The sequence below is a fragment of the Molossus molossus genome, unplaced genomic scaffold, assembly GCF_014108415.1.
Source record: "Molossus molossus isolate mMolMol1 unplaced genomic scaffold, mMolMol1.p scaffold_m16_p_19, whole genome shotgun sequence".
In the NCBI taxonomy this organism is placed as follows: Eukaryota; Metazoa; Chordata; class Mammalia; order Chiroptera; family Molossidae; genus Molossus; species Molossus molossus.
The window spans coordinates 5,793,023-5,857,547 of NW_023425354.1; the positions used below are offsets into that span (position 1 = coordinate 5,793,023).

Below are 64,525 nucleotides of genomic sequence, written 5' to 3' on the forward strand. Positions count from 1 at the left end.
ACACATGCGCGCGCACATGCACATGCTCCAGCAACCCTCAGACTATGACGATGAGAACAGAGAATATCTATTCCTAGAAAGCCAGTTTCTAAACCCTTAGAGGAGATTCAGGGATAACGGCAGTTAGAAGTAGGAGGTGGGGCCTCTCAGGAATGGGAGCCACAGGGGACCCTCCTGGCTTGGTAACCTGGGGCCTCTCCAATCCTTGCACACTGGAAATGCCATCCAACTCTAGATGTACCTGGGGTGTACCTGACAACCATCCAGGGTGCTTCACAAATACCAGGGCAGGGGGGCTACACTTCTAGAAAGAATTCACTTCTAGAAAGAGAGCTGGAATTAACAAGCATGTTTACCAAAATACCATTTTCTAAGTAGTGGGTTCTCTTTCTGAAAAATAACATTCCCACTGAAAATACTACACGTGGAAGTCGGATGCCCTCAGAGGTGTGGGCCCCGTTCCACTGACGCCCTGTCTTGTTGGGCTGGGCTGAGGGGCGAGGTGCAGCCCGTGGGGAGGGCAGGCGGCAGCCAGTGGACAAGAGATGGTGGATCTGGACAAGGGGAGTCAGGCATGAAGGTCAGGGCAGCTAAAAGAGGTTTCCACTGGGCTGGACAGCTCCATCTCTGCCAACCCAATGAGGCAGGTGCCAGACCTAATTTCTGCTCTGTCTGTGGCACCAGAGACGGGGTGGAGCTGTTGGGTCTCTCTGCCAGCCGGGGGCAGAAATCAATGCATCGAACCAGTCCCTGGGATCCAGAGAGCAAAGGAGGGTGGGCTTCAACCCATCTCCAGACAAGAACCTGGCCTCGGGAGAAACTGCGCTGGATTTCTGGGGAGCCCCCCCACTTCAGTCCATCAACCTCGAAGAAGTCCCTCTAATCAAGACTGAGCCAAGCCCAGCTCACTCCCTAAAAAGGTGAGGTCTCAACAACACCCCTCCCCCACCCAGCCGCTCCCCCAGGCTCCAGACCCCGCCCTCCTCTCTGTTTTCACAAGAGCTGTCCTTCTGCACTAACCCACCGGACGGACGCGGCGTCCTCGCTTTCTGCCTCAGTTTCTCCTAGGGTCGGTGGGCTGCAGGGCTGCTGGGTGTCTCCCTGGGACTCTGGGAAGGGAAATATTATAGTTGGACAGAGCTTGCAAGAGAAGCTGTGCAAGGAGGTGGACCCAGAGACCTGAGGCCACCAGGGAAGTGCGTCAAAGGAAGAGGTGACAGGAAGACAGGTTCCTACCTCAGCACCCCCAGTCCCCGTTCCAGGCTCGGGCTGGCTGCACAGGGGCTGGGTGGCCGCCAAGGTGGCCAGCCTTGCTCTGGGCAGGGGTGTTCCATGCAGTGGCACCTGGGGTAGGGTACATCTGCCCTATGCCCAGCCTTGCCATCTTGGCTCATCTTGACCTTGGGGTGGGGGGCCCAACAGTTAAAACCCATCACCTTCCCCAAAGTGTGCCACAGGAAACATGAAAGTGACCCGTTACCCTCGGGCCCCTATTCAACACCCTTGCCCTCCTCGCTGGAGAGCTGACCCACCAAATGGAGGGGTGGGAGCCTGAGCCGCCCCTCTCTCCTCCAGGCCCTTCCTCTGCAGCCTGCTCACCACAGGCCGCCAAGGGTGGTCCGTGCCAGAGCAGAGGCTGCCCAGGAGCTTGGGGGGGCTGGGGACCCCTGGGCCGGTGCTGTCGGTCCGCCTGGAGCCCCTCGCCTGCCCTTTGGAGAGCCTCCGACTCCCCAGGACAGGAAAGCCTGGCTCTGCTGGGTGGTAGGAGATGTGGGGGAGGGGCCGGATCTGTCCGCTCAGGGGCCCGGAGCAGCACAATAGCCCCTGGGGCTGCCACTCTCGGGCTTAAGAGGTTGCCTGGGCAACAGCTGGGGCCAGTTTCCACCAATCCAAGGCAGAGGCTGGTGGGGGGAGGGAAGCCGCCGGGAAGGGGGTGCCATCCCCTTGTACTCCGTCCTATATAAGGGGGAGCGATGTGAGAGGAGTGGTCTGGGCTTCACTGTCCCTCCTGTGGACTGGATGAGGGGCACGAAGATGCTTAGGCGAGGGTGCACCAAGCCGGGGTCCTGGGGCAGCTTCTGGGCCGTCCTGACCTTGGTGGGCCTGGCCACTCGTGCAGGTGAGTGGGCAGTGGGTGGGGTGGGAGGGCGGGACAGGGAGAAGGGCAGGACTTTCCTGCCCTAGCTGCCCAGTGGCAGGAGGGGGCGGTGTCCAGCCAGCCAGGAGGAGCATAATTCTGCTCAGTTTGGGAGGAGGGCAGCCTGCCCCAGAGGGGAGGAGGGGCAGGCTGATGGGCCGGGTCCTAATGACAAGAAGACCCTTCCACCGTCCATTGTCCCAGGCAGCTGGCCCCAGTCAGAGGCTGATGGGATACCATCAGCATTCAGGTCTTCCAAAGTGACAGCCTGGGGAGGCGGGGCTGGGAAATTAACCAGGCTCCTTCTTTCTGACACACAGATGCTCTGCTCTTGTGTGAGCCCACCTGGGCTGCAGCCTTCTGTGTGTGGGTGTGTGGGGGGTGCCCATGCACTGCAGTCAGACGCCCTCCTTGCCTCCCTGTGAGGCTCCTCACGCCCCTGGGCTTGGGGGAGCTGCTGGCAGCATTTTCTGTTACTGAGTTTTCTGTAACCGAGTGAGTGTCCCCATCTGACCCTCGTGGCATCCATGGAAACACAGCAGAAGGGCCCAGCCTGGAAGGGGGATGCCAGCCCCCACACGCAGGTACCTCGAGAGTCCCCTGCCAGACCAGTTCAGTCTCTGTACTGTCTGGTTCCCGACAGGCCAGCCACTGAGAGTGCACTGTGTGTCACAGAGGGGGATCCAGGAGGACAGCAGGGCTCCCTCCATGCCTGCAGCCTTGGCTCCGGCTCGGCCCCTCCCTCCCAGACAGCCTCCGGCCCTAACCCTCTGGCTCCCAGCACTGCAAGCCCATCCTATTCAGCAGGGCTGGCTCTCAGCCTGGATGCTCGTCCTCCAGTTGGCTCCTCTCTCTTCCTCAGCAAGCCCACCCCTGCTTCCTGGATCTAAAGCGTCCCCACCCCCACTACTATCACCTCCCTTGTTTATTACACTGTAAAACTAGAGTGCTTGTCTGTATCTTAATGTGAACCTTTCTGAGCATAAGGACCCAGCTTGTTCTGATCACTGCCATATTCTAAGCTCCTAGAAGAGTGGCCGGCACCTAGTAGGTGCTCAATAAGTATCTGTTAGTGAATGCATCACTTCTGATGACTCCTCTGAGGGGTTAGGTGGACGATTCTTCAGGAAGTCAGGAGTTCCTTACCCCTCTCCTAGGGGTCTGGCACCATGGAGCCCAGTCCTGGACATTGTGTCCCACACTGGTTCATGACCTCTTTCTTCCTCTGCCAGGATCCATCTTCCTTCCAAGAGCATCCTCTCAGGGTCTGCTCAGGGTCAGGTTCAAGACTTTCCCCACCAGGATGTGCCATGTGCATGCACAGGAATCCAAGCACGTCATGGGCACACGCAGGTGTGAACAGAGCCTCCCCAGGCCCACCTGTCCTCTGCCTGTATCCAGGCACATGCATCTCCAGGTGGTCCCTGTGCATCCCTAGATCATGGCCCTGGGCCCAGGTGCCTTTCAGACGGTGCTGTCTTCCTTTCTGCTGCAGCCCAGAGAGCCGATGTCGGTGGCGAGGCAGCAGGCCCCTCCATCAACCACTCCCAGATGCTGCTCCAGCGCCTGCAGGAGCTCCTGCGGCAGGGCAATGCCAGCGACGTGGTGCTGCGGGTGCAGGCTGCGGGCACCGATGAGGTCCGAGTCTTCCACGCCCACCGCCTGCTGCTGGGACTGCACAGTGAGCTGTTCCGGGAGCTGCTGAGTAACCAGAGTGAGGTGGTGCTGCAGGAGCCCAGGGACTGTGCCGCTGTCTTTGACAAGTTCATCAGGTGGGGAGGGGAAGGGTTGGGAGAACTTCACCCATTCCCAAGCTTCAGGCTTCTCCACTCAGTCACAGAAGCCCTGGCCCTCTTAGAGGTCACTGTGTCCATCTCCCAGATGTCTTAGGGTGAAGATGCCACTACCTCCTCCACCTCTTCTCCTTCTGCCCTTTCTTGCAAACAACCAGTGACTCCCTGCTCCTGCCTGTAAGCTCAGTGGTTTGATATCAGTTACCCAATGCCCTCAGAGGTATTTCCAAACCTGGCCAGAACAGCGCTTTATTTTTTATTTTATTTTATTTATTTATTTTTATCCTCGCCGGAGGACATTTTTCCATTTTTTTGTTCAGATAGAGTGGGAGGGAGGGAAGAAGGGAGGGAGGGTGAGAGAGAGAGAGAGAAAGAGAGAGAGAGAGACATCAACGTGAAAGGAACACATCGAGTGGCTGCCACCCACACAACCCATCCAGGGCCGGGGACAAACTGCAACCAAGATACGTGCCCTTAGCGGGAACCGAACCCGGGTCTCTCTGGGCCACAGGCTGATGCTCTAACCACTGAGCCAAACCAGCCAGGGCTATTTTATTTTTTAAGATATTTTTTCTTTATTGAATTTAGAGAGAGAGAGGAAGGGAGAGGGAGAGAGATAGAAACATTGATGAAAGATAACATCGATTGGCTGCCTGCTGCATGTCCCCCACTGGGAATTGGGCCCACAACCTGGGCATGTGCCCTGACCAGGAATTGAACCTGCGATCTCCATGGGTCAATGCTCAACCACTGAGCCACACAGGCTGGGCCAGGACAGCTTTTTAAAACTACAGATTCCTGGGCTTCACCCTGGATCATTGGCTTCAGGCCTGGGGTTCAGCAGTCATTAAAAAAAAATGTAAAGCCTCCATATTGGTTGGTGTCTAGCCAGGTTTAAAACCACAGAGCAAGGGAGCTGAAAAAGTTAGCCAGCTCTCTCTACCTCCTGTCTCTTGCCAGTGCACGGCACAAGAGATGCCATTCACACTATAGTCTGAGAAAGTAACCCTGTTTTAATAGCTCAGACAAGATTGTTGCCAGGATTCCAGCCATCACAACCAAGTTCTAGGCAACTGGAAGAAGGATAACGGAAGGGCAGAGAGGGTCTTCCCCTCACCCCAGGTGGTTCTACTTAACCAGCCTTCCCCTCAATCCCATATTGCACCTCCGCTGACAAGCTCCCTGGCTGGAATTTAGCCACATGGCCACACTCGCTATGGAGAAGCCTGGGAAACATCCTTTATTCCCAGAGGCAAACATGTGGAGCTGAAATGTGGGGAGAGGGGCGACATGGGTGTTGGGGCAGGTATCTGGCAGTTGCTGCCACACCCCCATTGAGCGTGTGCCAGTGGGGATGGCAGGAAGGGCAAGCAGAGGGACGCCAGCCGGTGCAGACAGAGAATGAGTGAGCAAGAGCGGTAACAATGAGAGGCGAAAGACACAGTGAGAAAAACAAGACACAGGAATGGGAAGGAACCCGTGTGACCACCTGCTTTGTAGCAAGTAGCACTCACTCTCCCACTGTCACCATAACCCTGAGGGGTGGATGTCATTCTCCCTTTCCTAGGAGTTTAACAGAAAGTTGAGTGGTGAGTGAAGTTAAGTGACTTGTCTACTCATAGCAAGCAGGCGATAGGGCTTCCATCTGAACCCACGGTGGTATGACCCGCGAGGGTCTTGTTCCAGCATAGAGCTCAGCATCTAGTAGATGCTCAATAAATACCTGCTGTTTATATGTCCCCACGAGAAATGGGAAAGGGAGGCTGGGAAGTGGAATGGGCGTGAGAGGAAAAGACAGGACGCCTCAGGACCCACTGCTCTGTGCCCTGGATCACGAAGCTCTCTACCTAAGGCCAGTCCCCTCTGGACTCAGGATGCACAGTAGGCTGGGGGCGGAGGTGGCCCGCTCCCACCCCGCCCATATCTGCATCTCTTCCGCAGGTACCTCTACTGCGGCGAACTGATGGTGCTGCTGGCCCAGGCCATCCCCCTGCATAGGCTGGCCACCAAGTACCGGGTGGCCTCCCTGCAGCGGGGCGTGGCCGACTATATGCGCGCGCACCTGGCGGGAGGCGCGGGCCCGGCGGTGGGCTGGTACCAGTACGCGGTGAGCACCGGGGACGAGGCCCTGCGCCAGAGCTGCCTGCAGTTCCTGGCCTGGAACCTGTCGGCGGTGGCGGGCAGCGCCGAGTGGGGCGCCGTGAGCCCCGAGCTACTGGCACAGCTCCTGCCGCGCTCGGACCTGGTGCTGCAGGACGAGCTGGAGCTGTTCCACGCGCTGGAGGCGTGGCTGGGTCGCGCGCGGCCGCCCCCCGAGGTGGCCGAGCGGGCGCTGCGCGCTATCCGCTACCCCATGATCCCGCCGGCGCAGCTGTTCCAGCTGCAGGCGCGCTCGGCCGCCCTGGCGCGCCACGGCCAGGCGGTGGCCGACCTGCTCCTGCAGGCCTACCAGTTCCACGCCGCCTCGCCCCTCCACTACGCCAAATTCTTCGACGTCAACGGCAGCGCCTTCCTGCCCCGGAACTACCTCGCGTCCGCCTGGGGCGCCCCGTGGGTCATCAACAACCCAGCCCGCGACGACCGCAGCACCAGCTTCCAGACGCAGCTGGGCCCCAGCGGGCACGACGCAGGCCGCCGCGTCACGTGGAACGTGCTCTTCTCGCCGCGCTGGCTGCCGGTCAGCCTGCGGCCCGTCTACGCCGACGCCCCGGGCACCGCGTTGCCCGCCGCGCGCCCCGAGGACGGCCGGCCGCGCCTGGTGGTCACGCCGGCCAGCAGCGGCGGCGACGCGGCGGGCGTGAGCTTCCAGAAGACGGTGCTGGTGGGGACGCGCCAGCACGGCCGCCTGCTGGTCCGCCACGCCTACAGCTTCCACCAGAGCAGCGAGGAGGCGGGCGACTTCCTGGCGCACGCCGACCTCCAGCGGCGCAACTCCGAATACCTGGTGGAGAACGCCCTGCACCTCCACCTCATCGTCAAACCTGTCTACCACACCCTCATCCGGACCCCCAAGTAGCCGAGCGGGGCCCACCCGGAGCCCGGCGTCCCAGACGCGTGGGAGTGGGAAATAAGGCCTGGCACAGATGGCCGGTAGGGACTGGGAGGGGCCCTGCAGGTGGTGGGCGGTGCCTACACGGCCCCTCTGAGTAACCAGGTCTTGGTGACGTCGGATGGAGGCCAAGTGAGGAGTGGCCGACCACATTCCTGGTTTCAGAAGCTGATTTCACACCTGACTTGAAGATAATGATTTTGGCTGAATAAACCGATGCTCAGAGAAGAGAGGATGATTGAACCACCGAGGCCCCCAGGAAAAATCGGCCCAAGGAGGGGGTCCCACAGATCTAGGGTTCCCAGTGTTTTATTAGCTTTTCCCCAGGCTCCCCCCCCCCCCCATGGAACAGGACAGATAAGAGCATCTGAATAGTCAGGGCCATGGGCAGCCTGGGCAGCTCCTGGCCCAGTTTTCTCAGCTTGAAGCTGAGGGGCTTGGCTGGGCAATTTCTGATCCCGGACTTCCTGGGGTAACTCTTTCATTTAGGGCTCAGGCCACCCCAAACCTCTGATGGGGCATGAATGGGTCTTGCTAGCCCCACGCTTCCTGGGGAGGGGCCTCAGGGTCTCCAGAAACACCCCTTTCCCCCAGGTGTTTGTAGGTTCGTGCTATGCTACTAGCCAGAGTGAGTTGGGCATTGGGGGAGAGGGGGGCAAGGCAGTTCAGTCATGGCCACCCCGTTCCAGACAAGGTCTAGTTTCCAACACAACTGTAAAGACCCAAATGGGATTTTACTGTTAAAAAGTCAGCCACTGCCAAGTAAGGAAACCAGATTCCTCCCTCCCCCATCGCACCCATAGTACGAGAAATATCTGCTGGCCCCTTCCCACCTTCCAGGATGCCCTCGCCCCAGGTGTGGGCTCAGAGCCCTCTCCCACTCCCAACCGCCTCCCCCCATTTCCAAGGCCAAGTCTGGCCACAGGTCTGTGCAGACTTTTGGCAACAGGGTTCGGTCCAGGGCTGGGAGGCCAAGGAGCCCCGTCATCCCGGCGGTGCCTCCTGGGCTCACCTCCCTTCCCCAGTGGCACTGCACACATGGAAGGGTTGGGCAGGCACCCTCGTAATTCCTGAGTCTCGGAGCCCTGGCCTTCTGAGCTCCTGCTTCCAGGTCACCCCTATCTGCCCAGCCTCCACCTCCCATTTTCCACTACACCCCATTCAGTCTTGGGGCAGGAAGGCAGTGCCCCTCAGTTATGCCGGAAGCGTCCGTCTTTGCCATGGGTGCTTGAGCCGTGGGGCAGGCGGGGCCCACGTGTAGCCCGTCGGGAAACACCAGCTGGATTGGAGGGAACAGTGATGGGGGAGGAAACCCCAGGGCCTGAAACAGGTGGAAACAGGGGAGGGGCCAGGAGCAGGGATTAGGAATGCCTCCCTCTCCCCTATAAGAATCCTGTTTCCAGCCAGGGGCAGCCACAGAGGCAGATAGCTCAGCATACCTCCTCCCTGGGCAGGCCAGGGGCTCCCCCTCCCCATCCCTTCTTGCAGGTACTGACCTGTGTTCTGGCTTGGAGGGAGTTTGACCTTGGCCAAAGGCAGCATGACCTTTCCCAGACGCCGAATACCAGGGGCTGGATGCCCACACACTGGCATCCTGTGGTCCGAGATGCTCTCCAGGGGACAGGGCCCCAGGAGATGTGTCTTGGGGCGGGCAAGCTGTGTTGGTTGGAGAACAGTGAAGTGAGGCATGACCTGCACAAGGATGTGCTAGCAGGGGTGGGGAACCTTTTCCTGCCAAGGGGCTTTTGGCTATTTGTAACATTTCACAGTTCTTACAAACTTATCAACTTAAAAATCAGCCTGCTATTTGGTCAGGCTGATTTGATGAGGCGTGTGATGTTAGCTGGTATTGATTCCACGGGCCTTATAAGGCCCACAGGCCAGACATTCCTCACCCCTGTTACAGGGATCCGCCCCCAGCTGGTGTGCCAGCAGGGGAACAGAGGCACGGAGGCTGGTGCAGGGCTGGTGCAGATGCCTTGGAGCCTCTGGAGGAACCCAGCCCGCAGGCCTCCACCCTCAAGGAAGCGGCCCAGACACTCCGCTCCTGGCCTCACCCTTTGCCCTGTGACCTCGAAAGATCGGGACCTCCGCTTTCTCCTCTTTGCCTCCAGCGACTCCTCCCGTTTCTTGCCCAGGCTTTTCTTCTGGCCGCGTAGCCAGGGCCCAGGGCCATCTCCACGATGCCCGACCACCTGGGATGAGGCCTCGCCTGTGCTGCTGGACAGGTTGTCCTCGCTGGCAGCATGCTGCAGTGTGGGACTTGGTGGCCGCTTGCAGGCCAGTTGGCCTGGTGGCCGGGAATCTTCAGCTTCGCTCAGCGAGTGCAGGGACAAGCTGCTGCGCTCCATCGCAGGCGCCAGCAGGTGGCGCCCCTCGGTTCCCAGGGCCCTCACGCGCCTACCGGCAGCCTTCACCGAGATGCACTTGGTGCCCGTCCGGACCTCCTTCCTCTCTGCAGCGGGACAGAGGGAGCGCCCAACCCGGGGTCAAGGCCTCATGTTCCTCCCCTCCTGCACCTCTCCTTTGCCAAGGCAGAAATGGATGGGTGTGGATCCCAACACCCCAACTTGTTTGCCATTTAAGAAACCTGAGGCTAACTTCTGAGCCTCACTTTCATCTGTAAACTGGAGGCGGTAGAACTAACCCCGCAGGGTTATTGTGAGCAGTAACAGGTAATGGGCTTAGCCTATGGCAAGGGGTGTGGATTCGACCTATACTTGCCATTGTGATTATCACTGAGTGGGAAGGGGACCATGATCCTAAATGGTAGATGTTCCCCATTCTGATCTCTGTGCCCCAGCTCTGTGTGTCCTTGATGGTTAACCCTCTCTGGGCATTGGTGCCTCCTTCACAGAATGGGCAGACCTGATGCCTGGATGCGTTCAGCAGCGCAGCGGACAGGAAAGGGCTTTAAGCTGTGTGATCTGAGCAGTTTAGATGATGCCCAGCTCGGGCTGGGGGCACACCTTTGTGGGACAGGGGGATCTCCAACAGATTCTCGCTGCTGTCAGGGGAAGAGTTGATTCGGCTGCTCAGGCTGACCAGGCTGTCCTGAGTGGCGGCCTGTGGGGCAAAGTGCTTGGGAACAGAAAGGTATTGGACACAGTAGAGACCTCATGCCCCACTCAGCAGAGACAGTGGTGGCCTCAAGTGGGGGCCGTTTGGAAAGGCTCCATCCCAACAGCTGGGTGCCCACCCTTGTACCCCCACCCTTGGCAGAGGAGCCGTGGGGCCGGGGTGCTCAGTGCTCACCTCTTGGGTCACTAGACTGCTGATCTGGATGGGGGGCGGGGTGGGCACAGAAGAGCTTTTCACCTGCCATGCCCGGGGACTGGCCTTGAACACGTGGTTGGCTTCACTGAGGTTGGCAGAAGATGGGTATCTGATGACCAATCTGGTCCCACCGAGGTCCCACCCCCACACCAGGGGAGAGCTACTTGCATGAAGGGAGAGAACACCCAGGAATCCTGCCTCCAGACCTGTGCACCTCCTCCCTGCTGCTCCTGTCCCATGTTCCCCAGGAAGCCCTAGTCTGGGTTGGCATCCTGTGGTGGCGCGGGCAGGCGGGACTGGTGGGGAGTGGTCCCTGGTCTCACCTGTCTGCGCTGAGGGGAGGGAGGGTGGTGTTCTGCGGACACTGGGCTTCAGAGCTCAGCGTCTTCACACTCTCCAGGTCAGACTCTGGGGTCAGCATGGCGCCTGCCGGAGTGATTTTGGGCAAGGAGCTGTCCTGGGAAGGGGGGCAAGGATGGACAGTCAGAAGACTTGGTCCTGGACCAGATAACAGTACAGGGTGAAAGGCACACAGGAAAACCCCAGCTGCAATATGGGCAGGGAGCCCCAGAGGGCAGTGATCTGGGTCCCAAGGGGTCAGCTGTGGCTGTTAGGCATCCCCCGTGGCACTGACTGCCTGATGCCTGGTCTCCCGGAAGGGCACTTGGGGCCATTCGGAATATTTCAGATACCAGCCCTGACCTCTGACCCGAGGTGAAGACAAGCACCAGAGAAGACTGCTCTGGGACAGTGAATTTACTCAGGCTTGGCGAGGCTTTGGATGGGATATGAAGGAAAGGAACTCAGCTTCCTGGGGTGTCAGCCAGCCTGGTCCCACGGCCATCCCAGCTCCCTGCAGGCATTTCTTGGGCATCAGCTCCCCCTCAGAACATGCCCAGGCACCCACCTGCAGGGCTCTGGAGGCCACCCGGTCCATGATGGTGGCCCGCTCCAGGCTACCCTCCTCCAGCTCCCGCAGGTACACTTCATAGAGCTCCTCCAGGTGTTGGGGCACAGACAGGTTGTAGTCTGCTGGAGGAGGGGCAGGGCTCAAGCGCGCCTTCTTCCGACCCTTTGCCCGGCGATGGGGCCCTGGCCCGGCTCAGAGGCGCGGGACCTACCGTCGATGATCTGCCGCTGGCCCTGGATGATCTCATCGCAGAGGATGCGGTGCTGCTCCAGGCGGCGCACGGCCTCGCGACGGTGGCGGAGCGCGCCGTCCCGGAGCAGCGCGTGCGACTGCATCTCGGTGTTCTCCACCTCGAGCTCGTGCACGCGGCACAGCAGGCTGAGCACCTCGCGCTGCTGCTCGGAGCCAATGAGCCCGGGCAGCGTTTCCTCCAGACGGCGGCCCCGCGCGCTGAGCTCGCGGCAGCGCTGCTCCAGCGCCAGCTGGGGGCGGGGCGGGGTCAGCGCCGGGCAGCAGGCACCGGCCGCTCCCTCTCCCCAGCGTGTCCTCGCCCTCCTGTCCCGGACTCCCGGACTCCCGGACTCCCGGACTCCCGGACTCCGGGGCTCCCGCATGAAGCTCCACCCCGAGGCCCCGCCCTCAAAGCTGTATCTTGGGTGGGCCTTGCATCCAGGGGCTGCTCCCGCATGGCCCCTCTGTGCCCCCCTTCTGGTTGCTCTGACCACAAACTACCACCCCTCAGCCCCAACCCATCTGATGCCCTCAGGGCTCATGGTGCCCGGGGACCCCTGGTTTGGGTATGCAGAAGGCAAAGATCTGCTATCCGGACAACCCTCATTATAACATCGGCTACCATTTTTTGAATCCTTGGTACGGGAAAGGCATTTATTTAATCTTCTCAACAACCCCACTAGGGCCGCACCATGACTCCTCTCATTTTACTGATGAGGAACCTGAGCGCAAAGAGGTTACTAAGGGACTCAGCAAGGTCACACGGGTCTCACTCTAACCCTGTCCCTAGCCCCTCTGGCTCCTGCCCCCCCTCTCCGTGCCCCCAGAGCCTGGGCACCTTCTGCTTGCGCAGCTGCTTCTGCTGGCCCACCAGGGCGGCAATGCTCTCCCGGGCGGAGGCCACCTCTGGAGGCTCCACCATGTCTGGCTGGTCGTCACCGGCGTCAGAGTCCTTCTCGCTGTCGTCCTTGGTGTAGGATTCCTTCCGCTGCTCCTCCCTCCATTTGAGCGCCCTGCGTGACTTCTCGTGCTCCCAGCTGCCGCGGCCCCGTTTCCAAGGGGAGACGTGGGGCTCAGGTCATGGGGAACAGGGCACATTGAGCGGCTACGGCTCTAAGCCCCTCTGTCCCAGGCCCAGGGGAGGGACCGGAAGGGTCCTGGGCAGGGGAGGCTCACCCAGCGATGGTGAGCAGGTGGCGGGAGGTGTCTATCTGGGCCTGCATGGAGTGGTTCTCCAGCTCCAGCAGGTGTCTCCGCACGTCCATCTGCTCCTGGAAGGCGCCGAGGAGCTGCTCCCGCAGCTGTCCCATGTCGGCCTGCGCATCCTGCCCGCTGTGCTGCTGCACCTCAGCTGCCCAGCAGATGAGGTGTGGGGGAGCTCAAGTCGGGGCCCACCTGGGGCCCTCCCCTTCCCTTTCTTCCAACCACCTCCTCTAGAAAGACCTCCTAGATTAGTAGCTCCTCCCACTCTCCCACACTGAGTCTTTGGGCTGTGGCCCAAAGGTCCTCCAGCTAAAGGCTCATGTGTCTCTCACTCATGTGATCACACCTACTCTGCAGAGAGCACAATTCCATTTTACAGTTGAAGGCTCAGAGCAGTTGAGTGACTAACCCAAGGCTACCCAGCCAGAGTCTGATTTTGAACCCAGCACTGCCTGACCCCAGAGCTCCCGCTAACATAGACCCATGCACATACCTTGGATGTAGCGGATGTCACCCCGCTCCAGCCGTCCCCGAGCCTGGCCTCGCCTGCCCTGCTCGTCGATCTTGCACTTGAGCCGCTGGATCTCGCCCCGCAGGTCCGCGATGATGCTGGTGTACTGGGCGATGTGGTAGGAGACACTGAGCAGGTTCTGCTTCACCTGTGGGAGCGCGGCCGGGGCAGAGCAGGTGCGGTCACCCCGGCGCCAGAGCCGGCCTTCAGGGTCTTCCTTTCTTTCTCCCCCTACCGCCCGTCTTTCTGGATGACAGCAATGGCCTTCTCGCTTCCAACTTCCCAACCTGTTACACTACATGCCTCTGATAGAGCCAGTGCTTCTAAAGTGCTGCTTTCCCTGCTGAACCTTCAGTGGCTCCCTACTGCTTGGGGGAATGTCCCAATTCCTTCACCTGGTGCTGACGGTCCACCACTATCTGTCTGGGTTTTCCTTTGACTCCGTGCTCTGTCCTGAGTGTTCTGTGACAGCTGAGGAATCATCCAGCCCCTCCGCTCCCGGCACCAGACACTATCTCCTCCCTGCTCTGGAATGGTCTCCCCATTCTTCAGTCCTGCTCACGGTCTCCTAGGAGCTCCGTGGACTCCCACCAGCCTGCTGTTAATAACATCTGAGCTGTCAGCCGTCTCGAAGGGCTTGCCCCCTCCCCGTCATGTTCCCCGAGGGCTGGAATGGAACTGCGGCTGGAGAACTGTAGCGCCAGACGCTCCTGCTGTCCATGCATCCATCTGCCCCTTCACACACAGATCAAAAACAGACTCCCGAACAGACCGCAGGGACGGTCTCAGTGCCGTCGCGGCCCAGTGGGGAAGGCACTCGTTTTCCTCGACTGTGAAATGTGACAGTGATCATCCGTGAGGAGCACAGAGACGAAATGGCAAAGGGCTCGGTGTTGGTGACTGTTACTTTGAAATGTAACCGTCTGAATGAGCATCTGAAGGTGAACAGGGGAAGGTGGAGGGGGCTGGGCCGGGGGAGCCCAGACCTTCCACAGGAAGGAGGGAACCCCGGGAGCTGTGGCTTCCTGGCAGGCAAGCTGGTGTGGAGGGTGCAGGGACAGGGCACGGGGAGACGTTTGATGGGGGAGGGGGGCCAGTGCAATGGTGGCTGGTTCCAGAGGGGACAGGGAGGAGCGGCAGGGTGCGGAGCAAGTGCAGGGCTCGGGGGACACACCAGGGGCCCTCACCCTGGTCCTGATGTTCTTGGCCCGGCCGGCGTAGGTCAGGGTGTTTCGGGACTCCTCAAAGGCGCTGCTCGCGGGGCTGATGTGGGCGATCATCACGGTGCGGCTGTTGCCCCCCAGGGAATCCTGGACGGGAGGAGGGTGCGCCTGTGCTCAGCCGGTGCGTCCCCGACCCTGCGCCTGCCTGGCTGTTCTGGCTTCAGGTTCTCTCTCAGGTCCTGGTGCTGAGCAACACACAGACGCCCTGGGTCCAGATTTCCCCTCCCCCCATCTCCCATCTCCCCCTTCCCACTTCCACTTTCTTCTCCGGAGTTCTCAGCTGGGAGTTTCAAGCATCCCTGCCAGGGCCTCCAGGCTCTCCTTTCCCTGCCCCCACACAGGAACGGGGGCGGCTGGGAGACAGCGGGGCCCTCCCCTCCTCCCTCCCATCACAGTCCTCCCAGGCCCCCGCTGTTCCCACTGTTGATGGCACTGTTGTTTTGGCCTCAGTAAGGAAGGGGGACCTCTGTACGAAGACTGGAGCTGGCCGGTGGCCCCCCCTTGCCCCGGGCTTGACCATGCCCCGGAGTGCGATGCAGCCGGGTGACCTCACGCAATCTCCTGGCCGCTCAGGCCGCAGCTTCCGTGGGTTTGAAAATGGCAGCCACTGTGCCTCTGCCCCTCCCTCCCGGACCGTGCGTGGGCGCAGCCACGGTGGCAGGCCGCTGGTGGGCCCGGGGTAAACAGCAGGTAGGACGTCAACGCCGACACACCTGTGTTTGGATCCTACCTCCAGCACTCACTAGTGGGAGCCCTTGGGAAGGCTACGAGCCTCTTTGTGCCTCAGTTTCCCCACCTGCAAGTGGAAATACTAACCCTCCAACCCACAGACTTGCTGACGCATGAAAGGAGCTGGTGGGGTGCAGCACCGAACAGAGCCCAGGTGGGTGGGGGTCCCCGAACAGCCGACTCTGGGAGCCATGAAGTTACTGGTCCCCTGAACCCCTAATCCAGGTGGCTCTTGGTTCCCTCAGACCCACAGCCCTGGGGGGTGCCAGGTGCCTATCCCTCCCTACTCCCCACTCTGCTGAGAGTCGCCAGATCAACTATCACGTAATATTTGGGACATACGAATACAAAGAAATCATTCGCTGTTTATCTGAAGTTCAGGCGTGGCTGGGCGTCCTGGGTGCTATCTGCTGAGTCTAAGGCCCTCCCTGGTGCCCAGCGCCTGGGCCGGGCTGCGGCTGGTACCTTCAAGAGCCGGGTGAGCTTGCTGTCACGATAGTTGATGTACTTGTTGCCGTTCTTGTCGCTCAGCGCGTTGATGCAGTTGCCCAGAGCCAGCAGGGAGCGGTTGATGTGGGCCCCCTCTTTCATGCGCTGCCCACGGTTCTGTGTCTGGGGGCGAGCAGGGGGCGTAGCTGTGCCCTTATGGAACAGGGGACACGCATCCCCACCAACGCCGTAGGGGTCCTGGGTTATAAACCTCTCCCTCTGCCCCAGGGCTCTGAAATGTGGGGATGACAGGGCCTTGTCCTGCCTCCTCCAAGGGCATTCTGCCAGGAAAGAGGGGAGGCCTCTGAAAGAGTGACTGATGGACGGAAGGCTCCGGTGGGGCGCAGAGAGCCTGCTCCTTCGCCTCCCCCAGGCGGGTACCCAGCGCAGCCTAGTGCTCAGGGCTGAGAAGGAGGTGGAGGGCGGGGGCTTCCCAAGCAGCTCAGAGCCAGCAGCACTACAGACACACGACTCTAGAGGGCGCCCCAGGCTTCAGGGAGGCAGGAGGGCAGTGCGCGCGGGTGTGCGTGCGTGTGTGTGTGTGTGTGTGTGCATGCATGTGTGTGTGTGCGCATGCATGTGTGCTGGAGGGTGGGTTTCTCTCCTTTCCTTCAGTTTGCAAGAGGAGACCCTGCCCAGCCTTCCAAAGCGGGGACTTGCTTCGGTGGCTACAGGTGCACCCTCTCCCCCCTGGCAGCTCCCCGGCTCCCCTCCAGGAAGCCTGGGGCCTTACTGGAAGGGAGGGTGTGTTTCTCAAACTCCACTTCTTCAAACATGAGACCCTGTTCCGTTTCCCTGGCCGCTGTCCTGTCCAGTCCCTCGCATTTGCCTGTGTTCACAGTGACGTCACCCAGCCTCATCATCCAGGTGCCCGGGAAACCTCCCTTTGCCCCCAAGGGGGGATCCTGGGCCTACGCCACAGGGTGGTGCGGCCAGCCCAAGGCTGCAGAGCCGGGCAAGCAGGGCTCTGTGGTGGGGGACACACTGTGAGAAATGGGGGACAGACCCCTTCACTCCTAGAGGTGGTCAGCAGGGCCCCTCTCGGGTTCTCCCAGGGTCCCCGACTCAGGATATATGTTCCCGTATCTCCACCCTCGTTCCTAATGTGGCCCATTCATTCTCTTGCTGTCACCCCCTCCTCCCAGGCAGCCAGTCTGCTTCCCTGGAGAACCCGCCGTTCTCCATGTTCCTTCCCACAACAGCTTCTGGGTGTTTCCCCGGGATGCCCCCTGCCCCCCACTCCTCTGCAACATCCCTCAGTCCCTTTCCCTGGGCCCCCATCCCCACCCACTCTGACACAGCCTCTCCCCCATCCCCTGGGGGGCTGGGAGGCTGGCATCCTTGCCCTCCGCTCCCCCCCCCTGCAATCCTGGGGGAGCTGGCCTCATCTGGGACCCCCAAGAGTAGCCTCCCCCAGCCTCCAGGGAGCTGGCTCACCTGGGACCCCCCAACAGCAGCCTCCCCCCAGCCCCCAGGGAGCTGGCTCACCTGGGACCCCCCAACAGCAGCCTCCCCCCAGCCCCCAGGGAGCTGGCTCACCTGGGACCCCCCAACAGCAGCCTCCCCCCAGCCCCCAGGGAGCTGGCTCACCTGGGACCCCCCAACAGCAGCCTCCCCCAGCCCCCAGGGAGCTGGCTCACCTGGGATGCGCGCTCCGAGCCCGCCAGGTCAATCATGAACAGGCGGCCCTGCCGCACCTCCTGCAGGATGTCCCTGACCCGGCTGCGCTGGCGCACGGACACCTGGAGCACCGCGTGGGAGCGGGAGGACGTCTGGTTGGCGGCCGTGGGCTCCTGGGTCCTCTGCCGGTTCCCCTTCATCAGCAGCTGCATGATCTGGGAGCACGGGAGAGAGGCCACTCTTGGGGACCAGTGGGGATGCTCCCTCAGGTTGGGAAAAAGCCCTAGTGGCGGTGGGCCGACCTCTGCGTGTGGAGGGGCCAGGGGAGAGCAGACGCTGTTTGTACATGAGGCCGGTTGTCCGGTCAGTCCTCTGTCCCCTCCAGCCCCTCAGGGGTCAGTGTCCCCACCGCCCTGGCTGGCTGCATTGGACTCGCCTCCTTGGCATTGATGGCGGAGACCTCGGTGATGCCGGCCACCTGGACCACCCCTTTGGAGTCCTCCCTCAGCTCCAGGTACCCCAGGGCGGGGTTCAGCAGATCCCGGATCATCTCATTGTAGATCTGATGAGACAGGTGGGTGACAGGTGTTAACGGGAGACTGAGGGCAGCAGGTCCAGGCAAGGGCCAGGCTCCCCACCCCTCCTGAGCGAGAAGGGGCCAGGAGTTCACGGGCCCCTTCCTTTCTACGGGGTGGGGGTGGGGGCTTCAGCACCCACAGGGGAACATCAAGCTGCCTGAGCCAAGGGTAGAAGACACCAAAGCCAAGGGGGTATTCTCTTTGCGGGCAGGCTGGGCACTGGGCAGAGGTTGAGGACCTGACTGATGGCCAGCCTGTTTGTTGCTAGGCAACCCTCAGCTCCTTCTCCCCCACCCCCACACCGAGTGCGCCTTGCTGGTGGCCAGCACCGGGCTGGTCGGAGCAGCTGCTGGTATAACGCATCGCTGCTCCTCCGAGCTCCCAGCTCCTGAAGGGAGCCCGGCCCACTGGCTCTCACCTCTTCTGGCCTCTGCGGGCTCCCACCCCGCTGCCCCATCCCTGCCTGGTGATGGCACTCCCACAGGTGGGTACTAGGTAGCAAAGGCCGGCAGGTTCAAGCCTGTCCAAGTACGTACAGTTCTCACTGCCCCCGCGCACACGGAACGCCGGAGGTGGCCGGGCAGGGCAGTGGGGGCAGCTTTAAGGACGGAGCGTGAGGATGGAGCGGGGCTGAGCCGGTGCTCCATGGCTATTCTGGAGTGTGGGGCAGTGAGCAGGGCTCCGGAGTTTAAATCCTTGCTCCCTCACGTCACTGTGTGACATTGACCTAGTTGCCTAACTTCTCTGAGCCTCAGATTTTTGTAAAGGGGGGTCAACAGAATGTGTGGGAGAGCAGCCGTGATGAGCAGCCTGAGAGACCGCCCACTGATGGCCCCCGGGAGCTGGGCCAGCCCTGTGCTATGGGCCCCTTGTCTAGGCCAGCGTGGGGGGAGGGCTCACCTCCAGATAGGACATGGACACCTCATATTCCATGTCATTGCTGGTCTCCTCAATGGCGTGGAAGAGGTCATTGAGGGTCCGAACATAGATGCCTGGCTCGTGGTCTGTGCCCAGCATGGTGTAGGTTTTCCCGCAACCTGGGCACAGCAGGATGGTGGGTGGGCAGCGTGGGTGGGGAGTGCGGGGTTTCCTGGCAACCCTGGGTGTGCCCTCAAAGCTGGGAACCCCGAGAGCAGGGAGGTGGGGATCAGGGAGATAAGGTGGGGATCAGGGCTGGGGCTTCTGGGGTCGGCTGAATCCTGGAGTCCTGCCCCAAGGGGGGCCAGACAGGCTCCCTGTGGAAGGCGAGGGAGTTTGCTCCTCAAGGGGACCACGAGCTAACACCCTCCACTGTACGGGCTCCTCCTCACCTGTGGGGCCATAGGCAAAGACAGTGGCATTGTAGCCTGAGATGACGCCTTTGATGAGGCTCTTGGTGGTGGCCTGATACACCATCTCCTGCGGGGAAGAGGAGACCCATCAGGGGCCCGGGACGCGGGCAGGGCAGAGCACATTCCCACTGCTCCCGACAGGAAGTTTCTGTCCCTCGAACCCAGAGCACTGGGGGTGGGAGTGGAGGATGGATGTTTCTACCTGCACCCCATGGGGGATGCCAGCCTGCAGGAGCGCTCAGGACACCTGAGAGGCCTCCCCCACAGCTGGCCGTTGGCCCCCAGCCTCGAGGACGCATTGCATCTGCTGCTGAGGACATCCCACAGATGGGCAAGACGGGGTCCCTGGGAGGGTGTCAGCTTCCCGAGACTCTCTTCCCCACACCAGATGGGTCTCAAGCGCCTTTCTCCAGCTCCCACAGGGACCACCTGCCGTGAGGGACCCGGGTAGGGCGGGGTCTGCACGCCAGCCCGGGTGTGTCCATGCAGGAGGCGAGCGCACACCTGCACGCTCGGGCCCAGCAGGTGGAAGCCAGCGAGCCAGGCGGGGGTAAGGCTGGGGGCTGGTGCAGGGCCCCTGAGGGCTCCTCCACTCGTGGGGCAAAGGGTGTCCCCAGGCCCAGGCCCCTCTCACTTGTGTGGCAGTAAAGTCAAAGGCCACGTCGAATAGGTAGGACTTCTCTCGGGACCGGTGTGCCCGCAGGATGTCATCGGGGTCCTCCATTGGGTCCATGAGAACCACCATCTGCAAAGGTCCCCAAGGCAGTCACCCAGGAGCCCCAGGGCCACACTATCAGCACTGATGTCACCCCTCCTTACTCAGGATGTGGGCGAGGGGTGGGAGGGGCCAGAAGCCAAGGGGCCCACAAGAGGTCCTGCAGGAGGTCCTAGAGATGGGCAGCCCCAGGCCCCTGAGCCCCAGGCCCTACCCTGTCCCATAGCTCCGGGTGCCCCATCTGGGCACTTGGCCCTGGATGCCCAGAGGAGCAGAGAGTGCCATGGGGCCCCAGGCCACCAAGATTTGGGTCCCCTCCCTCTAACTGCAACGCCACGCCCCGTGTGCCTCCCCAAAGGAGGAGTAACAGGCTGGAACTTGTAAGCACTGGTTTTGCATCAGGACCCATTCTGAGCACTTCACGGACTCCGTTCGCCCCCGCGGGCCAGGCGGTGAGGCCCACTGTTACTCCCCCGGACAGAGGAGACAGCTGAGCAGTGACTTGTCCAAGCTCGCACACTAGCAAGTGGGGGACTGGGACTCGACACCGGGATATGGGTTCAAAGCCTGAGGACCCTTCACCACCACACAGCAGCCGTGAGGCACCTAGGACCCAGCACTGCCTGCCCTGCCTCACCCCTGCCCCCTGCCTCACCCCTGCCCCCTGCCTCACCCCTGCCCCCTGCCTCACCCCTGCACCCTGCCTCACCCCTGCATCCTGCCTCACCCCTGCGCCCTTGCTTCACCCCTGCATCCTGCCTCACCCCTGCGCCCTTGCTTCACCTCTGTGCCCCTGCCCCACCCCTGCGCCCTGCCTCACCCCTGCATCCTGCCTCACCCCTGCGCCCTTGCTTCACCCCTGAGCCCTTGCTTCACCCCTGTGCCCCTGCCCCACCCCTGCACCCTGCCTCTCCCCTGCGCTCTGCCTCACCCCTGCACCCTGCCTCACCCCTGCGCCCCTGCCTCACCCCTGCGCCCTACCCCACCCCTGCACCCTGCCTCTCCCCTGCGCTCTGCCTAACCCCTGTGCCCCTGCTTTACCCCTGCACTCTGCCTCACCCCTGCACCCCTGCCTCATTCCTGCCTCACCCCTGTGCCCCTGCCTCAGCCCTGCACCCCTGCCTCACCCCTCCTCCCCTGCCTCGCCCCTGCACCCCTGCCTCACCCCTGCGCCCCTGCCTCACCCCTGTGCCCCTGCCTCACCCCTCCTCCCCTGCCACACCCCTCCTCCTCTGCCTTGCCCCTGCATCCCTGCCTCAGCCCACACACTCCCACTCAGTCAATGGGCAGACCCAGGGGTGGGGCGAAGAGCCACTGGTGACTAGGCGACAGGGGTGAGGAAGCAGGAGGCCCAGGCCTGGGAGGGCCACAGCCGTGGGACTGCCCCCAGCTCTCCTCACACTACGGACACCCTGATATCACCCCTTCCTTCAGCACCGGGCCTCTGGCAGCAGGGACGCACCTGGGCTCATTGCACCTAACCCGGCCTAAGCGCCCTGGGGGCCCAGCACGGCCCCCTCCTGGGATTCTCCGGGGGAGGGGGGGAGCGAGGGGGAGGGGGGAGCGAGGGGGAGGGGGCAGGGAGGGGAAGAGGGGGAGGGGAGACCGCTCCCAGGAGGCCTGGCCCCAGGAGCCTCACCCAGGGGCCTCACCCAGTCAGATGGGATTCCAGGTAACCAGTTAGGGGGCCAGCTCGGACAGGCTGGCTGGGGCATTGTGCAGGGAGAGACCGAGGCCACCAACTCAGGCCCCCTCACAGCTCACCAAAGGCCGGTGGACACAGTGAGGGGGAGGCAGGTCGGGTCGCCGGGGCCTGCACCGCTGCCTGGGGTGCCCCGCTGTCCCCGGCCACCTCCTCAGGGCTTCAGCCCACTGCCCTGTGAGCCTCTTCCAGATCCAGTTCCTGTCTCAGGCCCCAAAGCCAGAAGCATGAGCCCTGATCAAGTTTCAGACCCAACTGCAGATAAACCTAGTGACAAGTTCCCGGCTCGGGTCCCAGCGGGACGTAGTGGGAACCTGACCGGCTGCACCAGTCCTCACCTCTCTGGTGCCCACGTGGACACAGGCAGGGCCTGGGGGCACCCTCGGAGGAGGGTGTGGGAAGGGAAGGCGGCATTCACTGGTGCCCATATCCCACGGATCACCTCCGAACGAGCTCCGGGCACTGCCAAGTTCATGGCCCCTGTGCATTTGGTTCCAGTGACATCCAGGCTCCTGAATCAGGGCATTGTCAGCACGCCGCCATGATCCCCTTAAAGAGGGCTTTGTGCGGGCCTGCATGTGTCTGGGTCCCGGCCCGAGCTCCACCCTCCAGAGCATCACCCCTTCCCTGTCCACTCTGGCATACAAGGGGGCCCTTGTGCCCTTGGCCAGGTGAGCTGGAGCCGAGCCACAGAGAGCTGGGCAGGCAGTCAGGGCCAGGCGAACACCTTTTCGGGGCACCTTCTATGGACAGGCATCAAGTGAGGGCCTGGGGGGAGAGAGGTTGGTCTCCTCTCTCTGACACTCACAGGCAGAGTGGGAACAGGTCACTTTAATAACAAGTGCTGGGCTAAGGTGGCAATCGGAGCATAGGGGAAAGGCACCTGATCAGCCTTATCACTCCCGGAAGGCTTCCCGGAAGAGGTGGCGCCAGCACTGAGTCTTAGAGGATGAGCAGGAGTTGGCCGGGAGATGAGAGGTGAGGACAGCCTCTGGAGAAAAGCATGAGCAAGGCCCGAGGCGGGAGGCAGGCCATGGACAGCGGGTCTCAGCTCCGAACCACAGGGGTTCTTGTGAGAACCCGGAGTTGGGAAAGAGCTGCGGAATTTTCTCTCCTCTCCTCAGAGACAGGACTCTCCAGACCCCAGACAGCCACAGAGGCGACGCGCCTGGGCCTCTGTGAGCACATGCCTGTCCCCACTCCGGGAGGCGCCTGTACACCCTGCCGGGCTCCCCCGAAACATCAGCCGGGCTGGCAGCCAGCACAGGCCTAAGGGACATTTGCTGGTAGAGCTGCATGTGGGGGCGTTTGGAGTGTGCCAGGCATGGTGCTGAGCGCTTGGCACACGTTTTCTCTGAAGACAGAGTTGGCACGCACATCGGCGCTGGGTGGTGATGGGGACTCTGATGGGTAACGTACCCGGAGCTGCCAAGCACGGAGCTGTCTGGTTCCAGACCCAGGCTCCTAACCACCAGGCTGCCTGTCCCTGCTTCTCAAGGGAACGTGTGGTCCAGCAGCGGCCTGGCTGGGCTCATGCCCACCTTTTATAGGTTGAATCGGATTCTCTCCCAAATGCAAATGTTCAGTGCTAACCTCCCGGACCTCGGAATGCGACCTTATTTGGAAACAGGGTCTCTGCAGGTGCAGTTAAGTTAGACTGCAGCCGCCCAGGAGGACGGCGGGCCCTTCTCCAGCGTGACCGGTATCCTTATAGAGAGGGGACATTTGGACACAGCGTCCCAGCAAGGGAAGACTGCAGGAAGAGCCACAGGGCGAAGGCAGCCATCCGCAAGTCACGGAGAAGGGCCGGGAGCAGTCGGTTCTCGCCCTGAGGGAGCCAGCCCTCCGGACTTCTGGCCTGCAGGCTGTGGGGCAGCAGGTCCAGCTGGAGTCGCCCAGCCTGTGGCCCTTTGCTACGGCAGCTCTGTGAACGTGTGGGTTGCACAACCCCCGTGGGTCCTCAGCCAGCCCCTCCCTCAGCCCTCAGCTGACGGGCATTCTCGTCCCCAGCTGTCATGCCTGAGCGCGCTGGCACCCGCCTCTGGGGGGCCTCAGTGGAGACGCTGCTCACGGGACACAAGGAGTCTCCCAGCGCCATGAGCGGGGAAGGTGGGAGCTCCGCCAGCGATGGGGGCTCTAGTCCACAATCCCCGGCCTCCTGATTTGAGCGGCGGCCCCAGCACGACCTCTCCTCGTCCCACTGCCTTCAGTGCTGGACCTACTGTTAATTCACTGCAGATTTCGCTTTTTCTACAGTTCCAGACTTTGAGCCCAGAAACGCAGCATCCACTAGGGAGGTAGGGGGCCTCCAGCCGGCAGGAAGGTGGTCCTATTAGGGCCCAGGCTGGTCCCCAGAATCTCCTAGGTGAGAAATACTGTGGAGAAAGCACGCCGGGAGGCCTTCCTGCCGTACCCACTGGGTGCTGGGCAGCCTGCGGTTTGACCTGGCCTCCAGAAGCCTGCACCACGGTACCCCAGTCTTGGCACTGCTGACACCCCGTTGTCAGGAGTTGCCTGATGCACTGTAGGGTCAGCTGCATCTACCCACTGGATGCCAGTAGCACAGCCCCACCCCCAGTTGTTACTGTGCCAACTGTCCCGAGGAGCAACGTCACCCCCAGTTGAAAACCTCTGACCTAGACTATTCCTCCTCCAGCCTCCAAGACTGGCAGCAAAGATGCCCGAGGGAGGAGGTACCACCAGTGAGGTTCAAGCTCAACACTGCTGTGTGACCCTGAGAAAACGGCTTTCCTTCTCTGAGCCTCGAGTTTTTCCAGGGTGGAAATCAGGGAGGACCAAAGGGCCTTGGGAGAAGAAATCATACCAACACCCCCAGCCTCCTCGGGAAGCCCCGAAATGCGGGGGGGCCCAGCCTGGAAGACTTCATCTCCAGTCCAGGGGGCCAGGCCCACAGCCCCTTTATTCTCAGGGTGGAAACAAGACAAAGCAAAACATAAGCCCGGTTCCAGGTGGATATCGGCCCTGGGAGGCTGTCTCTGGAGTTTTGCCTGTTTTTTCTTTAGGAGGGAGAAGTCATTGCTGATCACATTTCTAGTTATCAATGTGTCCTTCTGTGAGTGCCCAAGAAAGAGACCCTGATCCGGGTAGGGCGTCCCTGGGCCCTGTCAGCAGCCTTCAGGCTAAACAGGAAAGATCAGAGACGAGCCCTTGAGCTCATAAAGCCAAGGCCCCGCTGGCTGCTTAGGACAGAGCCCCACTTGGCTGACGTCTGGCCAGGCCCCTGCCTGCCTGCAGGACTCGGAGGCCCCGAGGCCCAGGATGAGACGAGGTGTCACCTAAGAGATGGTCTAGGGCGGTAGCTCTCAGGGGCCTGCAGACGCTGCCGCAGAGACCCCGGCGGGCTGGTGAGACGCAGCCCGGCACTGCCCAGATCCACCGCCTCCGGAGCAGTAGGCGCACAGACCTGCCGTGTTAAGCAGCGCTCTGGCCTCTTCGCCATCCCCACGCTGCGTCCTTGCATCACAGCAGAATTACTCACCAGAGCCAAACAGTGGGAAATGACCCAAATGCCCATCAGTTGATCAATGGGCGAACAAAACAGGGTGAATCTGTAAATGGAATATTATTCGGCCACCGAACGGAACGAAGTACTGACACGTGCTACGGTGTGGATGAACCTCGGAAACATGGTGCTGAGAGAAGCCAGCTCCAAGACAACACCTGGTGGCTTCCACTTACAGGACGTGCACAACAGGTGACTCTTTGGAATGCAAGGTAGGTCAGCGGTGGCCTGGGGCTGGGCGGGGCTGGGAGATCCCGGGAGTGATGGTTGAAGGGCGGGAGCTGAACCTTCCCTCCTCTCCCAGTTACACAAGGCTCAGCTGCTGGGGTACTGGGGGCAAGAAGCATCCAGATGGTGGGTGTGGAGGGAGCACCCCGCCCAGGCAGCAAAGTGGGCTAACGATGCCCCCCAGCACTCACTGTCCCCACACTGGGCATCTGTCACCTTATACTTTATTTATCTCTCACGACAGCCTCCCAATTGTGTGGCGAGCTCCCTGGCTGGGCTCTCCTGTAACCCTCCCGGCCGCTCCTGGGCGGGGTGCAGCAGGTTGATGTCCCTCTTCTAGGAGGGATCGAGACCCAACCAGGCCGGAGGGCCCTGGTGGGGCTCCTCAGCCAGGACCCCGGGAGCACAGGGCGACAGCTGGGCCTTGAGCAGATAAGGGCTAATTATGAGATTGTGCATATGGTCACGTGCATATGGTCACGTGATGTAAACCCTGTGGGTAGGCACAGTCTGGACAGCAGGGAGGAGGGTCCGCAGGCTGCGGGCTTTGTGAGGTGAAGGCGGCTGTTCCGGAGTGTCTGCGTCCATCCAGATGCCCTGGGGCCCCCAGACCTCTCAGGCTGCCTGCCCCCCTCTTTGAGGTCATCGATGGCATCCCTGAGCAGTCTGGTGTCAGGATCTAGTACCCCCCCTGATGCTATTAGGAGTCCGAGTTCCCACTGTACTCGTCCAGGAACACAGACGCGTAGAGGTGACCATCTGAGACCCGGCCTGAGGGCTCTGGCACAGGCAATAGGAGGGCACGAGATGGGCCCGGTTTCACTTACCTCTGGGGCCCCAAACCGTCCCATATTTCAGCCCCTGGAATAGACCAGCGTCCACTGGCCCTGCTGCGTGCCAGGCGCTGGGAAGCGCTGTGCACACACTGGCATTATGACTCCTGTCCTGAGCTGAACAGGAGCCCTGGGACCACAGGCCTGCCGAGGCAGCTGAACACCTTTTACAGATCTAGACCCTAACTCCAGTTCCCCCAGAATCCGGCCACACTGCCCCTTGTCCCCAAAGGACACTTGTCCTAGGGGGTGTCCCCCTCTGCACAGCCTTGTCGCTGCCATCTCCCATGTCCCCAGAGCAGTGCCTAACTCTAAGGAAGGCTATCCGAGGACTCATCACGGTGGCCCGAGGCAATGGGTTCACAGGGTTCCCCACTCAGGGGGCTTTGGCAGCACCCACCTTTCCACTGTCCACCGAGGGGCTGAGCCCTCAATGTGACCATGCAGTGGCTCCCTACCCCCAGGCCCCAGATGGCACCAAGAGGGCAACGGAAGCCTCCCATCAGGGAGGGGAGGAAGGGGCAAGAGGCGGAGCCCAGAGGCCCGGTCCGGAAGAAGCTGGGTTGGGTAGGCCCTCTGTGGCACTGGGTCACACACTGTGTCAGCCACAACCAAGGGAACAACGGAAAGCAGGTGAGGAAGTCTGCACCCCAACCAGACGTCTCCCTAGAAGAGGCTGGGCACTGTGTAGGCCCTTTGCCGGGAAGACTCCATGGCCACGTCGTGCTGGACAGGTTCCCAAACTCACCCCACCAGCCCGCCGGGCTCCAGCCCTCGGAGGAGGGGACAGAGCCGCACCGGCCAGCGGGCCCATCACTGAGCCTGCTCAAGCCTCCCTCTGGGCCAGGGCCACACACAAGCTGTGGGGGTGTCACTGAGAGGGACAGAGGTCCAGGGTGGGGACCGGTCAGAGTGGCAGGCAAGGAAATTCGGTTGTCCACTTGCCCCGCGTATTCCTATGTCTTCACCTCCTGCTTGCCAGGGCCTTACTGGTCAGAGGGACGGAGCAACTGGGGGGAAGCTGGGTTTTTGGAGGTTCCCAGCCTGCCGTTCGCTGTGGCTAATCTCCAACTGCAGGCCCGGCAGCCCATCTTTGACCCCAGTGGGGACAGGAGGAGCTTAGGACCAGAAACCTCACGCCATCCCTGCGGGGCCCGAGTCTGTGTTTTCAGCCTCGAGCCCACGCTGCTCAAGGCAACCCTCCCGGATCCCCAGGTCGACAAAGGAGCAGCCCTGTTGGGAACGCCCAGCCCAGGGCCTTCTCGGAGGCGAGCTCAGCCCCTTCAGGCCGGACCCCTCTCCCCTGGCAGGGACAGAAAGGAGCCAGTGTTTGCTGTGTGTGGGCACACAATGGACTGTCCCCGGACCAGAGCATTTCCATCAACATCAGTTAATATCCATCAACCCCCATACCGGCCAGGGGCCAGGAGCAGCCGAGAGATGGAGAGAGAGAGAAAGAGGGGGGGGGAGGGTAGAGAGAACCATTGTTGTCCCAACCCTGAGGACCTGATATCCTCGGGGACAAACTGGACAAACAGGGAGTGGCCTTGCCTAGAAGGAAGTTTCTCCCCGTGTTCTCTGGCTTTCACATTGGCCCCGCTCAGCAGCCCGGGGGACTCTCAGTCTCTAACATAATGATAACCCATCCATTAGACGCCTACTGTGTGCCCGGCTCTGGGAAGCACTGTGCATACATCAGCCCACAGAGACCCTCTGGGGGAGGCATCATGATTACTGTCCCCACCTGCAGAAAAGGCAACTGAGGGTCTTGGAAACAGCCTGCCCAAGGCCACACAGCTGGCAAACGGCAGAACCCCCCACCCCCTACCCACGTGCCCGTTACGTATTCCTCCTGCTCCTGCTGACCTAACCAGTTAGAAGGGATCTTCCCAGTCATCCCCCTGCTTTCTCCGAGATATCTGAGGAAGACTACCCTTTGAAAGAGGGAACAGAGGACGAGAGATCAGGAGGCTGGTGCCACCCAGCTCTGCCACGCCCACAGCCCCACCACCGGGGTTGCAGGAATAGGCTGAGTGGGCAGCTGCCCTTGGGGAGCCCAGAGGCGGGCAGGCATTGCAGACTGTGCTGTCCACCTCCAGTTTGCTTCCCCCGGCCCTCGGCTTCCTGAGCCTGGCCTGCCATGCCCAGGGCCCGCAGCTCACTTGCACCTGCACCTGTGCATGGCACAGTGCCGCCCCAACTTCCCTGACCGCCAGCGCATCCTGCCGCGCTGACCAGCGCTGGCTCAGGAGAAGCAAGTGCAACAGCCATTGAGCAGAGGCAAGTGGTCCTTCTCGGGCTCCCATGGGCCATGTCACCATGATGCTCCTGCCTGGGCACCAAACCTGCCACCGGTGCCCTCACCACTGTGCCCATTCCCACCCCAGCACCTGAGTCCTCCACTGCTCACCCAGCTAACATCCTGGCCTGACCTACAGCGTGCGGTCCGGCCCCCCCGCAGCTGCAGCCTCCTCTCTCTCTCTAGTCCTCTCTCTGCGTCTCTCTCCTGCTTGAGCCACACTCGTTCTTCCTCAGTGGCCCGAGTGCATCACAATCCCTCTCGCCACTGGGCCTTTGCACATGCAAGTCCCTCGGGCTGCAATTTCTCCCTTACCGCGCAGTCCTCTTCATCCCTCCAGCGCCATTTCTCCCTGAGTGCGGGCCAAGCCCCCCTTCACTTACCCCGATAGCACTAAGCATTTCTTTTTAATTTTTTTTTCCTTTATTGATTTTAGAGAGAGAGGAAGTGAGAGGGAAGAGAGAACATCGATTGGCTGCCTCCTGCATGCCCCCCACTGGGGATGCCCACAACCTGGGCATGTGCCCTGACTGGGAATTGAACCAGTGGCCTCTTGGTGCAGGGTCGATGCTCAACCACTGAGCCACCCCGGCCGGACACTATGCATTTCTTTGTAGGCCCTGTTGGCTGCAAACCACATCTGTCTGTGATTCAATGCCTTGATTAATGTCTCGTCTGCCCACACTGGACTCCAAGGTAACGAAGGGAGGACGGGGTCTTTTCTGTTCTCCAGTTTCCCGGATCCTAGCGCTGCCGCCAGCATGCTGTGGGTACTTGATAAATATGTATTGCCGCCCGTGTAAACAGAGGTAGGACTTGCTCTGCGCACTCCTCATGGTGACATGAGGATCAAGAGAACAAACAGACGTCCCGGGACTCTGCAAAACAGGACTACGTGCTCTGGAGGTGGGCTGTAGCGCTTGACCATAAAAATGCATGTGCCATGGGTAGCAGGTGTATTAAGGTGGGGAAGTCGCATCATGGGCACATGGAAGGTGTGTGAAATTTTTAGGGCTGGATCAGGGCTCACCAAGGCTAGGGAAGGTTTCTGCTCTCCTTGGGTCAATCTAGGAAGGCTTCTTGGAAGAAAAATCCTGGTTTCCTTGATGATGTCACCAATTCAATGTTAGCCAAGAATTCAGTGGGTAGAAGGACAGTGTAGCAAGCCACAGAGGCCCTTCCTGTCCCCATCAGGTGAGCAGGTACCTGCCCCCGTGAAGTATGAACGGACCTGTGCAGCTCCCATCCACCGCCCCACATACCTGCTTGTCCACTTTATGGGCGATGAGGGTGGCTCCTTCCTCCAGTTCCGCCACGCTGATGGGCCGAACCCGGAGCGCCACCTGGGAGGAAAGGCCAGACCCCTGAGGTTAGGTAAAGAGCTGTGCTGGGCCACAGAGAGAAGGATGAGAAGCCCGGATTCGCTTGGGCAAGCCCCGTGGGCTCTCCTCTGTCCAGCCATCTGAGCCCTTGTCCGTCTTCAGGGCAACCACCTGGGTCAAGGACTGGAGGCCCAAAGAATGTGGGCTGTGTCGCCCTGGCCGGTTTGGCTCAGTGGTTAGACGTCGGCCCACTGACCAAAGAGACCCAGGTTCGGTTCCCGCTAGGGGCACGTGCCTCGGTTTCAGTTTGTCCCCGGCCCTGGTTGGGGTTGTGTGGGTGGCGGCCAGTTGATGTGTCTCTCTCACATTGGTCTTTCTCTCTCTCTCTCCCTCCTTCTCTCCCTCTCACTTTATCTGAAGATGTATGCAAAAATGTCCTCGGGTGAGGATAAAAAAAAAAAAAAAAGAATGTGGGCTATTTCTGAGTCTGTGTATTTCCCCAGGAGCCCGAGGCTCAGGGTGATCCCGTGGCAGAGAGCTGTCTGCTCCTCTGGGCTCATCGTCACTTGCCCAAATTAAGCAACTGCAACTCCCTCGGGCTTTGAACTTGGTGCCTTTGAACTTGGCACTGGAGCAGCCTGTCTGCATCGTGAATGGAGAACTACAACTGAAGACACAGTGCTGAGCATAGCAGGATGGGGCTGGGGACCTGGGGAACTTCTCTCCACATCCTAAACCTGTGACCACATTCCCACCCAAGGATATCGCCATGGGGCCCCTACTCTCCCTCTCCTCCAGCACTGAGAGATGGTGGGTCTTCACTCTGCCTGAGCCTCCCCTAAAGAATGGGGGTATGGCCTGGCTGGTGTGGCTCAGTGGTTGAGCGTTGACCCATGCACCAAGAAGTTGCCAGTTCAATTCCCAGTCAGGGCACATGCCCAGGTCGTGGGCCCGATACCCAGCGGGGGGCATGCAGGAGGCAGATAATCAATGTTATCTCTGATTGCTGTTTCTATCTCCCTCTCCCTCTCCATTCCACTCTCTCTAAACATCAATAAAGGAAAAAAAAGAACGGGGTACGTGTGCTGCTCAAGGGGAAATGCCTGCTGGGTGTGTGGGTAACTTCACCCTCAGAGGGACTGCCTGTCAGATCATCTGGCCGGACTCCTCGGCCAAACTCCACACCACACATGCCAACCAAGCCATTTTCAAAGAGACACATTCCAAACAGCCAGAGAGGATGTTCCAGAGCCTGGGGCTTGCTTGAGGGCTGGAGTCCATGCCCCTCTTTGGAGCTCGCTCTACAGAGGTGGGGTGTCTGGGGGCAGCATTATCCTCCAGTTACATCACCGCCCACCTGCTGGTGACAAAAGCCCATTCATTCCCAGATCTCAGAAGTCAGAGGGGGGGGGCTGCAGCCTTGGGGTCACTGAGCCTCCCCCTCATCACTCTGATAAGCAGGAATCTGCCTTCAGTCTCTACCAGACACCCTCTCCCTGCCACCCCGACTCACACCTCTTCATCTGCCCCAGACCCCAGGGCTCTGGGGGGCCATCTCAGTCCCTTCCAGCGGTCTCTGAAATATTTAGAGTCCTGACTTGGACAGCATCGTTGTTGCAACCCAATCACCAGCCACTCACAACCCTATGCCGGCTCCTCTGGCACCTGGAGGAGCTTGTCTGCCTACCTGGGATCCCCAGTCCCTTTCAACTCCTGATTGCACTGGGTTGGGGTACCCCTTGGTTCACCAGGAAACGCCTGTCTTCTTCCTCAGGGCCGGTGGATCAAGCTCCCCTGGTATTTCTGGGTCAGAGAACAGTCTTGCCCCAGAGACCTGCGCAGGCTTTGGGGATGGGGGTCCCCTGGCGGGAAGGTGTAAAGGGGTAGAGGAGCAAAGCTGGGCTAACTTTTCAGGCCTCAGCAGGATGGCCTGATGCCGTCCTTCTAGACGACAGCACGGGGGAAGTTGCTGTGGACAGTCCCACCCTGATCCTGAGTGTCTTTTGGGGGCGGGGAGGAGGACTGCTCTGTCGGGGGTGGAACGGGATTCTGGGCCACAGACGGGGTCTGGGAGGAGGTTGATGGGAGTCTCACCATGAGCTGCTGGTCCTTGGAGTCCCCACTGTCCTTCATGCTTGCGGGGATGGAGGGGCTCAGGCCGCGATAGCGGGCATGGCCGGGCCGCACCCCCACCGTCACCGGGTCCCCCGCAGCCTCGTCTTGTGCTGCGGCTGCCTGACAACCCGAAACCAACAACGCGCCTGCGGCCAAGGGCGCTGACCAGGGGGCGGGGCGAGGGGAGGGCCTCGACGGCGCTGCCCGCCCCCTGCGCCCCCGCCCTCCCGCGCCGCGGACGAGACTTGGCCGCCTCCGCCGGGCAGGCGCCCGAGCCTGAGCCGCTTCCCCAGCGAGTGCCCGCCTGTGCGTCCCTCCGGCCCTCGGCGCGGCCCTGCGTCCGCCCGGCGCCGCCGCGTCGGTTTGGGAGCTCTGGGCGCCTCCCCGCGGCCCCTCGCTCGCGGCCCCTGTCCCACTGCCCTCCAGGGGGCGCCCTGCGGCACGCCGCTCGCTGGCCAGCCGCGCGCACCTGCTGCCTGCCTGCCTGCTGGCTCTTGGAGTCTCCAGGGCGCCTGCCGGCCGCCTCGTGTTTCCATGGGCGCTGCGTGCATCATGGCTGTGGCTGCTGTCCCTGGCGTGTCCAGTCCGCCTCCAGTGACAGAGGGGGTCAGCAGTTGTCCCTTTGCCCAGGCTGCCCACCGAGTGGTGGAAGGGAGCACCTGTATTACTAGGGATGCGTCACATACGGGCCTGCTTCAGTGTACCCCACTGGCAGACAAGGCCCAATCGGGACACCCAGAATCTAGGTCGAGACGACTGGGTCTGTGTGCCCTCTGGCCCCCTGCCGGTGGAAGAGCCGCTGCACTGTGCAGGAAAGTGTAGGCCACACGCTGCAGTCTCCAGTTTGGGTGAGCACAACAGCAGTTACACAACCAGGGAGCGCGTGGAAAGATTCCTGGCCTCAGGAGGCCCCGGGAAACAGGATTCTGGTCCCTCTGCATCCAACTCCCAAACCACGTGGAACCAGCGTTTCCTCCTCCCAGAGCCTTAGTTTCCTGGGTGACAGTGGGGCTCCTCCTGCTTCTGATGGGACATCCTTCTTGTCTTCTCCAGCCCCCCACTGAAGCTGAGCCATGCAGCCCCCCGCAAAAACGGGCAAGGGGAGTCCTTGGGGTTCCCTTCCCATGGAAGGAGCTGGGTAAGAAGAGCTCCTCCCCCAGGGCTGTGGCAGACAGCCTGGCGCTCATCCAGAGGCAGAGCCTGGTGCCAGCGTGTGTCCTGGGACCGGCTTCCCCAGCTGCCCCCAGGAGCGTGTACATTGCAGCTATTAATAAGCAACACAGAAAGCCTCCCGTGGCCTTGGATTTGATACATAGATAAAGCAAGTGAAGCATCGTGGAAACCAAACACTCCTGCAGGGGTGGGTGTGTCCCAAGGTGTTGTCCTGCCCTCTGGCCCAGGCTGCTCACCAAGGTTGGTCGGTTTGCTAACGGGAGGGCGCGCTGCAATGAACATCGGATAAGTTTGGAGATGTGTTGTTTGGGTAGAAAACGCCCTCCTGACGTAATTTCAGACCCTGAATTTATTCTGGCCAGCCACAGGAGGCCCCTGGTCAAATTGGACCAAAGGTACTTCTCCCTCCCTTTTCTGTCCCATGTGCATTAACCCCGCCCAGGATGGCCCAGGGTATAACAACAAGAGAAGTTTCTAAGTAGGAGGTCTCAGCCCATCTTCCATGGAGACTCATCACCTCTGCGCGTGTTCCACACCTTTGTCACCTCCTGGCCACACATGTCATGGCCACCTCTGGCTGTGCTCCCTGCCTGTGGTCTCCCCACTTTCAAAAGGTGCAGCTGTGACAGGAAAGTAAAGGCAGGCACTCGCTCTCCACGACCCATTTCCACCTCATGTCCCATCATGCTGCTCGATGGACTTGGGTTCAACCCAGCTCGCCGGCAACACAAGCCGGTGCCGGGGTTGCTTTCGGGCCTCTGCACAGGCCTGTGCCTCTGCCTCGTGTACCCCTTTCAACGGGTCAGATTCCTGTCGTCCTCCCTGTCAGGCCCCCTCCTCTCTTTCTCCACCCAACTCTTACTCAGGCCCTTAAAGACCCACCCGAGTTGGCTCCCTGAGGGCGGGGCCCAGCGAGGGCCAGTGCTCACCGCGTGCCCTGCGCACCGGGTACTGTCCTGGAATCTGCTCAGCCATCCCACCCATCGCTTCCGCTCCGCCTCCGCGGGCCCACTGCCACGACCCATGGCTGGGACCCCGCCGTGCTCCAGCTGGTGGCCACCGCAGCCTGCATGCTCTCCCTACAGCCAATCTACGGCCACCCGCCATTGTTCTAAAAGCCAGACGGGTGTTGCCACCTCAGTCGAGATCCTGCCACGGCCCCCCACTGCCTTCCACATGGAGTCTGACCTAAGCCTGGAGGCCCATCCCCTCCTCCCGCCCTGGCTCTGGCCACGCTCACCCACGTGCACCGTTCCAGATGGGCCTCTCGCTTCAGCCATCCCTGAGCTTTGTTCCTGCCTCTCCGCATTGGAGCTCTGTCTCCCACTTGTCTGGCTAACTCCTTTCGAAGGCAGCTCAATGTCCCCTCCCTGTTTCCCGGCTGTTCTGCGCTCACTGAGCGCTTCGCGTCCTCGGAGTTTCCAGGGGGTGAAAGCTCCTTCGCCTGATGAAAAGGCCCTGCTGCCCCGGAGTGCCCAAGGCACCGGGGACCCCGATTCTCCTGCAGCCACAGTATTTTCTATTGGAGACGTGTGACGTGCGCCCTCCCTCCAAACCCACCCGCGGTTGGCCACTGTGTTCCATGAGCTCTGAGCACCCCCTAAAGCCCTGTGAGCCTCAAGGGCCCAGAGCACCCCTGCTTGTGAGCCGCGTGTGGCCACTTGGAGCTGGGGAGGTGCCGTGCAAGAGGAGCAAACCTCCACGGAGGACGTTTCCTCAGCAAGCCCCGCATCCCTCCAGGTCTGATGCTGAGGGTCCTGGGAAATTGTTCACACACCCTCCTGTCAGCTGCTACTAACCTAGGGCCCACGGGGAGGGCTCTTGGATGGACACCAGATGCTTCTACATGAGGGAGGGCACCGAAGCTAACTGAGTGTTCACTTAGAACCCAGCTGTGGTGCTGACGTGTTATTTCGTTCACCCCCCCAAGTGACCCCTGATGTAGGTAGCAGAGGTGCAGACAGGTGACTCTAGCCGTTGTCCCACTCCAAGCCACCATCTTCTCTCACCGGACACCCCCATGTCCTGTCCCCCAAACAGCCTCAGGGCTGCTTCCTTCCGGGGGGGGGGGCATCATCCAGGACCAGCCCAGTGATTTGGAAAAAATAAAATGCAAATCTGACCACACCTCTCCCCTGCTTCTCAATGATCTTAGGAGGAAGGTGGAAGTCCTTAACCGGACCCTCAGGGTCCTGCTTGCCTGGCCCCTGCGTGTTCTCCAGGTCCCTTCCGGCTACCGGGGACCACACTTCAGCCACTTCTCCCTGTCACTCAAAGGAGCACCAGCTGCCTTCTCTCCTCTGCCTGGAACGCCTCTCCGTTGTGCGCCCCCTAATCACACGTGTGCACACCTGTGCACGCACCTGCACACACCACCTAGCTGCCTCACACTCGTTCTGGGTCTCAGCCTCACTGTCACCTTCTCATGGAGGCTGTTCTGACAGCTGCTTCCCCGAGAGTCTAGGTTAGTTCCTCCTGTTGTCCCTCTCATCGCCCCCTGTACTTCTCCTGAAAAGGTCACTTTGCACAACCATCATTCTATACTTGTCTGTGTTTGTAGCTCGTTGTCTCTCCCTCTAGCGCACAAGCTCTGGGAGAGCGGACCTGTGTCTGGCTTCATCGCTCCCCGTGCCCGGTGCCTGGCACAGTGCTGAGAACAGGCACGTGCCCCAGACAGCAAGCACCTGGCTAGATGCAAACCTCAAGGTCCAGACCCTTCTGCCTGCCTGAAGCTCCATAAACCCCCACGCTGCCCACCATTCCCACCTGCATCCCCATGGCCTGGGCACAGAGGTGCTCGCCCCTGGGGCCGTTTCTGGGAGCAGGGAAGAGCTGAGAGGGGTGCTGACCCGACCCTGGTGTTACCAGCAGCCCCCTGGCCTCCCCTTTGGCCAGTGTCATCCCAGGGGATCTGCACCCCGGAGGCACGTCTGTTTCTAACAAAGGGCAGTGGGTCCTTCTGCAGGTCCCGCCCTGGGGCCCACAGTACTCAGTTGCCACCCAGAAGGGCGTGTGGGACAGCGGTTCCCTCGTGGCCCACGGCTGTCGTGATGCAAGTGGGAGCGTCCTCAGGTACGCGGCTTATTTATCCAGAAGGCTGAGGGGAGCACACTCTCCCCAGGGGTGCACGAGCGGAAGGGACCTAACGGTGCTGTGGACTCGGGTCCAGCTGCTGCTCTGCCACTGTCCGACCCTGCTCAGACGTGTCCCCGCACCCAGGCCTCCACCACCATTCCACATGCCACAGCCACGGTGGGTTCTCCTGGCAGCCTCTGGTTCTCCGATGAGGCATCTTGGTTTGGTTTTGACCCCTTGGGACATACTAAGCGACAGGTTCTAGGTGAGGCTGGTGAGTGAGGAGGTGAAGGTCGTGAGGACAAGCAGTGAGGGTGCTGCATGCACCCTTGCCCAGCGATGTGTGCCCGGCGATGTGTGCCCAGGGATGTGTGCCCGGCGATGTGTGCCCAGCGATGTGTGCCCAACGACGTCTGCCCAGCGACGTCTGCCCAATGACGTGTGCCCAGCGACGTGTGCCCAGCGACGTGTGCCCTGCGATGTGTGCCCAGGGATGTCTGCCCAGCGATGTGTGGCCAGCGATGTCTGCCCGGCGATGTGTGCCCGGCAATGTGTGCCCGGCGACGTCTGCCCAGCGACGTGTGCCCGGCGACGTGTGCCCAGCGACGTGTGCCCAGGGATGTCTGCCCAGCGATGTGTGCCCAGCGATGTGTGCCCAGTGATGTGTGCCCAGGGATGTCTGCCCAGCGATGTCTGCCCAGGGATGTCTGCCCAGCGATGTCTGCCCAGGGATGTCTGCCCAGCGATGTCTGCCCAGGGATGTGTGCCCAGGGATGTGTGCCCAGCGATGTGTGCCCAGGGATGTGTGCCCAGCGATGTGTGCCCAGGGATGTCTGCCCAGGGATGTCTGCCCTGTGATGTGTGCCCAGGGATGTGTGCCCAGGGATGTGTGTCCAGCGATGTGTGCCCAGGGATGTGTGCCCAGGGATGTGTGCCCAGCGATGTCTGCCCAGCGATGTGTGCCCAGCGATGTGTGCCCAGCGATGTGTGCCCAGGGATGTGTGCCCAGGGATGTGTGCCCAGCGATGTGTGCCCAGGGATGTGTGCCCAGCGATGTGTGCCCAGGGATGTCTGCCCAGGGATGTCTGCCCTGTGATGTGTGCCCAGGGATGTGTGCCCAGGGATGTGTGTCCAGCGATGTGTGCCCAGGGATGTGTGCCCAGCGATGTGTGCCCAGCGATGTGTGCCCAGCGATGTCTGCCCAGGGATGTGTGCCCAGGGATGTCTGCCCAGGGATGTGTGCCCAGCGATGTCTGCCCAGCGATGTGTGCCCAGGGATGTGTGCCCGGCGATGTGTGCCCGGCGATGTGTGCCCGGCGATGTCTGCAGGGCCTCCTCTCCTCCCCGCACCCGTGCCACAAAGGCCATCCCTCCGCAGCACCTCTATCCACAGGGAAGGTTTCTGATCCCAGCAGTGACCCACCTTTACCAGCATGAACAAAAGTTCAAGTCCTACTGCAGTGAAGGAATGTTCTTCGGAGATCACCGTCCTGGCAGCTCCCTGAGGGGTCCCTCCATGTGCCGGGGCTGTCGGGAAGCTGTGACTTTGTCCGGGACATTCCATTGGATGGATCCTCCTCTCTCAGTCAGGTTTCTACACCTTGGCTCTGCTGACATTCTCACGTCGCGGGCCTGTCCGGTGGGCTGCGGGGCTGTGAGCGGCATCCCTGGCCTCCACCCACCGGTGCCGGCAGCTTCCCTGCAACCAGCATGTCCATCCAGCAGGCCCCCCGGCATTGCCCAGTGTTCCCCTGGGGGCAAACCACCCCCAGTTGACACCGCTGCTCTCTGGACAGCTCCGGGCTCCCTGTGTCCTCGCATGGTGAGGGGCCATCACGGGGGGGGGGGGGCACGTGACACGTGGACACCCTCTGCCTGGAGCCTCTCCCTGGGAGACCTGGGCGCACGAGGGCTGAGGTCCGGGTCTGCCACTCGCCCGTGAGACGCGGGCAGCTTGGTCCCTGCCTCTGGTCTCTCTGGGCACACCCCCGACTCGGGGCGGACAGAGGGGACAGCACGCCTTCCAGGCGCTTTTCAAGTTCAAGCGCCCAATAAATGTGACCCGTGACGATGAGTTTATCGAGGTCTAGCCACAGTGGACACTCAATTTTTTTTTTTTTAGTGGGCACAAGGGCGGCTGGCCTTGGGTCTCTCCCTCGTAAGATTCTTTTTTTTTTTTATCCTCACCCGAGGTCATTTTTCGATATTTTGTTCAGATAGAGCGGGAGGGAGAGAGAGGAAGAGAGAGAGAAACATTGATGTGAAAGGGGCACATCGAGTGGCTGCCACCCGCACGACCCAACCAGGGCCGGGGACAAACTGCAACCGAGGTACATGCCCTTAGCGGGAACCGAACCCGGGTCTCTCGGGACTGCAGGCCGACGCTCTAACTGCTGAGCCAAACCGGCCAGGGCTCCCTCATAAGATTCTTAACACAGGCATTTAAAAAGGGGTCACACCTGACACCCAGAGTGAATGGTGGTCGGGGACTCCCCCTGGGACAAGGCCGGCTCTGACGTGCCCTCTTGCCTACGACATTTCTGGCGATGGTCACCGAACGCTCTGCTGTGCCGCAGTTTCAGGTGCCCCAGGGCCTGGCCCGTGGGTGACAGACGGGCTGGGAGTGAGCTGCCCGGCCCCCTGCCCCCGCCTGCCGCTCACTCGCTCTGTGACCCGGGCAGTCCCCACACCCCCCTGGACCCTGGTCTTCCTCTGTGTAGTAAGACAGTCAGCACACGGACCTTCCAGGACTTTCAGAAATAACTACTCCAGACAACACGAGACGCTCCCGTCAGGATGCGTAGTAAGCACTACTGTCAGCCTCGTTATCAGCCATTTAATTTACAGGAATTAAGGTCATAGAAAGCTCGCAGAGCAGAAGAACAGCTCGATTTGTGGATGGACCCTGACCTCCCCGGAGGGAACCGTGCCCGGGGACGCTGCTAGGCAAGACCTTGAGAGGGGACAGACTCCTGTTCGGGCTGTAAGTGGACGGGGAGGGTCAGGGAGAAGGAGAGCCCCCCACAGGTCTGTCTGAAGCTCCGCCGTGGCCGTGATGAGCCCAAGGGAGGCTGGGTCAGCCGGTGGACAATGACTGGCCCACAAAGCCCTGGAGAAGCGGAAGGGCGCGCAGGGCCAGGCTGAGAGCCGGTGAGGCCTGAGGGGGAGTTGGCCGCGGTGGCTGGGAGGGGCTCCTGTGCCAGGGATGAGCCCTGCCCCTCCCCTTCCAACAAGGGCTCTCTGGGGACAGGCTCAGTGAGGCAGTGTGGGCCAGCGATCGTGGGGTGTGGGGGCTGGGTCAGGGTCCCCTTGCTCCCCCTGTCCTCCCCTCAGTGACACTTTAAGGAAGGAGCTCAGCTCCCCACTTGTAGAACCAGCTGGAGGCGCCCCTGCGGGGGCTGCAGGCAGGGCTGACCTTTTAGGTCGGAGTCTCTTCAGGGGCTCCCTCTTCCTCCACTTCTTCCTCTCCCTCCACCTCCTCCTCAGTCTCGTGACTTGGTTGTTTCTGCTGAAGAAAGAGCGCAGAGTCCCTGGTGGGGCAGGCCTCCCTGCACCGGGAGCTCATCCCTGAGGCCGAAAGCAGCCGACTGGCTGCGGTCTGTGCCAGCGCCGAGGCCACGGGAGCCTGGCGGGTGCTCAGAGCCAGGGGTGTGGTGGTGGGGACAGCAGGGGAGTCCACAGGCCCAGGTACAAGTCCTGCTTTCGGCACCTGCTGCCTGGGTGGCCTCGGCTAGCTCCTCCTGAGTGTCCGTGGTCCCCTCCCCTGTGCTCCCCACAGAGCTGTGGCTGGGACTGGAAATGACGACTGTAAGGACCGGCTGGCCAAGCACAGAGACCGAGAGAGTCAGACGTGGGGAGGGAGCAGGAGGAGGGGCCGAGTTCTGCGAATGTAGCCCCTCCTGAGGCCCAACTTCTTCGCCTCGTGTGCTCAAGCTCCGTGAGGAGCACCTCTGGGGGGGGCCTCCAGCACGGGGACCGTGGCCTGTGAGGCGCACTGCACTGTGGCAGGTGGCCGGCGTGGGCACCGCTGCCCGCAGGGCTGGCGAGCTCAGAGCTGGTGGGCACGGAGCCTGGGCTCTGGGTCCAGCCTCTCCTCTGCCTAAGTGGAGGGAGGGCCCTGGCGCACCTGTGGCGCACAGGTGGTGTGAGAATAAAGCCACTCCGACCCAGACTTCCGAAAGCAAAACGCACCTGCGAGTTCCCAGCCCGGCCCTAGGCCCAGGGAGAGGGAGACAGAGGGGGAAGAAGCCAGGGAGGGAAGCAGCTGTCCTCTCCCTGGGCCCATCACCCTCACCCCTCCTGCCCGAGCCTTGCCACACGGCTCTCGGAGCAGGGCCGGCTTCCGGGTGGCACCCTGTGCAGTCGCACGAGGACCCCACACCTGCGTCCACGTTCTGCTGTCATCGTCTTGAAATTCCCAGGACATTTTGAACAAGGGGTCCCCCATTTTCTCTGTGCGCTGGGCCAGGCCCCAGATAAGAGCACTGGCCATGGCACAGGGTGGACAGGCACATGTGTTCCCGTCCTTCCCGCCCGCTCGGGTGCACTTTCCCATCTGGGCAGCTCATCTGTGGGCCTCGCGGGGCAACGACCAGACTGACAGCGCCCCCTCTTCCTCTGTCCCCGGAGGGCGGCCAGACACCTCTTTAGGGTTGATCTCCTCATTTGGGGAATGAGAATGGAAGGAACAAGAAGTGAAGTGGCTCAATGGTTGGAGCAATGGCCCTCGGACCGAAGGGTCTCGGGTTTGATTCCCGGTCAAGGGCACGTAGCTGGGTTGCAGGTTTGATCCCCAGCCCCAGGTGGGTTCGTGCAGGAGGCAACCAGTCGGTGTGTCTCTCTCACATCGATGTCTCTCTCTCTCTCCCCCTCCCTTCCACTCTATCTAAAAATCAATTGAAAAATATTCCCGGGTAAGGATTAACCAAACAAAAAGAAGAGAGAGAGAGAAGAGGTGAAGAGGTCACTACCGGCCCAGTTGCTACAGCCAGACAGTGCTTAGAGCTGGGCCATGAATACAGGGGCTCCGCCCAGGTCACAGCCCCTGACACCAGAACGCCCTCCACGGCGGGTGTCACAGCCCCTGACACCAGAACGCCCTCCACGGCGGGTGTCACAGCCCCTGTTCGCAGCCCTCGCAGCTCACTTTTTTTTAAAATCCTCACCAGAAGATATTTTTACATTTATCTTCAGACAGAGTGGGAGGGAGAGAGAGAGGGAAACATTGATGAGAGAGAGACACATCGACTGGCTGCCACCCGCACGAACCCAACGGAGGCTGGGGACGAACCACAACCGAGGTACGTGCCCTTGACCGGAACCGAACCCGGGTCTCTTTGGTTCGTGGGCCAACGCTCTAACCACTGAGCCAAACCAGCCAGGGCACAAGGCTCACTCTTATCTGACACCTCCCGTGGCCCCTGATGCTCGTTAAGTTGGTCACTTGCATGTTCAAGGCGCCCCCTGAGGTGGGGAGAGGAGGATCCCGACATGGACCCCTCCAGAGGCTGGGTCAGCTTGGAGCCAAGGTTCCTCTGGAGGAAGGTGCCATGCCTCCCATTTGCCAGCGGGGCAAATTCAGGCCCCCCTGATATGGGCGCTTGCTCGAGGTCACCCAGGTGCATGCCTGCCGCCCGCCCCGCCGCCCGCCGTACCGCTGCGGGCTGCTTCTTCATGGCCTCCCTCTCCTCCTTCTTCAGCTCTGCGAAGATGATGTCGAAGAACTCCTGCTCGGCCGCGGCCACCAGCTCCTGCAGGTCGGCGGCCTCCTCCTCCTGCAGCTCGTCATCCCTGCCCTCCGCCTTGCCCTTCTCCTTCAGGCGCATCTCGCGGTGCCGGGCCTCCAGGATCTTCTCCCGCCGCGTCTCCCGCTCAAAGATCTGGGCGCGGTGTCGTGATGGATCTCAGCCCCCAGTGCCCCTCCCTGGGGCAGTCCCCTGCCATCTGCCTCCTCCACTGGAAGTCTCCTACGCCTTCGTTTGATAGGTTCTGCTGCTATATATATATGGTTTGAGACCAGACCCACTGAGCTACTCAAACCACTTGATTGACACTGGAGAACTGAAGCCTGCAGTGGTAAAGTGACTTGCCCAAGGCCACTTGGCTACTTAGTGGTTAAGCCGGGGAGGATTCAGACCCCCCCTCCCCAACACCCATTCACAGTTCTCATTTCAGGACACCGCGCTGCCTCCCCAGAATGGCCACCCACTCCCCAGGAGGCGAGAGGGAGCGGCCACACGTGTTCCTCTGACTGGTCTGTTCACAGGGACCAGGTCAGGACAGGAGCCGGAGTGCACCTTGGCCCCGGCACCGGGCACTTACAGAGGAAGCCATGTTCTTCTCATTCCTCTGGAGGCTGCACAGCCCCTGCGACACCTCCAGCAGTGTGGTTGTCCCCAGCTGGGAGCCGCAGGCGATGAAACACCCGTTGTCCTGCACCCGGAGGCAGGAGAGGGCCTCGTCACACACCTGTGGGAGGGCCCGACAGACCAATGGAGGAGGAGATTGTCTGGCTCCTGGGGAAGCTTAGCCAGCTGGCCCCATTCAAACGCCCTTGGTGACTCCCCCGACCCACAGGATGACCTACACACTCTGCGGTTGGCTGTAAGGGCCCTTTGACTGCCCCGCCCCCAGCCTCATCATCTACCTGGCCCCACCCCCCCACTCCCCCTCCAGCCTCACAGTCACCCACCAGGGCCCCAGGGCCTGGATGCCTGGGGAGGGGGTTGTGCATGACCTTCAGGCTGAGGGCAGGGTCACACTGCTTGAACACAAAGTCCCAGATGTCCAGGGTCCCGTCCATCTTGGTGGTGAAGAAAACCGCCGGCCGCACCGGGCTCCAGGCGCCATCCGTGAGGTAGGCCATGTGATACCTGCGGGGAGCCGTGCCAGCAGTCGGGGACCACTGCGGTTGAGGGGGATGGGGAGGCTGCTGAGCCCCGGCTGAGCCCCCAGCCCTCCCTCCCTGGCAGCAGAGTCTCACTGTTGGCTGACGTCTGGCCATGCCAACCTCACCCACCCACAGCTCACAGGCTGCACTTTAAAGGCTTTGGGTTGGTCCTTCCCATGGGCTGGCCACTGGCATTTGCCCACAGCTAACTGCAGGGAACAGGCATGTATTGCTGGATCTGGGCCCAGTGGCCCGTCCTGGGACTCACTGAAGGAGTGGGGGGCAGGATGTGCCCAGGAGAGCTCCTAACACGGAGCTCAGGAGAGTGTCATATTCCTGCTCGGTCCGATCTAGACTCCCAAAGACCCCTGCAGTGAGGCGTGCAAGGGGACCCCTGTCTTACAGCGCAAAAACCAACTCGCCAAGGATTAGAGGCTTAGACCTATGACCCGAACCTGTAAAACCAGAAGACAATACTGGGAGAAAATCCTTGACATTGGTCTTGGCGGTGACGTTTTGAACCTGATGCCAAAAGCTCAGGCAACGAAAGCAAAAATCAGCAAGAGGGGACCGCACCAAACTAAAAAGCTTCTGCACGGCAAAGGAAATAGTCAACAAAATAAAAAGCCTACGGAACGGGAGTGAATATTTGCAAACCATATGTCCAACAAGGGGTTAATATCTAAAATATATAAGGAATTCACACAACTCAATAGCAAAAAGCAAAAAAGCCAATTAAAAAATGGGCAAAGGGCCTGAGCAGACATTTCTCCAAAAAAGATAAACAATACAAATGGCCAACAGGTATAGGAGAAGGTGCTCGCATCACTCATCATCAGAGAAATGCAAATCAAAACCACAATGAGATAATACCTTGCCTGTTACAATGGCCGTTGTTAGAAAATCAAAAGAGAGGATGCGGAGGAAAGGGGACCCTTTATCACCGCTGGTGGGTATGTAAATTGGTGCAGCCAATATGGACGTTCCTCAAAAAAATGTGTCTACTGGGCCTTTTACCATAAAGGTCCTGAGTGTTTACAGGCGAAGTAAAGGATTGAGTGAATAACATACGACATGAGTCTGGAAGAGCCCCCCTCAACTTCAGCTACTTCCTGCAAAATCGGGCTCCACCGTACACCTGAGCTCATGATATCTTTATTCACGACAGCTCAGAGGTGACAGCAACCCAAGTCTCCAGCAACATAGAAATGGATAAACAACATGTGGCGGCCACCTTGGAGACTAGGAACAAGTGACTTTGCCGCCCTGTAGCTTGGTTCCCGCACGCAAACAGTAAGGTGCACAGAGAACAGTGCTACCCACTCCCAGCGTTGTTTGAGGGTTACGGAAATTCGTCACTGCTGTTATCATTGCTAACCCATGTGGTCTGAAGCATATTCCTTTGTGAAAGGGCTGAATCAAGCCACTTCCTAGCACAAGCTCGGGTGTTTGTGGAGGCCCCGGTCACCCCCGGGCTGGGCTGGGCCCCCTCTGTCCCCTCTACCCTCCTGCAACCCTCTCCCACTCCCAAAAGTTCCCTTACTTGGTCCACATGATGGACGACTCACGGCTCTCCTCTGACCAGATGCGGGCGGTCCAGTCGCCGATGGTCAGGAAGTTCTTCGGGTAGAATGGATTCCTCTGGAGGGCGTAGACGGGGCCGTGGTGGCCGGGGAAGGTGCACACGATCTTCTCGGCCGGTGTCTTGGCCTTGCGGTTGCAGGAGATGACAATGCCTTGCTCGGTGCCCACCATGAACTTGGTTGGCTGTGCAGGGGGGGACACAGGAGTGGGAGGTTCCATGAAACATCGGCTGGGGGGTTAGCTGGCATGGTGAGCAGCCTTTTGGGGTGGACCTTTGGTTTAAGCTTCTGCTCAGGCTGTGTCCCACCTGCTCCTAGGGAGCTACCCCCCGTTCCCATCTTCATCAGACCCCACGCTTCTTGAGACCCTGCTCCAGGGCCCGTGCTTCGTGAGGGCTTCTTGACACCCCAGCTCTGGAGACCCTCGTTAGCAACCCTCCTCACTGTGCCCACGAGGCACTCTGCCGTAGGTCCTGAATAATATAAAACATCAGTCTAGAACAGCTCCCCCCACAAGTCCACCTGCTCCCTGGAAAACTGGGTTATACTGTACACCCGAGTTCATGGCAGCATTATTCCCAACACCTCAGCGGTCAAAGCAACCCAAGTGTCTAGTGACAGATGGACGCATGGACAAAATGTGGTCTATCCGTCCAAGGGGATACTGTTCAGCCTTTAAAAGGAAGGAAATTCTGGCACATGCTACGGTGTGGATGAGCCGTAAGGACATTCCGCTAAGTGGAATAAGCCATCATAAAAGGGCAAATACGGTGAGAATCCGCTTAAGTGAGGTGCCTGGGGGCGTCAGTTCACAGAGACAGGAAGTAGAAGGGGCTGGGGGTGGGCGATGGGGAGCTGTTTAATAGCTACAGTACAGGGTTTCGGTTTTGCAAGATGAAGAAGTTCTGGAGATTCGTTGCACAACATGTGAATGTACTTATTAACCCTACTGAATTGTACACTTAAAAGTGGTGAAAATGGTAAATTTTATGCTAGGAGTTTTTGACTACAATTAAAAAAAATAGCCGTGCCCTGGCCAGTTTGGCTCAGCGGTTAAAGCGTCGGCCTGCGGTCCGGAGAGACCCAGGTTTGGTTCCCGCTAAGGGCACGTACTTCGGTTGCAGTTTGTCCCCGGCCCTGGTTGGTCGTGCTGGTGGCAGCCACTCAATGTGTCCCTTCACGTCGATGTTTCTCTCTCTCTCTCCCTTCCTCTCTCTCCCTCCCACTCTATCTGTACAAAAAAATGGAAAGATATCCTCTGGTGAGGATAAAAAAAAAAAAAAATAGCTGGGCTACAAGTGGGGGGTCAAAGGAAAATGAAGAGAGAGCGTGAGAGGCCCAGGAGAATAACAAAGTGAGCTGCAGGGCTCCTGCACGCTAGCAGGGGAGAAGAGCGACCCAGTCTGATGGCCCATCTGCCTCCAGCCTCACTCAGGGGGTGGGGGGGAGGGGTGCATGGGTCGACGCTGAACCACTGAGCCACATGGCCAGGCATCACCTTTCCTTTTCTTTTTTTTTTTTTTATCCTCACCTGAGGACACTTTTTCATTCTTTGTTCAGATAGAGCGGGAGGGAGAGAGAGAGAGAGAGAAACATCGATGTGAAAGGGACACATCGAGTGGCTGCCACCCGCACGACCAACCAGGGCCGGGGACAAACTGCAACCAAGGTACGTGCCCTTAGCGGGAACCGAACCCCGGTCTCTCCGGACCGCAGGCCGACGCTCTAACCGCTGAGCCAAACCGGCCAGGGCACCTTTCCTTTTCTTTACTGTTCCTTCTCCGTTACTGCACTCTGCAGTTATGCCTGTGCTGTGGGTTTCCTGGGAGCCGCCTCTTCCTTCTCCACAGGAAGTGCAGTGACCAGGCCAGAGTCTGACGCAGGGCGGAGGCACAGCCTGGCCTCCTGCTGCTGGTCCTGGGCCGGCCTCTCACGAAGAATGGGGCTTTTCTAGAATCTGGCCCAGTCTGGAAGCTTGCCTTCTGTTCAGCCCAGCCACCAGCCCTGACTGCTTGGGAATGAGAAGGACTTGCTTCCTCAAGAAGCTCTGCTGCCCCCTGCTGGAAAGGTGTTGTAAAGACCACCCAGGTCCAGGATGATGCTTCTTGGAGATGTGCCGGGCACAAGGTGAGCAGCTTTGGGGGTCCCCCAGCATCAGATACACCAGCCACGGCCTGCTCTCGGCTCGGGGTGCCCTGGCTATAGAAGTAGGGGAAGAAAGGGGAAGGAACACTCACCAGAGTAGACTCGAACTCCAGGGAGATGGCCCCCAAGGCATTTTCCAACTGCTCCTTTTTGGTGATGTCCATGATCACCACCTCGGTGGGCTCACTCAGTTTTCGTATATCCCACCACATGACCTGACGGGAGAAGGGAGCGACTGTGAGACCCGAGGTCCTGCGACTCCCCTGGCTTTGGTGTCCCTCACCTCCTCCAGCTCCCTGGCGTCAGTCACTGTGGTCAAAGGGTGGCAGAGGCTGCCCGCAGCCCACGGGGACAGACATGCTTTGAGAATGACTGCTCTGCACTACAGTCCAGAGCCTGTCTGGTCACGCGTCAGGGGCAAGTGTCGTGAAGCCCAGATGGTGGGGCCTCACCCCAGACCTACTGAATCAAAATCTCCAGGTGTGGGTCCAGCATCTGTATTCTTGTTTTTTTAAATCCTCACCTGAGGACACTCCTGCACTTATCTTTGGATAGAGCGAGAGGGAGAGAGGGAGGCAGAGAGAGAGAGAACCATCGACGTGAGATAGACACATCGACTGGCTGCCACCCACACGACCCCAACCAGGGCCGGGGACAAATTGCAATCGAGGTACATGCCCTTAGCAGAAACCGAACCTGGGACTCTCTGGTCCACGGGCCGATGCTCTAACTGCTGAACCAAGCCGGCCAGGGCTGCATCTGTATTCTTAAAGGCTCCCCACAATATGGCAACACAGCGCAATGTTGTAAATGCACAGACACGCTGCACAGAAATCGCACTGCCAGGAACGTGTGCCGCTGATGTCCCTTCACAGGTGCACAAGAACATTTATGCCATTGTACTCCGCTACATTTTTTTGGTAACAACAAAATATTAGCCCTGGCCGGTTTGGCTCAGCGGTTGGAGCGTTGGCCTGCGGTCCAGGGAGACCTCGGTTGGGTTCCCACTGAGGGCGAGTGCCTTGGTTGCAGTTTGTCCCCGGCCCTGGTTGGTGGTGCGGGTGGCGGCCACTCGATGTGTCCCTTTCACGTTGATGTTTCTCTCTCTCTCTCTCTCTCTCTCTCTCTCTCTCTCTCTCTCTCTCTCTCCCTCCCACTCTATCTGAACAAAAAATGAAAAAAATGTCCTCGGGTGAGGATAACAAAAAAATTTTAAATCCTCTTAAATAAATTATGCCATGACCATTGCAGACCTTAACAGGCAGGGGGCAGTACTTTATGAAATATAAACTCATCTCCAAGATACGTTATATGAAAAACATCAAGTGCAGATCCACACATAAGGTGTGCAAAGAGGGCGAAGAAGACAGGTGCACTTGCTTCTGTACACAGAGACTGTCCCTGACAGACCACACTGGTGTGGGTGGGTGCTCCTGGGAGGGCGCCTGTCCTTCTGTGTCTGTTGCGTGTTGTTCCATATGCATGTATGACCTATTTTTCAATTTAAAAATAAGATGCAGTCCTGGCCGGTGTAGCTCAGAGGTTAGAGCGTCGGTCCGAAGACCATAAAGTCACAGGTTCGATTCCGGTCAAGGGCACGTACCTCAGTTGCAGTTCAGTCCCCAGCCCTGGTTGGGGTCATGTGGGGGACAACCAATTGATGTCTCTCTCTCACATCGATGTTTCTCTCTATCTATCTACCCCTCCCACTCTGTCTGAAAATAAATGGAAAAATATCCTCAGGTAAGGATTAACAAAATAAATAAAAGTAAGATGCAAAAGAAAATGTTCCCCGGGGATTTCAAGGGGGAACCAAGTGCCTGTTACTGCTCCCCACCCCTCACCCCTACAGCAGCTGGCTGTGGGTACCTGCCCGTCTGTCGATGCTGAGAAGCACTCCGTGCCCGTCTTCGACTGCAGCCAGATGGTGGCATACACGGGGTCTCGGTGGCTGAACTCAATGGTGGACAGCTCCGCCACCAGGCTGCCCTTCCGCGTGTCCCAGCAGGCTGGTGGGGAGGAATGAGGGGGAGGTGAGCGGGGCACAGGCTTCCTTTCCTGGTGCGGGGAGCCGGGCATCGAGGGGTGCTCTTCCCTTGGTTTGGCAGGTGCGTGTTTGTGCTGGAATCAGGTTCGGCGTGGGTGCCCTGCCGGCGCGGAAAGACCCCAGAGCGCATGCGCGCAGGCTGCATCCAGCCCGCGGACCCTGCGTGTGCTGAGCACCGCCCTGGAGAAGCCCCTGGAACAGGACAGGCACTGCCCCTGGGCTGCAAATACAGCCCAGGCTGTCATTTCTCTGGTGGGGGACACGGGGTGGTCAAGGAAAGCTTCCTGGAGGAGGTGAGAGGGAATGAGCCTGAGGATGAGCCTGGGACAGCGACAGGCTCCTGAAAGCAAGCACGCAGGTGACTCTCCTGCTGCGGGAACTCATCCCCTGTCCCCTGTCCTTGGCTGCCTCTGATGGGAACACAACTCCCCGGGGGCTTTACTCCTTCGTCCTTGACTCAGCCCCTTGGCGGGGCTTTGCCTCATCTGCTTCCCCAAGACCTGGCTCCTCTCCTCTGTGTCCTAATCCATTTGTTTCCATTTTCCCACGAGTGCACAGCGAGGACGCGCCCTGTCACTCCGAGCTGTTTCTAGGAAAGCTGACTTGGCAAAGCAAACAGCAAACGCACTGGATCTTTAAGTGCTGGTTTCTGGAGCCCACGGCTCCGCTCGGGCAAAGCGAAGCTCAAGGGAGGGTCCCCTCGCGCCCATCCTGGGCCGCCGAGCCCAGGGCCAGCCTGAGTGGGCATGAAGGCCACCAGAGGGTCATGAATAATGAGTGAGGCAGGGCTCCTGAATAAAACATGGCAGAGGGCCCTCAGAGCCCTGGCTCCCGGGCGGTGCGGCCGGGAGGGTATGGCAGGCCCTGTCTGGTCCCCAGCCTGGCAGCTTCCCCAGGAAGGAGGCCGCAGGTCTGAGAGGGGGCTCGGCGGTCTCAGAGCACCAGGAGGCGGCCTGGCCACAGCGTGTTTCCGAGGAGAATTTACCCAGCCATTCCGGCTCCTTCTCCTGGAGGAAGGGAGGAGGTTAAGAGCCTGTGAAGGTAGGAGGATGGGGGGCCTTTTCCACGCCCACGGAATCTGGCTTGGGGCGCAGACAGGACGGGGCGAGTGTCTGGCTGCCCCAGGGCCAGGGCCCGAGGTGGAGGGACTATCAGGCAGAGCCCATGTGGACAGATTCCTTCCAATCTCACTAGCAATAAAAAACTCAGTTTTCTGGGGGTACGATCAGCAAAAAGAGCAGACTGAGGACCTCTGAAAATCTCCTCCATAAAAGCAATGAGAACGCCTGTCCCGATAAGCTTTTTCAGGACTCTGGGAATCAGGCAAAGGCTGCCAGCGATCCAGAAAGTGTCGGTGCAAGAAAAGCAGCTCATTCTAGGAAGAACAGTGAGTTTTGGTGCATTTTAACTTGCCCTACTTAAGATCCTACACTCTCCACCCCACGGTAACCTTGCAAAATAGCATCCTGCCTCCCGGGCGGGACCCGCTAGCCTGGCAGCCACAGGAGGCAGCGGCGTGGGCTGGAGCTCCGTCAGGTCTCCTGTCCACAGGTCATGCTTTGACCGGTGGGGTGGCTCCCCGAAAGACCCCGCTTGCAAAGTTGCCTATATTCGACTTGGCTCAGCTCGCCCAGTGAGGGGGTCTTTTCTTTTCATGGAGACACCTGTCGGTTAAGAACGCGGGTCCCTCTTACCGATCTGCCCATTGTAGCAGCCTCCCAGGAGCACGTGGGAATCTTTGGGGTTGTACTCCAAGGTGACAAGAGCAGATGATGGCTTTAGGACAGTCTCAGGCCTGTTGGGGTTTTCTAAAAAGCAGGGGGATATATATATATATATATATATATATATATGAATGAATATTTATATGAATACACACACACACACACGCACGCAAACACACACACATGCGTTTTTATATATCCTCACCCGAAGATGCTTTTCCATTGATTTTTTAGATTTTTTTGATATTTAGAAGGGGTTGAACTGTTAGGCCCTGTTCTTTCCAAGCCTGATGGGATATATATATATATATCCCCTGGCCACCCAGCCTCTCTGATTCTCACCCAGGTCCCAGATGTACGATTCCTGGCTCATGTTCTCAGGTGCCCGTTGAAAATTCAAGCAAGAATATGCCACTGCCAACTTTCTGTTGCCATCGGGGTGCCAGGACAGGTGTGTGGCTGACCGCTTGATATCTTGGGGGTCCCTTTAGGGGGAGCAAAAGGCAGAGGCTGCAGTGCAAGGCTCCTCCGATTTCTTGTTTACTAAATGTTTTCTTTAAAATATTCAGACCTATTTAAGCATACACATTCACTCAGAGAAATTTATTTTAAAAGCAAAATTTATAGGACTCCCTTAATCGAAAAACCAATCCCACCAGCCATAAATACAAGCTAAGAATACAAATTAAGTCCTGGCCAGTTTGGCTCAGCGGTTGGAGCGTCAGCCTGCGGACCAGAGAGTCCCAAGTTTGGTTCCCGCTAGGGGCATGTACCAAAAAAACCCACAAAAAAACAAAGAATACAAATTAAAACAGTGGAAGCAAAATATTAAATTCCAGTCTACTGCTTTTACTTGCTGAATGTTTTGTGACTGAGGCTCAATTCCCATTGCTATTAAAATAAAAGGGAGCATGCAGAATTCAACAACCATGCTCTTTCGCATTTGCCCAAAGGAGTGGAAAACTTAGGTCCACACAAAACCTGCACACGGGTGTTTACAGCACCTTTGTTCTTTTCGTATTGCTGTTAATCCTCACCCAAGGATATTTTCCCATTGGTTTTTAGACAGAGTGGAAGGGGTGGAGGGGGAGAGAGAGAGAAACATCTATGTGAGAGAGACATAGAGACTGACTGCCTTCCGCATGACCCTGACCAGGGCCGGAGATCGAACCTAAAACCCAGGTACGTGCCCTTGACCAGGAATCAAACCCACAACCTTTCAGTCCACGGGCCAACACTCCAACCACTGAGCCAAACTGGCCAGGGTACGGCAGCTTTATTATTAATTCTCAAAACTTAGAACCAACCAAAAGGAATGAATTGTGATCCATTCATACACTGGAACAATGTTCGGCATTAAAGAGAAACGAACCATCAAGGTGGACACATAATGTACACTGCTAAGCAAAATGCCAATCTGATGAGGCTACGTACTACATGACTCCAACTGTGACATCCTGGGAAAGGCAAAACCATGGAGACAGTGAACAAATTAGTGGTTGACAAAGGTTTGGGGGGAGAACAGGATACATAGGTGAGACATAGGTGATTTTTAGGGCAGCGAAACTCTTCTGTATGATAATTTTGTCAAAACTCATGGAATGTACAACACAGCTGTAAACTATGGCCCTTCAGCTATGGGCTGAAAGTCTGTGCCCCCCCCCCCCATCCTGCCCCAAATTCATAAACTGAAACCTAATCTCCGATGTGATGGTATTAAGGCAGGGCCTTGGGGGGGTGGTTAGGTTGTGATGGGATTAGAGCCCCTGTAAATGAGGCTCCAGGGAGCACCCTCACCCCACAGCAAGAAGGTGGCTCTCTATGGGTTAGGAAGTGGGTCCTCCCCAGACCCAGAACTCAACCATGCTGGCCCCCTACTCCCAGAGCCCCCAGCCTCCAGGACTGTAGATTTCTGTAGATAGATTTCTGTTGTTTCTAAGCTATCTGGTCTATGGTCTTTTGTTACAGCAGCCGGGAACAGACTGAGACAGGGTGATCACGATGTGTCCCTATTGGCTCATCACTGTGACAAACGTACCAGTGGGGTGTGACAATGACAGTGGGGGAGGTGGTGTGGGTGGGGGTGAAGGGGGGACGTGGGAACTCTGTTCCTTCTGATCAGTTTTGCTCCGGACCTAAAAGTGTTCTGAAAAATAAACTGATTTGAGAGCAAGGGGGGAGGGAAAATGAGAAAACACACTAGACTCTGTGGCCCCAGGCGGAGACTTTCTCCTTGAAGAACACAGGAGAATGAAAGTGGAAACAAAATAACTCTCTGTGATTTACTCCCTTCCCTCCTCCCTGGGAGCAGCCTGCAGGAGAAAGCGCTCGGGCTGGGATCCAGGACACCCGAGTTCCAGCCTTGGGGTCACCCGCCCACTGTGCGCTCTGAGCACTCCCCCTGCCGGGGGTCAGTTTCGGCACCTGGGGGCAGGATGGCATGATTTGTAATGCATCATTCCACCAGGTCAGGCCTCAGCAGGTCTGGGGCAGCCAGGAGCACAGCACCCCTATGCCCCGCCCCTCTCCTGCACGCCCCTCTCCTGCACGCCCCTCTCCTGCACGCCCCTCTCCCGCACACCCCTCTCCCGCACACCCCACTCTTTCCTGCTCATGTTGGGACCAGGTTAAGCACTTCCCAGGATCCTCAGTGGGTCCTGGTAGCAAAACGAATCTCCCAGGGTTGTCCTTGGAGGCTGGACACAGGTACTCTCTGCACAGTCAAGCATACACACATACAGACGCGTACCTACACACGTACACATTCACCCATGCACGTAAGCACATACGCCTAGGTGTGTTTCTTTCTTTTTTTTTTTTTTTAATCCTCACCTGAGGACATTTTTTGTTCAGATAGAGCGGGAGGGAGAGAGAGAGAGAGAAACATCGACGTGAAGGGACACATCGAGTGGCCGCCACCCGCATGACCAACCAGGGCCGGGGACAAACTGCAACCGAGGCACGTGCCCTTAGCGGGAACCGAACCCGGGTCTCTCCGGACCGCAGGCCGACGCTCCAACCGCTGAGCCAAACCGGCCAGGGCGTCCTAGGTGTGTTTCAAACAGAGCAGTGCTCTCCACACGCAGTTCTGCACCTTGTTCTGGTTCACGTATTACCCCCGGCAACATGCCCTATAGCCACCAGGAGCTGCCTCCTGCACGCTGACAGCCGCAGGGTTTTCCCGAGTGTCCCCGAGGGCCAGGTCACGCCCTGCCGCAGTGACGATCCACACGCACAGTGATCTCACACGCGTGTACCGGTGCCATACAGGCCTGTTGTCGAACTGCTGTCCTTACAGGCGATTCCCGGGTGCACTCCTCCTGAGGGTGGGGGACGAGGTCCTTCTGCCCACAGTGCGGCCGGGTCACCGTGCTCTGCACTTTGCACGTCCTTCCTGCCGTGGATCGCCCCTCCCTGTGCACAGCTTTGCACACTCGCTCCATCTCTCCCCAGGCTCCGTCTCTCGCCATCTCCGTCCTCCCTTTCCACCCCCAGGCCTGCCCCAGGGTAGGGACCACTTGTCTGCTGGGTGATGTATTGCTCTGCCCTTTATCAAGCTCGGGGCACAGAGGGCGCGGCGAGGAGTCAGGTTAGGAAACACCCGCCTGCAGAGGCGACAGATGGGCCAGCACCCGCCCAGCTAGAGAAATACCTGAAAACATTGATGGTTTTAGCTGCCGGGGCCTCTTCCGTCACTTCCACCTCCTCCTCGTCATCAAAATACTCCTGGTAGATGTTGACGGCATTATTCTGCTTGATGCAGTGCTCCATGACCTGAGGGACACCCCGGGAGGTCTCAGCCGCCAGGGAGACTGTCCGTCTGACTGGGGCTGACAAGAGGTCTGGGAGGGCGAAGAAATAAGGGGCCCTTTCCCACCCTTCCAGCCCATGCACGCTCTACGGGGTGAGGACTGGTTCTTAGTGGTAAACAGTATTGCTGTTTATATACAAAGCACAGATGTGCACACAGTGCATAAACAGATATGCTGCATACCTATGACACTGTAGTTTCATGGGGGAGGCAAAGAGAAAAAGAATGTCTAAAATGGCTCCTTGGGATAAGGCAAAAAAGGGGAAGAAACACCGCTTCAGCCAGACAGAAGTCATCACTCCACATCTAGCACCCATCTCTGGCTCCCCTGCCCAGAAAGCCATCTCCATTATGCTAAACGTCCATCGTGAAAAGCCCAAGTGCCACCTCTTCCAGGAAGCCTTCCCTGATTTCTTTGGCAGGAAATGGCCTCTCTCTCCTTATGGGGCAAAATGGCCATCCCTTCTCTCACAGTGTGTCTTTCTACATCATATGGTGATATCTCTGGATTTGTCTTTGACCTCTGGTGGATTATAAACTCTTTGGAGTAGGATGTATGTGGATTTCATTTTTACAGTCTCTACTGTGCCTGGCAGAGACCAGAAGCTTGGTTCAAATGTGCTGAGGGGAAGAATGTTCCCTGCTGGTAGGAAGCTGGTGGGTGGGGTTCTTTGGGACTCCCTGCCCCAAAGGGCCACTTTTCAGCCTCCCCTTAAAGCCTACTCAGCACCTGCACCTCCCTGCCTTCCCCTCTGGCCTGCTTGCTCCCAGACAGAAGGCTCCTTGTGGCAGCTGGTGCCCCTCCCCTAAGGAGCCACAGGAGCTGAGCACAGGCTTGACACGCAGTTGGGGACCACGGTGATGGGTGCGGCTCTGGCCGCTGGCGCCGAAGGAAGCCTCACCAAGCCCAGCTGCATGATGGTGTTGATGTAGTTCTCATCTTTCTCCACCTTCTTCCGGAAGCGGATCGTCTGCTCCAGCTCCAGGGGGTTCACATCCTTGGGCCAGCCCCCCTCCACGTGGTTGACACCCCGGGTCTCCATCTCGAATCGCTCTGTGTTGGCCTGAACAGAGAGCCCCCGGTGAGAACACCTGCCCCAGGTGCGAGCATTCAGCCACTTCTGCAAACCAGCATCCGGAGCCCTGAGCGCTCAGGGCGGACCATGCGGTGTCTTTGGCCGAAGCCACAATACGTTCAGGTACCAGGAAGGTGGTCCCCGGTGCTCAGGACGTCACAGGCACCATGGAAGCGCCACTGTGTGGAGCTAGCAGCCTTGCAGCTGACGCCAGTGGACAGCCCACTGCCGACCGTGCCTGCAGCCCACCCCTCTGCTCGGTAAGATGCCGGGGGAGAAAGCAGTGATGAAGTCTTCTCCGCCCCCCTTTTCCAAGGTCTCAGGAACGGAAGCCTGGAAACAGTGAAGAGTTCGGATCTGCTCTGCCCAGTCTCTGTGGCAGGGAGGAGGGTACAGGTGCAGTTTTACCCTTTAAACTTACCAGCTTGCCACCTTTCCATTTTTTCCCATTTTGGAAACTGTGGTAAAATACACATAACAGGCCCTGGCCGGTTTGGCTCAGTGGTCAGAGCGCCGGCCCGCAGATCAAAGAGTCGCGGGTTTGGTTCCGGTCAAGGGCACGTACCTTGGTTGTGGTTCAGTCCCCAGCCCTGGCTGGGTCCTGAGGGAGGCGACCAGTCGATGTGTCTCTCTCACATCGATGTTTCTCTCTCTCCCTCCCCCCACTGTTTCTGAAAATAAATGGAAAAATATCCTCGGGTGAGGATTACAACATAAATAAGTAAATACAATAAAATACACATAACATAAATGTTACCACTTTAAATGTTTAACGGGCACAACTCAGTGGTGTTGAGGACATCGCCCGTGTTCGGCTGCTACCGCCACCACCAAGTTCCAGAACTGTCGCCAGCCTCATGGAGACCCTTTCTCATTGACGGCCGCTTCCCTTCCTGTGCATTTTCAAGCCAGCTCCCCACAAAGGGAGGAGTCTTCACCGGGCAGGGCTGCAGACAGAGACCCTAACTGGTGTGGCCTTCATGACGGCCGCCTCTACGACCTGGACCACACTGCCCTGGTCCGGCGACAGCAACGAGCCCCGGGAAACGAGGCTGTGCGTTATCAGAACCACTCGCCACGTGTTTTTGATGAAATCAAGTGTGATCTTCACTCAGTTGACTTGAGGCATGATAAATGGGTAATTTTCTTTGATCTGATTTTCTCTCAGCAGTTCCCAACATAATCGGGAGCTGACCACCTGGTCCAGACAGGCGGGGAACCCGCTGGGAGTCCGGACAGTGACATGACCCAGTTCTCTGACCCTGGAGGCCCCTCTGACCGGAACGTTCTATGGCAAAAGCCTGACTTCTCACAGCTGGGCGGTGCCTGTGGTTATAAAACTCTGCCTCCTCAGAATACCTCTTCCACCTGTATCCAATGCCCAAGACAATTCCAGAAAGAGTCTGAGAGCTGAGGCCAGAACCATGGGGAGAGAAGTCTTGACTGGCATTCACCTGGCCCCGGACCATCTGGTGCTGGGTCTTCTCCTGGCCCTGGGCACTGTGGTGGGTCTTGGTGCCATCCCGCCCTCGGGCTCCCAGCATCTACAATGGTCCACTCTAACTGGCTCAGGTGGGTGGAGTCACCAAGAGCCCCTCGCTGGCCGGGCCCCAGGGCGGGGACCCACCTCGTGCTCCGACATGCTGGTGGAGCACTGGATGCCCATGTCCACCGGGTTCCGCGCCACGAACTGCTCCGCCAGCTCGGGGTTAGGCGGGATGTCAATGTTCAGCTCCGCCTGGCGGTCCGAGAAGTTGCATTGCTTCCCGAACTCGCTTCGCTTTTTGACATACACGTACACGATCTCCATGGCACCGGCTGCTGCGGGGCAGAGGGAGGGTGTGCGGTGAGGGGTCCCGCCTGGATGCTTCTGGTCCCCAGGGGCCTCCCCGGATAGGATCCAGGTCCCCGATCTGGCCGAGGGGAGGGGTTCTAGGGGATTTGTCCAGAGGCTGAGTCGGCATTTTAAAAAGCATTTATTGCCCAGCCGGTGTGGCTCAGTGGACTGAGCGTCGTCCTATGGACTGAGAGGTTCTGGTTCGATTCCCGGTCAGGGCACAGGCCCAGGTTTCAGTCTCGATCCCCAGTAGGGGGCGTGCAGGAGGCAGCCAACCCATGTTTCTCTTTCATATGGATGTTTCTCTCTCTCTCCCTCCTGTCTCTCTAAAAAAATAAAGAAAACATGTTAAAAGAATCATTTATTGAGTAATGCCGACATGCTAAGCATTATCTTGTTCAGCCCTTGCATTGTCCTCTGAAGTGGACCACGACATCTCCATTGTACTCCGGAGGACTCGGGTACTCAGGGGCCCCGAGTGCTGGTAAGGTACCGCTGGTCTGCTGACCCCAGAGCGCTTGCTTGTGCAATGGCACTGTTTTCACTGATCTATATGATTATTTCGAGGCAGGAGGAAGTATTGATGGCAATTCTGGAGTGAAATTCCTTGCCAGGCACTGGACCTGATCATGCAGTGCACAGGTTTGAGAGCTGGAGGCTCTCTAGAAAGTCTCCCACTCAGCCACCCCATCGTCCAAAGACTCACCCATCTTAGAGCTCTATGGTACTGGCCTCCACCGTCCACCACTCTCTGGGGGCCCCACTGGAAGCTCCTCCCTCCACGTCACTCCACCTAGGACAGGCTGGGAGTCCACCTGAGGAGGAGAGAAGGTTGGACCTCAACAGGCAGAATAGTCAGGCCTTTCAGAAACCCTCTGATTTGTGCTATTGGTCACGAAAGGCCCAGTGGGGAACTGGAAAGCAGGCTGGGCTGGGTCCAGACGTCAAGTTCTGGCCTTGACCCTCCCCAGCTGCTTGACCTTGGCAGGACCACTCAGTCATTCTGACCTGACACCCTGGGGTGTGCGTGTGTGTGTGTATGAAATGCAAGCGCTCAAGCACAGAGCAGGGAGGTGTTTTCTTGCTGGCGCTACCTGGAAGGTTTAGAAAGGCAGTGAGTGGCCAGTTCCCACAAATGGCTCTTTACTCACCCAAAAGAGACCTCAACCCCTCTGACCCGTCACAGCAATAGACTCTGCGGGGTCTGAATGCTCCTCAGTGGCTTAAATGGCTGGCCGTCTGATGGGGTCTGTCAACTATGGAGCTGAGTCGAGTCCCCCAGGTGCTGACCGCTCCTAACTCCCGCTCCTGACTGTGGTGGCCAAGGGCTCCGGGTGGGGTCTGCCAAGCCGATGGCCCTGCAGGGAGGCCTGGGAAGAAAGCTGTTGGCTGGGTGGCTGGGTGGTGTGGGAAGGTTAACCTGACAAGAGCCATGGTAGGATTCATATCCGAAAGCCTTCCAGCAGCCAAGAGTTTAGGCTCTTACCCATGAGCGGGCATTGCTATCTTTGAATGATAAGGGCACTGGTAGAAAAATGCTTGGAGGACATGCCCTGCTTTAAGTAAAACCCATAGACAAATATCTAAACTTGGGAAGCAGATGAGAAAATGTAACACAAATGCTACAGTAGAAATTCACTTTACTGAGCAACTTTGTACTGTGATTTGTGCCTACGACTGCCTTCTGGGGCACCCAACATGAGTCTAAAAAAATGTGAATTACATAGACTTTGCCAGGAATCCACAGGTTTTATGAGTGCTCATGGCTTTGTATTTGCTATTTTACTTATTCAGTACACATTATTAAAACAACGAATAATCACATCAGTGTTGTACTAGCATAAAGATAGACATATATATTAAGGGAACAGAATAGAGAGTTCAGAAATAAACCTTTATATTTATGGTCAACTGATTTTCGATAAAAGTGCTAAGGTAAATCACAAGCTAGCAGAGTACAAAAGTGGAGCTTGGATAACTGGACAGTCACATGCAGAAGAATGACCCCTACCTCACACCACACAAAAAAATGAACTGAAAATGGATCCCAGGCAAAAATGTAAGAGCAAAAACTACAACACTTTGGTGGAAGAACCTAGAGGAAATTCTTTGTGACCCTGATTTCTTTCTTTGTTATAAGATTTCTTAAAATATGGCATCAAAAACTCGGTTCATAAAAACAACAACAACAACAACAAAAACCCGCAATAACTTGGATTTCATTCGAATTTAAAACCTTTGCACTTCAAAAGACAACGTTAAGAAATGAAAAGACAAGACACAGACTTGGAGAAAGTATTTGCAAATCACATACCTGAGAAGACTTGACCCAGAATCTATAAAGACTACTGGGTCCCAGGCGCTGTGAACGCAGTTTATAGGCGCTCAGTGTGCCCACCACAGCCCCCAAAACAGTGATCACAATTCTCATTCTACAGATGAAGAAACTGATGCCCAGAGAGTTTAAGTGCCTTGCCAAAGGTCACAGAACTTAAGTCCAGACAGACTGAGCCAGGACCTGGACAGGTCTGGCTGTAAAGCCCTGATAACCTTGAGGAGCAGACGAAACCATGCATTTGCAGGACGTGCCACCCAGCAGGTGCCCAGTAGCTCTGAGTTCCCTTCCTTCCGTTGTCACCAGCAAGCTCTCCTCTTCACCTGTCAACGCCCTGCCAGCCCAGCCCAGGCTGTATTTCCCAACCCTTCAGCTGTAACTTTAGAAGTTTCCCAGCCTCCAGGAGACAGATCTACCAGGACTGCCTGACTGCAGGAGCCTAGGGCTTTAGAACTTGCAGGGTCCTGTCACTCGGGGGCATCGAGGGCAGCGAGGACCAACGGGACGGGCACCCTCAGGGCATCCACCACCGGGCAGAGCTATCCCCGAAGGATGCCGCCCTTAGGAATCCTTGCACAGTCGGTGCTGATTACCCTCGGGGGCTCCCGCCCGCACTCCCCACTCCCCTCCGGCCGCAGACGTCCTCCCGCGCCCGCCCTTACCCCGTGTCCGCTCCTCCTGCCGCTGGGACGCCGGGGCGCCCGCTCCAGCACCCCCCAAACGGCTCCCTGCCGCGGAGTTTACCCGTTGCCTAGCAACCCTGGCGGGGCCCGGGACGCGGGGCTGCGCGGAGGCGAACGGAGCACGTGACTTCCCGTCGGGACTCAGGAAGCGCAGCGATTCCCTCCTGCCTCTTCTGGGGGGCTCGGGGGTTAGGAACAGAATTAACCAACTAGTTAGCCGACCCGGTAACGAGGAGCGTGCGTAGGGCCTTGCAGATAAGCTCGGGCAAGATCCCAGGTGTGGGCAGGGCCTCCGGAGCCCTGAGCCCTGGTTGGTGGGGCTCTGGCAGGTCGTTTGGCCACCCCATCTTTCCGTGTCCCCATCCACCGAGTGGGACTTGTAACCCCAGCCTCCCCCGTGTCCCCCGCAAGTCCAAACGCCCACCGTGGAAGAAGGCGCCAGAGAGCAGGGCCTGAGTGCTCACGAAATGAATGAATCGATACAGGAGTGAATGAATCGATACAGGAATGAATGAATCGATACAAGAGTGAATGAATCGATACAGGAATGAATGAATCGATACAGGAATGAATGAATCGATACAAGAGTGAATGAATCGATACAGGAGTGAATGAATCGATACAGGAGTGAATGAATCGATACTGGAGTGAATGAATCGATACAGGAATGAATGAATCGATACTGGAGTGAAGGAATCGGTACCATGACGCTTCTCTTGGAGCTAAGGCAATGAGGTGAGATCATATAAATGTGGGGCTAGAAGACGTGGGTGTGCATCCCAGCTTGGCCGTTTAGTAATCGCATGACCTCGGACGAGTTACATTCCTCTTCTGCAAAGTGGAGGTACAGTAGTTACTGAAGATAATTGTGAGGATCAACTGGGATGATGCTGCCGTGTGCCCAGCCCCATGCTGATGGCAGAGTCGTGCCCGACCAGTGCCAGCTCTGCACTTCCCACCGCAGGGCGTCGGACTAACCTGGACTCAGGGTGGGCACTAGAGATGTGGGGGCGGGGTGCAGACAAGGGATGTGTCATCCAAGAAGTGGGAGTTGGGGCTGGAACTGGGCCATGAAAAGGGGTTGTGAGTTGTGGGGAGGGGGGGGCAGCATTCCAGATTGGGGAGGGGAGCATGGTGTGAGCCAGGGAGGGGTGGTGGTCATGGAAGAAAGGCATTTTGGGAGGCTGGAGGGTGAGTCAGTCTGCCTGGAGGGGGAAAGGAGAGAGGAATTTGCAGAGGTCAGCTGGGGCCAGTTTGTGGGGGGTCCCCAGAGGGAGGCTCTGACAGCTTCCCAGGGTTTTTTGGAGCTGTTAAAGTACAGGAAGAAGGCAACTGTTCCCCCACCCCCACCCCGGCTCCCCAGCTTCTCCAGGTGTGTCTTCACCGCCACCCACCTGCCTTGAACTGGGCCAGTCAACAAAATTCCCAATGAACCACACTAATCAAAGACAAGCACCTAAGTGCCTGCTGCCACCACCACCCTCTGACTCCAGCTTCCACCAGCTTTTCTGAGCCCCTTGGGGTAGGCCCTGAAGGGGTGCTGGGGGCTGGGTGGAGGAGCTTCTGAAAGCCCCACCGAACCCGCTTTGTGTGGTCAGAGGTGGATCCGGAAGTAACAGCAGATCAGCTCCCCGGTGGAGCGTGGGGGCTGCAGACCTCACGTGGGCTCTGGAAGCTGAGACCTCTGCGCCCACATTATTCCCCGAGGTGGGGTTTGGGAGGGTAGAAAGGCGAAAGGCAAGCTGTAGCCACCTTCCTCCTACCATTGCAATGCTGTGTTACAGGCTCCCCGCCCCCACCCTCAGAAGGCCTGCGTGCTGTTCACTGGCCCCGGGAAGCCAGCCTGAGGTCATGTAATCAGGAGTATGCACAGGGATCAAGTTCAGAAAAGTTGCCATGTCTCTCAGATCTCCCCTCAATCACAGCAGAGCTGGCAACTGAAATTCTTTGGTGGGAGCAGCCTCTGACCTGTAGCCACCAGGCCAGTCCACAAGTCATTGCACTGCTATCCAGCCCCTTCACTTCTCTCTTTTAAGACATGTTTTATTTGCCCTGGCCGGTTTGGCTCAGTGGTTAGAGTGTGGGCCTGCGGACCAACGAGTCTCGGGTTGGATTCTGGTCAAGGGCATGTACCTCGGTTGCAGCTTGTCCCTGGCCCTGGTCGGGTCGTGCGGGAGGCAGCCACTCGATGTGTCCCTCTCATGTTGATGTTTCTCTCTCTCCCCCTCCCACTCTACCCGAAGATAAATGAAAACATATCCTTGGGAGAGGATTAAAAAAAAAAGAAAGGGCCAGAGCCGGGCTGGTGTGGTTGAGCGTCGACCCATGCACCCCATGCACCAAGAAGTCACTGGTTCGATTCCCGATCAGGGCACATGCCCAGGTTGTGGGCCAAATGGAGGTGGCCAGTCAATGTTCTCTTTCATCACATCAATGTTTCCATCTCTCTCTAAAATCAATAAAGGAAAAAAAGGGGGCTAATCAGGGCAGAGAGGACCAGCGCATGGCAGGATATTGCAGACTTGCTGGTCGTGGCACAGCCTTGTGACCTTGAAGGCCTGATTATATGTATATTAAAATAAAATTAAAAAATATATATATTTTCCATCACCATGTATCTATGCCCTCTCCCACCTCCACGCACCCCCTCCACCTGTGCGATCACCACACTGCCAAACGCTTCTCTTCTTCCAACTCTTTGCGGGGTACACACATATAACACAGATTTACCTGAACCCCATTCCAAGTGTGCTGCTCCGTGGTATGAGCACATTCACGCTGTACCACCAGGGCCAGCATCCACCTCCAGAAGCCTTTTCATCCTGCAAACTGAAACTCTGTATCCATCGAACACTAACCCCTCCCCCCACCCCTCCCCTCAGCTCCTGACAACCACAATCTTACTTTCTGTCTCAGATTTTGACTACTCTGTGTACCTTGTAGAGGTGGAATCATGCTGTATGTGTCTTTTTGTGATCGGCTTATGTCATTTAGCATAATGTCTTTAAAGTTTGCCCAAGCTGCAGCCTGTGTCAGGATTTCCTTCCTTTAAAAAAAAATTTTTTTTTCTTTATTGATTTTTAGAGAGAGAGGAAGGGAGAGAGAGATAGAAACATTGAGAGAGATCATTGACTGGTCCGACTGGCCGCCTCTTGCGGCCCACAACCTGGGCATGTGCCCTGACTGGGAATTGAACCAGCAACCTCTTAATGCATGGGTCAACACTCAACCACTGAGCCATACCAACCAGACAGGATTTCCTTCCTTTTTAAGACTGAATAAGACTGGCAGGTTTGGCTCAGCCGTTAGAGCTTTAGCCCAAGGACCGAAGCGTCTCAGGTTCAACTCCTGGTCAAGGACACGTACCTGGGTTGCAGGTTGGATCCCCGTTGGAGTCATGTGGGAGGCAACCAATTATTGTGTCTTTCTCTCACATGGGTGTTTCTCTCTCTCTCTCCTCCTCCCTCCTCCTTTCCACTCTATCTAAAAATCAATGGAAAAATACCCATGGGTGAGGATTAACCAACAATTAAAAAAAAAAAAAAAAGAGGGAGACCGAATAATAGTCCATTGTATAGACAGACCACGTGTTGTTTATCCAGCTATTGACAGACACTCCGGCTTCTGCCTGTCCCTCCTGTGAATAACGCTGCTGTGTATAGACATCCCTTCAAGACTTTGCTTTCAGTTCTTTGGGGAAGTGGAATTACTGGCTCATATGGTGATTCTTTTTTACTTAATAGACTTACTGTTTTGTAAATTTTTGAAGAACCACCATACTGTTTCCCACAGTGGCTGTACCATTTTACATTCCCACCAGTGGTGCACAAGGGTCCAATTTTTCCATGTCCTCCCCAACACTTGTTTTCTTTTCTTTCTTTCTTTTTTTTTTTTACAGTACCCCCCTAATGGATGTGAGATGGCATCTCATTATAATTTTTTGTTTGTTTCGTCCTCACCCAAGGACATCTTTGCATTATCTTCAGACAGAGCAGGAGGGAGAGAGGGAGGAAGAGAGAGAGAGAAACATCGATGTGAGAGAGACACATCTAGTGGCTGCCACTCGCATGACCCCAACCGGGGCTGGGGACAAACTGCAACCAAGTACGTGCCCTTAGCTGGAATCGAACCTGGGATTCTCTGGTCCGCAGGCCGACACTCTATCCGCTGAGCCAAACCGGCCAGGGCTCATTATAATTTTGATTTGCAGTTCCCCCGTGATTAGTAATACTGAGCACATTTCCATATGCTTGTCGGCCATTTGTATAGCTTCTTTGGAGAAATATCTATTCAAATCGGTTGCGCATTTTTGAATGGTTTTTTTTTTTTT

The 64,525-nt window shown here is 58.5% G+C and overlaps 3 protein-coding genes across 3 annotated transcripts; 1 reads left to right on the top strand and 2 right to left on the bottom strand.

The window, feature by feature from the left end:
- Window positions 1-1,932: 1,932 nt before the first annotated feature.
- Window positions 1,933-6,958, top strand: BTBD17 (BTB domain containing 17). The gene is made up of 3 exons (XM_036268727.1): window positions 1,933-2,119; window positions 3,633-3,909; window positions 5,872-6,958. Exons 1-3 carry the CDS (start codon window positions 2,020-2,022, stop codon window positions 6,944-6,946), a joined length of 1,452 nt encoding a protein of 483 aa, XP_036124620.1. The 5' UTR covers window positions 1,933-2,019; the 3' UTR covers window positions 6,947-6,958.
- Window positions 6,959-7,696: 738 nt separating this feature from the next.
- On the bottom strand, window positions 7,697-31,901 carry KIF19 (kinesin family member 19). The gene is made up of 20 exons (XM_036268725.1): window positions 31,797-31,901; window positions 29,643-29,723; window positions 19,715-19,825; window positions 19,060-19,147; window positions 18,650-18,786; window positions 17,608-17,733; window positions 17,192-17,386; window positions 15,528-15,674; window positions 14,298-14,420; window positions 13,093-13,258; window positions 12,573-12,747; window positions 12,235-12,433; window positions 11,377-11,647; window positions 11,163-11,284; window positions 10,579-10,712; window positions 10,235-10,340; window positions 9,949-10,045; window positions 9,037-9,434; window positions 8,476-8,635; window positions 7,697-8,300 (listed from the first exon to the last, which is right to left on the bottom strand). The coding sequence occupies exons 1-20, from the start codon at window positions 31,833-31,835 to the stop codon at window positions 8,170-8,172; spliced, it is 3,006 nt and encodes a 1,001-aa protein (XP_036124618.1). The 5' UTR covers window positions 31,836-31,901; the 3' UTR covers window positions 7,697-8,169.
- Window positions 31,902-39,483: 7,582 nt separating this feature from the next.
- DNAI2 (dynein axonemal intermediate chain 2) lies at window positions 39,484-57,152 on the bottom strand. The gene is made up of 12 exons (XM_036268336.1): window positions 56,968-57,152; window positions 55,167-55,328; window positions 54,106-54,227; window positions 50,796-50,938; window positions 50,424-50,537; window positions 48,552-48,691; window positions 46,775-46,897; window positions 44,498-44,721; window positions 42,802-42,937; window positions 42,387-42,497; window positions 41,720-41,944; window positions 39,484-39,570 (listed from the first exon to the last, which is right to left on the bottom strand). Exons 1-12 carry the CDS (start codon window positions 57,148-57,150, stop codon window positions 39,484-39,486), a joined length of 1,770 nt encoding a protein of 589 aa, XP_036124229.1. The 5' UTR covers window positions 57,151-57,152.
- Window positions 57,153-64,525: the final 7,373 nt, after the last annotated feature.

What these genes read in the sequence shown, in the direction of transcription:
- BTBD17 (XM_036268727.1), top strand. Translation starts at nt 2,020, where the DNA reads ATGAGGGGCACGAAGATGCTTAGGCGAGGGTGCACCAAGCCGGGGTCC. An exon ending in GGGCCTGGCCACTCGTGCAG is followed by an intron (nt 2,120 to 3,632) that starts GTGAGTGGGCAG and finishes TTTCTGCTGCAG; the next exon opens with CCCAGAGAGCCGATGTCGGT. An exon ending in GTCTTTGACAAGTTCATCAG is followed by an intron (nt 3,910 to 5,871) that starts GTGGGGAGGGGA and finishes TCTCTTCCGCAG; the next exon opens with GTACCTCTACTGCGGCGAAC.
- KIF19 (XM_036268725.1), bottom strand. Translation starts at nt 31,835, where the DNA reads ATGAAGGACAGTGGGGACTCCAAGGACCAGCAGCTCATG. An exon ending in AGCTCACCCGGCTCTTGAAG is followed by an intron (nt 14,421 to 15,527) that starts GTACCAGCCGCA and finishes CCTCCCGTCCAG; the next exon opens with GATTCCCTGGGGGGCAACAG. An exon ending in AGCAGCTGCGCAAGCAGAAG is followed by an intron (nt 11,648 to 12,234) that starts GTGCCCAGGCTC and finishes CCCCGCCCCCAG; the next exon opens with CTGGCGCTGGAGCAGCGCTG.
- DNAI2 (XM_036268336.1), bottom strand. Translation starts at nt 57,150, where the DNA reads ATGGAGATCGTGTACGTGTATGTCAAAAAGCGAAGCGAGTTCGGGAAG. An exon ending in ACCCTGCCCTCAGCCTGAAG is followed by an intron (nt 42,498 to 42,801) that starts GTCATGCACAAC and finishes CTCCGGGTGCAG; the next exon opens with GACAACGGGTGTTTCATCGC. An exon ending in AGAAGAACATGGCTTCCTCT is followed by an intron (nt 41,945 to 42,386) that starts GTAAGTGCCCGG and finishes CACCGCGCCCAG; the next exon opens with ATCTTTGAGCGGGAGACGCG.